Source organism: Ascidiella aspersa, chromosome 9 (assembly GCF_963924565.1).
Source record: "Ascidiella aspersa chromosome 9, kaAscAspe10.2, whole genome shotgun sequence".
NCBI lineage: Eukaryota > Metazoa > Chordata > Ascidiacea > Phlebobranchia > Ascidiidae > Ascidiella > Ascidiella aspersa.
Window position 1 is genome coordinate 22,828,834 of NC_139455.1, and position 72,089 is coordinate 22,900,922.

The following is a 72,089-nucleotide window of genomic DNA, read 5'->3' on the forward strand; positions in this document are numbered from 1 at the left end:
CTGCGTAGGCGGGGCCGTGGGCACATTGGCCGCGGGAAAGCTGGTGGACGTTTACAAGCGCTACAAGATTTTATCAATTGCCGGAATGGCGCTGGCCGTTGGCTCTTCGGTCGGCATTGTGCTGAGCGCGCAATACAAAAGCTACGCGTGGATGTGCGTCAACAACTTTGTATTCGGCATTGCAAATCAGGCTGTGTTCGTGGTTTGCTTCGAGATTGTAACTCAGCAAACATTTCCGCTGGACGAGACATTGGTGAGCCTTTGGCTTGTGGGCGCCCTGGTACCGACTGCCGTGTTTTATGGTGAGTTGGGCGCCGTGGTGTACAAGGCTTTGGGAGGCGTGGCTCTACTCACAGCACAGAGCGCGGTCTTTCTTTTCGCCCTAATCTTGTGCTTCTTCTTTAACATTACCAACAAAAGACTGGACGCTGATAAAACCATTGGAATGAGTGCTGATAATGAGGATGAAGCGACAGCCGACACGCCTTTGTTAAATGGGACCCAACGTTGACAGCAATGAGGCGTTCTATAAGGGGCTTCCCAAAGCAGCCTTTTCAGGGTGTCTTTGCAAGCATGTCAAGGAACGTACAAACCAGCCTGGACCATTTAAGTTTATGTGCATTTCTTACCTTTTCCTTGCGACAGTAATATGACGATGTGCGCTGATGATGAAGCTACTGCCAACACGCTTCTGTTACATGAAACTAAAATTTCCCAAGAGTAAAGCGTTTTAAGAGGGGTCTTGAGGAAGGCTTTCCACAGCCGTTTAAGATTTCTGTACAAACAATTTAAGGATTGTACAAACCAGCCTGAACCATTGAAGCATATGCGCATTTAATTGATCCTACGCTTCTAAATCTGAAAAAGAATAACGTCATCAATCTTACAGACAAAAACAAACTTTGCAAATAAACTTCGTTGACATGCGAGCGCAAAGCTACAATAAAATTTGCGTATTGTGCGCGAGCCACACGATAGGCTATAAACTTGTTCGTTTAATTTGTTAAACTTTTTTAACTTTCTTTGTATATATATATATATTTTTTTCTTTGTATTTGAGTTTTTTGACAATATTTCGCACGAGAACACTGTATTAAGCCATTAAATGATAAAAAAATAGAAAACAATTTAAGTATCTAGATAGAAATAATTTAAGTATCTTTTTTAGAATTTAGATCAATGTTTCATGTTTTAGGTTGTCTAACACAGTGCTCCGCAACCGGTGTGCCGCGAGACCATGCCAGGTGTGCCGCGACGTTCCCGGAGGTTTTAATTGTGTTTTTAAGGGCACTTTTTTCAGTAGAATTGACATAAAAATTGTACATCAAGGCAGGCATTTTGACCTTATGCAATAATCCAGATGTAACTTTCCTTCATAGTTAAAACTTTTTTAAAACCTATGTTACGTTCAATCGCCGGAAAGCGAACTTTAAAACATTTTTTAACACAACTATCAAGAGTATAAATATATATTTTTTTCGAAATGTACACAAAGTGTAAAAGGTAGACTACAAAGTGGAAAGGGAGATTATCAACGCGCGAAACCAAAATGAAACATCACTGACATTTTTGTGAAAAATGAAATCGGCACAAATGTAGGACTACAACGCACAAATGTCACGTCATTTTTCAAATATTTTGTAAAAAGCCCTTAATGTTTTCTGACTCGCAATGGGGGTGCAACTTACAGGACTTTGGCCAGGACCATACAATAAGGCCTACAAAGTAACAGTATGTAAACCACGATAATTTACAATAGTATTTAGGCCAACGTCATAATAAAGCCAAAATTTCTAAAAAATACCTAACATGTCGGAAAAAGTCCTAAATTCATGGGAATAAGTCCTAAGAGGGTATGGTACGTTTGGGGAGCAATCGGTCTGGATTCGGATAGTTTGGCACCAAGTTATTTGCTCCTGTTTGGTGTTATTGGTGGGTAATAGGTGAGGTAAGAAATTAAGTTAATTAGGGTTAAAAATTACTAGGGGAGTTAGTGATAAATTTAGGGGTGGGGTTTGAGGTTAGGTAAGGAGATATTTTGTCCTTATTCTAGCCATTTAGGCATTTTCCCGACGGGTTTAGGACTTATTCCGATTTAGACTTTATAACGATTACAGGTATTATAGTTCTATTTTGGTCTTATTCCGAAATTTGTTTTATTCCGACGTTGATGTTGTTCTAATTTTAGTTCTATGGCTGGTGTTCCTTCGGCCGTATTAGGATATTTTAGAAAGAGCGTAAAACCACAAAACTTGCAGACAAGAGAACGTAAAAGGTCAAATTGTCGGCGCCTTCGGCGCGATCGCTTATTATTTCTGAGTAGCCCAGGATATTTGGTTTTGTTGTTTATGGTCGATCGTCATATTTTTCGTAGTCTATTGTCTACGAAATAAATTTTGTAGGTGTGCCGCCGAATATATTTAGCTCTGTTGGTGTCTCGCAAGTGGAACAAAATTGCGGGGCACTGGTCTGACACAGTGGTTTCAAACCAATTATTAACCGACCTCAAACTACAAGAAAATTTTAGATAAACCCGAAGTTCGCAGTACATTATCGAAGGTTAGATTACTAGAAATTACAAAAGTTCAAAAAGCAATACATCTGTATTAGGTATTAATTTATCGCTAAATATTTCCTATTAAAGGCACTGAAGGGGGTACTTTGCTAAATAATGTTTTATTGAAAACAATTTACTATGTGACTTCAAAATTACCCTGTTGTGGTGAATTGGTTAAGAATCTCTGATATAGGTTTTCTTTTTAATTACGAAAACGTTTTACTAAGTTTGAGATAGATACATATATTTATTGGGAACATCGAACCCAAAATTAAACAATAATACAACACATTGCTACGAAAAAGAGAATTACTGATTTATTGACAACAAGCTGTAATGACAATCAAGCGGATACTAGCGGCAGTCTGTTTCCGTGTCTTATTTCGAGCTGTACCCAGAGCTGTTTATGAAATACTCTCTGCTATTTCTTTTACTTAAAAAAGTTATTTTCACTTTATGTCTGCAGTTCACTGCCTGGGGGGGGGGGGGGTAGTGATGAGGTGATGGGTGTTATTTGCTATTAATCAACGAATATTTTCAGTGATGTACGTACGTCGTACGTTGATTATTATTACGGCGAATTATAGCTGAATAAAGCTTTCTTTCACGCGCGAGACGGGGCAGGAAGTATATGTGCCAGAGGAAAGTTTGATGCATGTTATTGCCAAATTAAAACTACCACAGTCGCGTTACTAATGTCGATGTATTAAACCGCCGTAGCAATATCACTGCACGCGCAGCTTCATAGCGAATGATTGTGTTGCTGTACAGCATTAAGGCGAAAATAGCAAACAAAGTTGGAAAGCTTTTATGTCAAAATTTAGGGAAGAAAAATTATTTTTTAATTTTCACATAATACAGACCAGTTTTAGGGTGGTGGTAAAACTACCAACTGGACTTTTTGGTTTGCTGTTAGAAGAAGGTGGTGGACATTGCATTACAGGCTTGATATTGCCTTTGGTTTGCGAACATGTCACGAAAAGTCACGGCAGAAAAGCAGCAAGCTGAAATCCGTCTGTACAAACGAAGGTGGCCATTTCTGCTCGCCCTCATGTTGCTGCAGTTCCTTGCAGGCTGGGCGTTCTCTTGTTTCGGTCAAATCAGCAACTTTTACGTCAAGTTCTTTCGCGTGCCTTACAACCTGGTTAACTGGCTGACCATTGCCAGCACGTTGTCACCACTTCTCACCACTCTACCGCTGGTTTGGCTCGTCTACAAGGGTTGGCTGGGCTTTAGAAAGATAGCCGTAGCTGGAGCGGTCGGCTTGGTTTTTGGTTTTGCCCTCGTAGCCCTTTCAACTGCTTGTAGGGGCTGTTTCGCCGCCGCCTTTCTAGGCCAGGTCATCAACGGTTTTTCCAGTCAGTTGCTACTCGCCACGCCGCCCATGTTCGCCGTCTTCTGGTTCCCTGAGAAGCAAGTGGGTACTGCAATTTCGGTAAACGTGCTCGGCCTGTACGTTGGCAACGTTCTGGGCCTTGTAATCCCTGTCACTTCGCTTCACCTCAGCTTCGACAACTCAACCGCTTCCGAGCGCTACTTGCTTGAAGACAACCACGTGCTGATGATCTTGTACACCTTCTTTACAGTTCTAGCCGTGGTCATATGTGTCTTCTTGGCGGTTTTCATCACCGACCGGCCGCCCACGCCCCCCACACACGCCCAGCAACTCAAGACGGACACGTCACTCGCGGTGACGTCATCCAAAGTGCCGAGCTCCTTCTGGGCGCAGACCAAGTCGATCTTCACCAACCAAACTGTGCTTTTAACGATGGGTGTCGCGGCAACCGTTTATCAGGCGCCGGTCGTCGAGTTCACCACAATGTCGCGAATCGTCCAAGGTTTCGTCACAAACCATGACGCAATGGGTGCTTACGTCATGACCGTGTATTGCGTAGGCGGGGCCGTGGGCATATTGGCCGTAGGCAAGCTGGTGGACGTTTACAAGCGCTACAAGACCTTATTAATATCGGGAATGGTGCTCGGCGTTGCCTCTTCGGTCGGCATTGTGCTGAGCGCGCAATACAAAAGCTACGCGTGGATGTGCGTCAACAACTTTGTGTTCGGCATTGCAAAGGCCGTGGTTGTGGTTTGCTTCGAGATTGTAACGCAGCAAACATTTCCGCTGGACGAGACATTGGTGAGCCTTTGGCTTGTGGGCGCCCTGGTACCGACTGCCGTGTTTTATGGTGAGTTGGGCGCTGTGGTGTACAAGGCTTTGGGAGGCGTGGCTCTACTCACAGCACAGAGCGCGGTCTTTCTTTTCGCCCTAACATTGTGCTTCTTCTTTAACATTACCAACAAAAGACTGGACGCTGATAAAACCATTGGAATGAGTGCTGATAATGAGGATGAAGCGACAGCCGACACGCCTTTGTTAAATGAGACAAAACATTAAAAGCAATAAGACGTTTTAAGGTGGGCTTTCCAAAGCAGCCTTTTCAGGGTGTCCTTGCAAGCATGTCAAGGATCGTACAAACCAGCCTAAACAATTTAAGTCATTTTTTAATATATGGTTAACTTGAATTTACATTCTTTCGTTTTGTTGTGTACTTTTATTCCTGTACTTTTTTGTTGTTATTTTCGGTTGTGCAAGTTTGAGCCGTATTCGTACAAATAAAACGATTGATTTATTTTCAAGAAGTCAAGTACCTTTATTTGTTTCTCTTTTTATATATATATATATATATATACAGGGGCGCCCGCAGAAAATTTTCCAGGGGGGGGCAATCAGGGCGTAACCAGAAAATCAAAAAGGGGGTCCTGAATTTTCAACTTAGGAAATTTCCTTATTTTTCGTCTGACGTTGATGAATAATGACGTCATAAAATAGTGACAGTATGACGTCATCGAATGGTGATTGCAAGACGAGATAAAAAAAAACTCAGAAAGATGCGAAACCAAAGTGTGCAATCGTTAACTTCAGGCAAAAAAACAAACCATGACCGTAAATATGTGTGATTAATTGTGGTAGAATCATACATAATTCGACCATCAGCAGCGCAGTTTTCAAGTTCCATGAACGGAACTAGCGCTAAATTACAAGCACGCCTTTCACCGCGTGCAATACTAAACGAAGATCGTTTTTTTCCGGGATGTTATTATGCCACGATTAGCGCAACATCTGCGCCCAGCTGTGTGCCAATAAGTTGTGTCCATGGCACACTTAGCACGTGGTCTTAGGGTATGCTTAAAGAGCATAATTTTGCATTAACTATCATTACTTAAAATGTTAACTTTGAAACGCGCACAACAGTCACCATTATACCTCCTTTTAAGAATCTGCTTCAGTTAAACAAATGTCGATGTTACACCAACATCGGATATTAGCGCAGAGACCGAACAGCGACAGACATACTGCGTATAACTCGACGTTTTTTAGCGAGAAAAAAAGAAAGAAGGTTTGACTTAGCGTTATCAATTGTCGAATACACACTTGCTAATCAGTCAACAACCTAAACAAATAACGGAAGAGAAAAACTTCCAGCGTTTACGGTCGACCAAACTAAAGACGAAAAACGGCGTTTGGCGCTCGATTTTGGTTTCGCATTAGATTAAGACGCGTGACCCAATTACTTTAAAAGCACGCCGCTTCGAACAGTTTGTTAAACCATGACAAAAACGATAATATCACTTACAAAAAGGGGCGGAGGGACTCCCGCTCCCCCTGGATACGCTACTGGGGGCAATGGATAGTGTATAAGTAATACGTATTACACTTACAAATAATACTAATAATCGCATTTTAAAATTCCAGGGGGGGGGGGCAAGTGCCCCCCCTTGCCCCCCGTGCGGGCGCCCATGTATATATATATATATATATATATATATAGAGTGAGAGAGAGAGAGAGAACGTTGGTATCGTATCCACCGTACGTTTTTCCAAATCAGTAATGCAGGTTAATATTTTAGCTTTACTTTCTTTCCTTCGATTTTATCGAATAATAGGCGAAATAGTTCTTTAACTACAGTACTTTTTTTGCGGCTGGTAGTGCGACCAAGAAAACACGCAATGCGTAAGTTAATTGGATCTCTCGTTAAATGCACTGAGGGTATTTCAGGCTAACTAGTTAAAAGACTGTTGAATCCACACTGCCAACAGGTAGCGCTAATAGGCGAAAATGTGCCTTTTAATACACAAACAAAACGTGAGAATGTTGGTTTTTGCCTTATCGTTGTCTCTAATATAACGACCAAACAACGACTGTTTGTATTGTTGGATCCAAGACAACATGACAGCTTTCGCCTACCCGCGTCTCTTTGGCTATTTACCCTGTGTGTTTTTATGCCGGAACGTGCATAATATTGAGTGGCGCAGCTGTTTAGGAATTTGTCACGGACACACAACGCTTCGTTAGTAATTTTTTAAACAATATAAAGCCGAAAGGGCACCGACGGATTGCTTTGGATAACTCAAGCAGGTCTCCTGGCGAGTGGCGACACAATTGCTTAAATCCTACATTTCAAATAAGGCAGTGTATTTTCTTTTTTCTATAATAAGACTATTTTGTTGGAACAATTGGTTGTGCTTCCGGGAAGGTAAGTTACTGTAGCATTTGTAGCGTCATAAGTAATAATTAGTGGATAATTTGGAATTTATTGTATTGTGTATTTATCAAATATTTTATGATTTGTCACTTTTCACGCCTTTTATCAAACACTCGCTGTCACACTAAAAGCATTCGGCTGTTTCACACATGAATAATGTTATATCGTGACACATATTTCCGTTATAGATAAAAGTATTTCACCTGTGTGAACGCGTTATTGTTGCAGTTCCCGGCTGCCAAAAAGGTTTCGGGTTATAAATCATTTCCGCTTTCTCGTGTCGCCTTCTCTCTTTCATGCATACTTTCAACTTGTATATGCGAAACTTATATCAATATATAACCAGTCTTGTCTAGACAATACAGTGAGTGGTTGTGCTTGCCGGGATTAGCCGGTTTGCCCATAATAGCCAACAAAAACTGTGTGGATTTGTAATCAGACTACAGCGATACTTATTGAAGCAATAGCGAGGTTGATTGGTCGAGGCAAATTAGTTTAATGAGACCTGCAATTAAACAACGCCTGCATCACATTTAACATGCAATATTCTCAATTTTGCCGAATTTTACGTCACTATACACGTGATCAGTGGTGAGAGACTAAAATGGCGGTATAAATGTATTAACAATTTTTCGTAGATATTGGTTTGCAAAAGCAAATAGTTCACATCAAGCAGGTGTAGATTGCGATCGATTGGTCGATCGCCGCATTTAACCTGGTCGATCGCGTCGAATATGTGTTACGTCATTACAGTAGCTTTTCGAAAAGCCTAATAGGCCTAAAGCGTTCTTTGCCGTAACAAATTAACCTCCATCGCTGGCTTGGAATGCAATTACCGCTCAAAATATTAATAAGTCTGCTTCTGGCTTTTACCGAACCAGTCATTCGGGGGCCTCTAAACATATTTTACGATTTTTTGAGTATGCCTGTATTTCTCTTGAATTGCTGGCATATTTTTACTAGGCCTACATAGGTTTCATAGTTGTATATTTTGAAAGAACTGTAAAATCAATGGCTTAAGACATATAAAAAAGTTAAAAATTGGATATGTTTTATATATTGAAATGTTTTTGTTTTGCTCACGGCGCACCTGGCAACCTTTCATAGCGCACCGGTTAAGAAGCGCTGAATTACACCTTAATCTCTCGTTTAACGCTAAAGAGTAGTTTTCACCCTTTAAACCACTCTAGGCGTTCAAAAAATAAAAGTGCTCTACAAGGTCATACTTTGCGTGACAACAACGCCCTTAAACGACACGTTTTCGAAAAGAACCATGTAAATTTGCGCAATTTTTGTGTTACAGGCAATTTTGGTCTCAGAAAAGTGGCTTATTTTCGTATGGGCCTTTTGTTAATTAGCCAAAAATACCTTGTGGAGAGAAAATAACGGCTTCCAACGAATAGTGCCTGCTGAACTATTTTCGCTCTGTCAGTTAAATTGCCTAAATGCGTTAATCTTGGTAACGAAACCTAGAATTAGGCCTATATTTTGTTAACTTTTTTTTCTTATTTTGAGGTACAGTGCTGTGTAGGCCAGGTGGGTATAATTAGTAGGATCAAAATTAATTTGTTACTAACATTTCCTTGCCTATTTTTGCTAAATTTGTCAAAAATAAACGCTATAAACTGTCCCAAAATTTAAACGGCGTGAAATCAAAACAGGGGATTTTCCTTTGAGGCGTGAAATTTACCGTTGAAGAAATTTTATTAAGTGCACCTTCTGCATTTTGTTGCAGACTTGCAGGTACGTACCCGAGTCTATATTAAAGCAATTTGTGGGTACACCTGAACTCCACCTAAATTTAAAAAAATAGTTTAATTTGGTGTAGGATTCCGAACACCAGGTGTACATAAAAACATAATTTTCTACACATTTAAAATTTGACTAACATTAAATGCAGACTGTTTATTTGCTAATGCAAATTCGTTTTTTGACATTTTTATAATTTAGTGTGATAACATCCTGGCTTAAATGCCAAACCAACCTTGTCTTGGGATAGACCCAAATTTTAAACCAATATAATCACAACATGCATTTTAGGAGAAGGCGTTCAATGTATTTTTAGTGCTATTAAACTAATGACATTTATTTGTATTTAAAAAATATATTTTTGTGGCGCTGGTCTAGAATCCTACCACAGTTATTAAATCAAGGCACCAAATTTGAGTTAGGGTGCGAGTTGCGTTTGGGTGTGGGTGGGTGAAGTATTATAATATTCTTTATTTAATACTAATACTTGACCCACCCTAACCCAAACGCTAACCCGCGCCCTAACCCAAATAATGTTTGTTGTGGTAGGATTCTAGACCAGCGCCATTTTTGTTGATGCCAGGTCATAACCAAGGCAATTATTTCAATATTTATATTTCCCCTTAATACAATTGATGTAAAAAGGCTTAAAGCTAAGGCTTTTTTATCAGGCTATATTGAAATGCTTCAAAGATACGCGAATTTCTTGCTTAAAAGAAAAAAATGTTGAATAAGTTTTATAAGAAAGGTGAACAATGTTTGAAATAATAAAAATAGAGTTAAAAAAATTATGTTAAAAGGGAATTATATGGAGATGTATCAATCAGAATGTTTTATTAAGTTTTAAAAAAGTGTGTTTTAAATCAGCTGAGATTTGTGTCCATCTGCAGACACAGTTATAAATAGTTTCTTAGATAATGGCCAGTCCTAGTACACCAGTTGAGTTGAGGTTAGCATGAAGTCTTGAAAGTCATATGTGGTTTTATTGCCTCTTGATGTACTTTGTTATTCTTCTTATGGCACTGTTAAAATTTAACCTTTGTGGGCTTGTGGCTATAAAAATTGTGAAAATGCCTTTACATTTGCACAGGGGAAGGTATGTAAAACTGTTTTTGTGTTTTAGTCACCTTATTTTTTGTTTTAAATTGTCTTGTTTTATGGTTATTGACAAAGCCCAGTTTTGGTTATATACCTGTTTTCAAACATTGGTCCCAGTTTAAAACGCACGTATTTATGCAATTGCCCTGTGAACTTTACATTAGCCAAATAATAATTAAATATAAGTTTATGGTACTCAGTAAAAACAATATTTGATGTTTGCTTGGTAAATAATATATAATGTATAAAAGTTTCAAACTTTTCGGCTTTAGAAAAATTGAAACTTTAAATTGGTGTGAAAGATTTTACCTTAATTGAAACTTTGGTTTTACCAATATACTGAGTCAAGACAAAATAGGCCAGAAATTTATACAAGACAATTGATAAGTTATGACAATTTTGATATGTAATCAAAAATACATTTGATTTTTGTTTGCAAGATAGGTTGATAATTTCATGCTATTTTTATACCAGATTGTACATAACCTATTGAGAATAAAATAATGGGGACTATAAGCATGCTAACATATATTCTTAAATCGCATTTATTATGACACTAACCAAAAAAAATAAAACAAAGATTATTGGAATTAAACACGGTACTATATAATTGTTTATAGCATTAGATCTATGATTGCTGATTGGATACCTTTAAATAAAATTCAAGATATATGTTAACTATTGCGTCTTTTATATTATTAATCTTTTAGAAAATGCCTCAATGGTGATAGATCCTACAGGTAAATAAATCTGCAGGAATAATCACTCACAAAAAATCGCCAGCTAAAAAGTCAAAACTAAAAGGTAGCATTTTGTTTTTAAAAAAAACAAAAAAAAAACTATTAAATATATATTCCTGTTATACTAACTGCTTAAAGTGTATAAAGATTTAAAGGAACAAGTAGTCAGATTTTATTTCTTCATACAAAAACAACAGAATAATATGAATTTCACATTCATTTGAATCACATATTTTTTACTTTTCTATTTTATCAACATCGGTATGCTTTTGCCTTCTAGTATTGGCAATTTGCTTTGTTTTTTGTTTAATAAAAAATCTTCATTAGACATATATTGCTATTATTGTCCTTTTGGTGTTGCTGGTGTTGCTTGTATTACCAATACTTGCCGGTAAGTATGTAAAACTTTACTTAAATCTGTTGCATGTTTAAACATTTTTTTCACTTTTGTTTTAGCTTTGGTAGTATTAGGTATAGCAATGTTCCATTTCACTGAAAAAAAGGATTAAAACATAATTAGTTTATTTAAAACATTTCAAAATCAAAAACATACTCGACAACACAGATTAGTTAAAAAAAAGTTATAGCACCAAGTTGAAAAAATAAACAGAATTTCAAAAACAAATCGATAGATTATCTCATAAAATTGTAACTGCCAGAAAAATATAAAATTGTTTTTTTTTAGTTTCAGAGCAAGTAAAGTCCAATGCTGCGAGTGAAAAAAAAATACTGAAATATAATTTTTATGACTTGTGGCAAATTTTGCTGTAATATCAAAAATCTAATGTTTTTTGTTGACTTGATATTACATTTTATAAGTACGTGTTTTCATATAAAGCAAATACATTGACTTGCCATCCTTTGTGGCTTACTTTATTTGTGATTTTGTTTTCCATATTTTACCAAAAACACAGGCATTTAATGTAATAACTCAGACTTTATTTTCTTCAGAAGACATTATATTGTTATTTTGCCGTGTAGTTTTTTTTTAAAAAAACATGTAGACATAGCAAATTAACCTGATAATGATATAGAAAGCATGACTTCAATACTAGTAATAAAAAACTATTTTTATTCAAATTGATATTGCATTATTTAGTGTCAGAGATTGAATGTTCAAACTTGAAATATACCTCTGTCTAGCAAAAGCATTAAAGATTAGTGTGCAGATGATAAAATTTGACAGGTTGATTGATAAGTATTTGCACTGCTCTTTTCACTAACAGTAGGGACAAGAGATGTAAAGATAGAAGTTCACTGGTTTATTTCAACAGGCACTGTAGGTTAGGGAAACAACCAGCAGAATACGGAGACAATGTAAGACGACACTTGTTTGTCAAAGTTGCTTTTGTTTGTTGAGAAATAAAATAGTAACTCGATCTTGCAACAAAGAAGGGCGTCGCAGGCATGCCTTTTACACACAGAATGCTTTTCCAACGGGCTAGGTGTTTTTTTCAAGGAAGAAAGGTGTTTCAAATTATATTAGACAAGGACTTTGGTTCTGCAGTTTGAAAAAGGAATTTCGGTAAATGCTTTTGGCTAGAGGTTATCAGTTGTTTTGGCTTGGGTTGGCTTGTATTTATGTATAAGGATTAAGCATACTGTTGCACTATTTCTAAGAAGACAAAATTGCTCGCTACGCCTGTTTTTTGTTTGAATGCAACTGGCTACTGCTTTAGGCACATTCATGTGCTAGGCGGGTACACTTTATTTTGTATGTCGAACCAAAATTTTGTTGTTGTTTTTAGCTTTTCAATGTTTTGAGTACATTTCTTAAATCAACTTAGCTTTGGAAGTAAATTTGATCTTGTTTTAAACTTCAAAAGTTATTCTAAATATATTTTGATGAGCAAAAATAATTTTATGCCATTGCTACTAATTTGCTGTGTTTATGTTTACCTCATTTAGTTAAGAAAAAATCTATATATTTTTGATTAAATGAATTTTATTATTTTGTTTGTCGAATTTTTTACTGTTGTTCTTTAAACTTAGGATGTATTTTAAACTGTCTCTGTTTTATGCAGATGGAAAAATTGGTCCTCCTTGTATCTTGTAGTTTATGGCATTTTGGGTTTGGTAAATATGTGAACATATCTTGCAGTCATAGTTGTGAAAGTTTTCAAGAAAAATTAGGAAATCCATTTTGCAGTGTAAATGGTGAGGAAATTAAGTTATTAACTAAATTTTTTTATGTTTTGACAGTATTTTTGTTAATTTTCAAATGATTCATATATGAATGAGGCAAAATTTATTTTAACACATTTTTTAAGTTCATTTAGAAAAAAAAACACAAGTTGATTTCTATTTTTTCTCTGGAATGCTATTTTTATCATTATTAGCATTTCTTATGGATAAAGTTATTCTTGTTGAAGATTTAATATTTAGTTTAATGTAAAAGTTTCAGCTAATATCATTTAATAATGTATATTTATTTTTTTAACTAATACCACTCTTTAAAAAAAACAAAAAATTACGGTTGAATAATAAATAATATTTCCTTTTTTTAGTTAAAGTTATGCTAAACTATACCCTTACAATAAATTTTCATTTAATTATTGATTTAATCTCCATTTATCTGCGCCAAAACTTGTTTGTTAAATTATATTCTACCAAACAATAAATTTCATTTTGTTTTTGTAGGAAACGGTAACATAGCATCGGAGGGAGGTGAGGCCGCCCCTCAACCCACCAACTTAAGAGTTAACCCATACATTCACACCACTAACAACGGCAACAAACTCATCGCGTTTGATGTGCAATGGAATCAACGTGGTAAAAACTACAGATAAACTTCTGCCCAGGGCTGTGGGGTCAGTTAAAAAACCTGAGTCTGGCTATGGCCAAAAAAAATAAACCCGAGTCCGAATCAGGCAAAATGTGCAATTTTGTTGATACCCGAGTTTGACTCTATAACCTGTATTCCACCATTTTACGTAACTGAATACGGTGGATATTCAGCAATCCACTCATAGGGGTGTCATCATATAATTCATCCACTCACAATTCATTTTAGGAAAATATCCACCATATGCTATTTTGCCTTTAAAATTTACAGTTGGCGGCCATATCAGTTTCAAAATTTGGTACTGCACATGCGCATGCCGGACTCGGGACTCTGATAGTGTTATGTGCTCTTACTTGAGTCCCAAGTCCTGAGTCGAGTCGGAGCAAAACAAACCGGCTCCGTCGAGTCCCACTCCGACTCCCCAGCCCTGCTTCTGCCTGGAAATTTTCATGTTTTGGTTTAACATTGATGCCAAAAAGTAGATCAGGGGGTAACACAAATATGCTTAATTATTATTTTTTTTTTTACTTCATATCAGTAACCTCGCAATCACCTAACTTGTTATAATGGAAGTTATGTGTCAGAAAAAGGTATGTAAAATAAATCTAAAATATTTTGATTTTTTTCCGGTTTCATTAGATTTTATAAAGTGCTGTTAGTCTAAAATATTTTATCTAGCACATAGGAGGCTTAAGTGGTTGGGACAATAGGTAAAGACAATTTTGGGCTTAACGGGTCATGCAGCGACAAACAATCCAGTTATTTTCAACATTGGTTTTTCCTTAATCTATTTGGGTCATTTTGACTCATTCGTAACATACTTAGATAATTAAAAACACAAGTCCTATACTTAATGGTCGATAGTATACTGATGGTTGTCAAGCAGACTGTGTTTATAATTAAGTTGAGTAAGACTAATTTTTAAGTTGTATATTGTGCGGTCATTTTTTTACAGATAGACTGATATATCGGCATCAGTAAATGTTTTCTTTTTTCGATATTTTATTACGAAAATATGATATCATTTTTCCTGTACAACAAACAACTTACCCATTTTTTGATAAAAAAAAATTGGGTTTTAGTATCACGTCAAAATTATCAAGCAATATTTGAAATAATAGTTTCATAATTAATATAGGTATATAAACTGAAACGTTATTGGATTTTATTTTCAATTAATTTAAGTTTTGAACATTTCCCAGGTATATAAATAAATTGGTATCGGTGTAGGGTACTGGTTGACAAAATTGTAAAAAAAACGGGTATTTGTATCAGTCAAAAAAGTGATATTGGTCAATCTCTAATTTATCTATTTATATTTTGTACTAGCTGACCAAGCCACAAGGCAAATGTTGACTGGATTCAGGTTATCCGTCACTTTAGACAGCGGCCGTCCAATTGTGCAAGATTTGTATCTAAATAAAGAGCAAATAAGCGACATTTTTGACCACACAACAAAGGTTAGTGTTTTGAAAGGAAAATTTTAATTTTAAATCAATTTCACCAAGATTTGAGAAACATAGACTGAAATGTGCAATAAATGTTAATCCTTTTAATGTTATTTTTAGCAATTGAATATGAGCTATCGATGTTTTGGAACAACTGATGAAACAATAATTTTCCCTGATGGCTTTTACATTCTGCAAATCTCCAGTCTTCCCGAGGGCAAAAATCAGGCAGTAGATAAAACAGTAAAAGTTCCTGGTAAGCTTAATAGTTTTTTTGAAAAGTTTGTTCTTTTAATTTAATTAATTATTTTTGGGCAATTTCATGGATCCCTAATTTATATCCTAACACTAAGTTTCAAGAAAATTTCTATTGCAAATCTGTGGTTACGATGTAAATAATTTCTGGAGTATATTTCAAAAGTTACATGTTTAACGTGGTCTAAAGTTGTTTGTTAATTGTTTGAAGAAAAATGCAGCAAACTAATGAAAGTTTAATAAAGCTTTTTTTTCAGATTGTTACACTGAATCTACTACAGATACTGTAAACTGCAAAGAATGGAATGAAGGTTGTTTCACTTTGTTTATTCACTATGCTGTAATTGTTTAATTTACATTTAAAAGTGACATTTTGACTTTATAGTAAATAATATAGTGCTTGGTGTCAAGCAGAATGTGTTTATGATTTAGTTGAGCAAGACTAATTTTAGATTTGTAAATTTTGCAATTAAAAACACATTTATAAGCATGTTTTTACATGCTTTACAGATTATGAATACGATACAACATCCTATGTGACAAGAGGTAAATTTTGAGTTTTCTATTTTCACAAAACGTACACCTATTTAACAAAGTTATGTTTTATATCATGTAATGGTATGGTGATTTGGGAACAACTTAGTTAAAATGCTTTTAATTTGCTTTTACATTTTACAAATAGACTATCCTGTATCTTAATTGTAAGCTATGATTAAGTTTTTCATCCGTACTTTTCATCTTTAACATGCTTTAATAAAAAATTAAAGCTTCCCATAAGAATTCTACAGTATAGTTAATTAGCTTATTTGGTTTACAGAGGTGACTTATAGCCCGGTTATAATCGAGTCTCGTAATCAAGTTTTGACTGGTTTCGTTATCGGAAGTTTGTCTGCCTTTGTTATTATCACTTTGGTGATACTTATCTACATCAAAATATTCAAAATCAAACGTGAGTATTTTAGCTAAACATTTTTAAAGGGTTTAATCTGCTTAAAAAGTCAAAATAAAAGTTCTCCATTTTATATATAAAAATACACTCTGATTTTTATAATATTGATAATTGAGTAGATTTGTAAAATAACTGTACTTTTTAAATGTCATGTTGCATTGTTAAATTTATATATAATTTTTCTTTCACAACTTTAAACATATTTACAGCATTGCTGAGCCACGCATACCATAGCAGAGTTAAACTCAACGTGCAAAAGATTGTGTGCTCATTATGATAACTAAGGCACCCAATTTTTATCTTTTGCGTACCTAATGTGGCCTACCAGTACTACTCTAAAACTTAATGCATGAGAGACAAACGTAAGATAAAGATGAAGTTGTGCTTGTAATTCAATATCAGTAACAATTTAAACAGGCGTACAACTTAACATTCCATATGTTGTTTCGTAAAGCATTATACCAATCAATGGAGTATTGTGTCAACTGTTTAGTAGCCAGATATTCTATATAAAGTAATAGTTGAGAAAATTTGTTTAAAAAAAAAGAATATATATATATAATCTCATTATCTTTGCTGACGCTAACACAGTTGCACATTTTAACAAAATAGTATAAAGCGGCCCATTTATGCAACATTAGAAAGAATTTAAAGTACAAATCAAGAAGTAGGTACGGATCGCACCTATCGACATCATCATGATTAAGGCATAGCCTATGCTTCTCAGACTGTAAAAGCTACATGACTGTGAAGTCGTGTGAGCAACTTAGAAAGGTTAAGAACCACTTGGTCACAAACGCTTCCACCAAACATCGCAGGCAAAGCTTCGGCCCGGGTCCTTCTGATCTGCAATACGCGGCACGTCGACCTCGACCGATCCCTCTGGCGTAACGTGGAACGCCTGGCCAGGACCCTTCGGCTCCACGGCGCCGAGGTGGCCAGCAACCTGTGGGAAAGCACCCGGCTCACTGGGGCGCCGGCCAAGTGGATACGCGAGAACGTGGAAGGCTCCGATTGCGTCATATTCGTGATGTCATCGCTTCGGTAAGGCTTTATGTTCTAGTCTTAAGGCCCATTTCACTACAGCTGAGCTGAGCTGAGCTGAGCTGGGCGTTAAAATCGCTCCAAAACGTAACGTTTTTCTATAGCTGCACGGGGATTGAGTTTCGCAAAGCGTGAAACTCTCGCCACAATATAATTTAAATGCAAATTACGCTTTGCTAAGCTCAGTGCAGCTGTGGTGTAAACGGGCCTTTACTGTTAAGATGCTAGTTTCGGCCGTCTTATATTCTTATTGAATATTCTTAAATGGCCGTATTTGTCTAATTCTAAATAGGGTAATCAGGTGGCACTATATAAAGACAAAATGTATTGATTCTCGACAAGCTTTCGCACAACCGTGCTTCATCAGGTCAAAGTAGAATCTTAAAAAGTACGCATAGCTTCTTAAATCGCGCACTTTTTTTAGTTTTATTTCCTTGGCAACGTTGATTCCCGGGGACTTGAACGCAGTTCTTCGGGACAAATCAGGGCTCAAAATTGCTTTATATTTTAAATCGCATCGATGGTGCCATGCTGGACACTGCTGAAGGTGCCAGCATTGCCTGACGATGTTTACCCCGCTTGTTTACATTACACATCTGCCGCCTTTGTCTTGCAATAAATCACTAGGATCTGGTATAAGAGCTGAAAAAAAGCTGAAAAGGTGGCTTAAAGCGAACTGGAATTATCGAGTATACCGCCCGTGTTGGTATACGAGATTTTCTTGCTGTAGCGTTTACCAGGGTTTTAATGACTCTTACGTCAATGGCTATGACTATGACTCGACTTAAGTGCACTTAAGTCACTATTTTCAAATGACTTGACTTTTTAGGTAAAATGACTTGACTTGACTCAAGTCGTTTACTCCAAATGACTTAACTTGAACTTAAGTCATTCAGTCAAATGACTTGGGTTAAAATTAAGTGTTTTTATTTAACACTTTATTATAAAATTGATATTTTTCTTAATTTTTGCACGTAAAACGATTTGATTGCTACATGTGTTTTTTTTGTGTGTATTAGTTGAGGCAATGTTCAATCGGACGAGTTTACCAATTTTATTCGTTTGTCTTTGTTTTTGTATATCAGTAATTTGACTTGTCCACTTGCACTAATAATGACTTGATTGGGATCCGGCTTGTTATTTATACAAAAAGACTTTGATCATTTCAAAATGATTAGTTTACAACACTGGCATTTACACACACACCGATACGCGACCCTATATTGACGCACGGCCCTTTCCAAACGCTCATGAGTCATCTCTTTCGGTTTCGCCTGGCTCGGAGTTCTGCCTAATCTTTTAATTTAAGCGCAAAGGGCCACCGCCACTCGTCCGAAACTAAGTTAGTATCGGTCCTAATCCGATACCAAAGTTATGCAGGTGTTGTAGCCTCGATAGGTGTTCCATCACGTCGTTTTTTAAGGAAAGTTAGGAATCGAAAGTATTTAAGCCACTTAACGTCAAGCATATCTCAGAATTAGCTCAAAATTAAAGTAAACGTTACTTTGTACGTTTAAGTTTGTTTTTATTCATTACAATAGTGACGTAAAAACGATTTAAATGTCCGTACGAGTTGCTTAAAATATCCGAAATCGGTATAAAACAGTTGTGTAATGTCTTACGATGATCTGACTTAAGTCACTGTTTTCAAATGAATTGACTTGACCAAAATATTTTTGGCAAATGACTTGACTTTGGCCAATTCTAAACGCCTATTTTAAAACACTGACATAAAGAACGACATATCGGACATCTCGACCATGGGATTTATACTGTTTTTTTACGAATAAAATTAAAATAGGCGTCCAATTTTAGGTTCATAATGCTATAAATTTGTATTCAAATATTTTTGAATTTTTTTCTTAAATTGTGTTGCAACTCCGCCACAATCCTCAAAAACCCGCGACACCACTTCAACCTAACTTAAAACGTCATTTAATGAAGAATACTTACACATATGTGTTCAACAACCGTGATGTAGCCCTTCTGAAGCTGCGTTTTGATTAACGATCACGGCTTACGTATCATTAGTCAATGTGAAGTTGCTTGTAACAGGACAGGATGTAGCAAGCATGGGCGTATGGTTGTTTCTCTACTCGCTCCTCTATCAGTCTGTGTGTAGCTCAGTTGGTAGAGCGACGGTCCCGGTATGGCCGGAGATCGTGAGTTTGAACCTCTATACAGGCTAGTTTTACGAACAGAATGCAGCAAGCATTGGCGCCATGGTTGTTTTTCGACTCGCTCCTCTCTGAGTCTTTGTGTAGCTCAGTTGGTAGAGCGACGGTCCCGGTATGACGGAGGTCGTGAGTTTGAACCTCACTGCAGGCTGGCTGTTTTTCCAGCCTGCCTTGCTTGTATCATTAACAGATTCGGTGAGTCTGCGTTGGCTTTCGGTGTACTAACTTTAAGCTTTTATCCAATTACAGTGGCGAGCGCGAAATCCTTCTTGACGTCTACACCTCTGTAATTCGCACCACCAAACAGGTTCTAAACGAGGGCAGGTTTCGACCTGTGGTCATTTCGGTCCACTTCGCCCCTGGCCCGGGCCCAGGGGGAAAGTCTCCGGCGTCGGGCCTGCCCCTCAAGAGCACCACCTACCGGCTGCCGAAGATGGAAGACCAGCTGTTGGCTCAGATTTCGCGCCTAAAACGAAAACGCGCTGGAAATGTTCAGAAATTGTGGTCGAGTGACGATTCGGTTTTCACGAGTGTGTGACCTGAGCTTGGGTATGTTTTCTCATGTTAGGGATGTCTGATAATCTTGGATCGGCGACGATGCCCGATGCCAAGTGGTAGTATCGGTACTCTCTAAGGCAGTGGTCTCCAACCTGTGGGTCGCGACTCCAAATGGGGTCGCCTAACATTTTTGTGGGGTCGCCATAAACTCACCATGTAGTTGCATTTTAGTTAAGGTGGGGTCGCCTATTAAAAAGGTTGGAGACCACTGCTCTAAGGATAAGCACAAATTAGCAAATTCGATACTTCTGCAAAAGTGATTTTAGTAAGACGTAAGGCCTAGTAAAAATATCAAAGCCCACACAGAAGTACGTATCATTTTGTACGTTTCGAAAAACTCTTTATTTATTTTCATCACCTCAAAAACATTCAAAATGCTACCTACTTCTGTATGGGCTTTGATAATTAATTACTCTTACTACCTCTTACTACATCTTGTTTGCCAAATGTTCGCCAAATGATTTTGAGTAGGTGTCTGTCTTTTTCAAAATGAGCCCTAAAAATTGAACACTATATACGCATCTGTTCATAAGTTTAATGGTGAAAATAACGGCCCAAATAGACATAAAAAGCGACATGCTTTATTGTTTAAACGTTTCGGCAAATGCTCATGCCATCATCAGTGATTTGAAGGCCACATTAGTTACACACCCGTTTATATGCACTTTAGTCACACAAAGGAATGATAAAAAGGTGCGAAACAAGCGTCGCAATAAAGCATGTCGCTTTTTATGTCTATTTGGGCCATTATTTTCACCATTAAGCCCTAAAAATGTTACTCGGATTCACCCATTAATTTTTAATGAGGACGTTGCTTTAGCTAAGAGTTAAAACCCCGCCAGAGGTGATCGATTTATTTCTGATTTTGCAAGTCTATATTGCTAGTTAAAAGTTTTTTGTGCCATGTAGCCTTGCCACTGTTTTCGATTTGTGCCAATGCACCAGTTTATTTGCTCATCAAAGTTTGGCGTTATTTCTGTTTAAAAAGTTTCATAGAGGCTTCACGGCCAATCCCGAGTTTCTTCATGTATAGCAGTGGTTCTTAACTTTTTTCCTTGCTGCACTCCTTTTAAATCACCAACCAATTCTTGCACTCCCCTCTAGAATTGCATAAATAACAAAATCATTTAAATTTAATTTTCATACAAGTAACTGGTAACGCAGTAACACAATACCGAAATATGAGTTAGTTTTACATTTAACTAAGCGATAAAATAAATTACAGTAATACATTTTCTGCGTCTGATTCAGCACCCCCGTAAGGAACACTGTTATGTAGCCTTACCGTATGTCCCGTTTAGCCGGGACCGTCCCGATGTGTACCAAAATGCCCTGTTTTTTAGAAAGCCTGCATTTCCTTATGCATTACACTGGTATAAGCTTGTTGTGAACGGTCTTTGGACAATTTGACTGATGCATGTAGAATTTTTCTTTGTGTTAAATGTGAGTGTTACGTCACAATATCATGTAACCGTCCCCCAGTAGTGGGTTAAATGCTAGTACTTTAGCAAACAATAGGAAAACATTCAGTCTTATTTTCACATGTTCATTCTCTGAAAAATTTGACAAGCAGCATAGGCCTCTTATAGTTACATAATTTGTGACGTCATGCTATGAAGTATTTTTGTGACGTTATACTTATATTACCTCAAAAAGTACTTAATCTGGCCCTAGATTTAGAAGCAATACCTATGGTAACTTTATCGTCCAATGCCCGTTTATCTAAAAAAAAACAACAATAATTTTAAGTAGGCTAAGTTCCTGAAAACCTTTACGTATTGTTCGGAACCGTGTTTATTGTAATATTGTTCTCACATCCTACCAACCGTACATAAATATTAGAAAAACTTTACGTAGTTTGTCTAAATTGTCTGCTGTAATAGTGCCTTTACCTTACGAATTGTGTATAACTTACTCCTAGATTTTACTGTTCACTTTGGGATGTTGGCATAATTTAAGCAACCCATCGTTGCATGCATTTTCTGTCTAACGTAAATCCAAAGTGCCACAAGTTCCATGTTACTATTTAACGTATTGTTTCACTAAATGGCCGAATAATAAGCGTAAAATATCTATTTTCTGTCTAATGTAAATCAAAACCCCACATGTTACTATAGTTTCTCTATGTTCCTGATTGATTGTGCCAAACTAGTTGTATCACAGTCTAAGTTTTATTATTCAAATATTCGAAGTACGTTTGCTATTTCCATTCAACGTTCGAGGTATTATTTGCACAATTGCACTACGACGTTGCCAATTAAAAACTGCTGTTACGTCACTTCTAGTGGCGTTATCTGTTTATACTATGACGTCATATGCTTTACACCATCTAAAAAAACACCATTTGTCGCATTATGGTACTCACCTTTTAGTATTTTCGTCTATTGTTTTTGGTGTTACCTTTGCTGTGACTTTAAAAATGAAATCTTGCCGATACAGTTGTCTTTATTGTAGCCACACTTTCACAGTTAACTTTTAGAAAATATAAACGTGATTCGAAAATATCGAAGCACAACAAAAAAACGACAAATGTTGTGTGGATATTGGTTCTGTTACGGTGGTCTGACACACAAAAAAACGGAAAACAATTCACATAACTTAAAACAATTGTCATTTTGCACCACACAAGCATTTCATAGTGTTTAACGTAGCCTACAATAGAGTTGAAACCGCGTATTTGAGTGTATTTAAATAGGCATGACAGTGGAAACTTACGTACAGGATATTAGCATACAAGCTTCGAAACTCAACTTAACGGCGAGGTGCGGGTTTATTTTATTCACCAAGCTTCATTTCTGTTAAGTGCTTTCCAAGGCCGCTAGCACGAGGTAACCCGAATCTACAAGTCCTCGTTTTTTGTTGCTTGACATGGATACATATCACATGTCATTTCACCACAGATTGAGAAGGTTGTCAATATCGAAGATAACGGACTCTACTGTATAAGTGAAAATAAACGGCATTGATGCAAAGCTTTTGCGCTGTTGTTATATTTATATGCAACCTTGTTGTCATATTTGAAGTTACTCAAATACTAAGTTGTTACTAAGAAATTTAGAATGATTTACAGATTTCACCTATTTAGAAGAAACGTTTATTTCATGTTGGAATTTAAAATGCTTCCAGTTATAAAAACTATGGCACGGCAATTTCATTCAATGATCTTTTAACAGAAAATATCAATTTGTAGCTGTGTTTTATTCCTTAATGCACTTTTGCATAACTATGCACTATGCATACTCACACGAGGCATACAAGAAAAATAAAATTCCTCTAAAAAGTTTGTGCAATACATTTCGAATAAACCTTTAACCATTAAACAGACGTAAAAATAAATTAAGATTTATTCCTAGGATTTATAAGCGCTTCAAGCTACATCGGTACAACGCTGAACAACGTTAAAAATATTCCCTTTCAGAAGTCAAATCTTATTCAGAATATTTCTCCTGCCTTAAAACTAGACATAGGGAGAACAGGTAAATATTCATCAATGCGAAAAATCTTCGAACTTCATTTAGCATTTAGGTCAAGAGATGCAAGCAGTGTTGAAATGACTTGGCTTAAGTCACGGTTTTCAAATGCTTGGACTTCAGGTCGTGAAAATCAACTTTAGATTTACAGTTTTGCATTGCCGCACGTCTTATCTCAGACTGTAGGTAATTCTTTGAACTCATTTTCGAAAAAAGACGATACCAAAATTAAAAGGACAAAACAATAAAGAAAACAAACGCCGATTTCTTATTCGAGATCTTTCAAAATGCTGATTGTTTTGTTTCGAAGACGTTAAGTTATTTGTTGTTTCTTACAATTCGGTCGTAATCGAAACATTGTCGCCGTCGGTGGCCAGCAGAGGCGCCGCGGAGCCGCTCTTCTGCTCCTTGTACTTTTTGCTCCCACTTCTCTTCATCCCGGAGGAAAGGAGCTCTTTTATCTCACTCTCTCCCTTGCTCCGGTGCTTCCCCTTCGGTTTGCTGCGGTTGGCGGGAGATGCGGGACGCTCGATTGCTTCACCGGCCGCCGTTCCGCCCGACTGGTTGTTTCGCGCGTCGACCACTGTGAGCGAATAGAGGGCGTTAGTTTGTTTTTCATTAGATGTATATACGACTAAGGTTCAGTTGATTCAGGGGGTCATTGCACCCCGAAAATAAAGTTTTGGGCAACTTAAACGATTTAAAGGCGTTTTTTCGCTTTGCAAGAATTGAGAACATCTTTTAATACAGCTTTGGTATTAAATGTAACATCTCTACAACCTTAAACTTTAACAAAAAACGAACTGTGTGGAGTTCCTAAGGTTACGTAACTTCGTGATATCACGTTAGGACGTTACTTTGTGACGTCACGTCTGAAAAAAAATGATGCCTCCCTAAACAAAAAACCTGTATCCGCGCCTGCTAGGGGTTTTCGGCATTTTGTGTTTATTCTGATTATTCAAATTTTTGGCAAAAGTACAGCTGTCCGATCCCAAATGACGTCAGTAGTATTATTGTCAAAACCGTAAAATTGATCAAATTGAAACGTGGAAATGTAATTATTTAACAAAAAAAAAAAAAAAAAAAATTAGTTACGGTTACTGTTATTATGCTATTTTTTAAAATACCTTTCAAAGTGGAAAACGTTCCGTTAGATTGCAACCCATAGCTGGAATGCCCATATTAATACCACCCCAGAATTAAATAAGTGCCGATACCACACCACTTGACATCAGGTATCCACTACGATGCGTTACTATCAGACATCCACGCCCAAATAAGGAGTATCGCGCTAATATATTTAATATGCTTGTCGAGTTTAGCACTGTACCGAATCTTACTCGAGTTTCAATCGGTTTTCATAACGTCGGGTTGACTTTTTCGGAATATCTGAGAGTTTTTGAGAAAACCTTTCCGATTAACGTATCGTAATTTACGGACTTTTCGGCAAACTGTTACACCTCAAATTACATTATTATAGATTTTTATGTTAATAATAGTAACCTGTCTGTCATTTACTGCCCACTTTTAAAGTAAAGTACAATGAAGCGTTAATGACTTTTCAAATGCCGTGCATTTACCAACAGATTAATAGTGACAACGAGGGTACGTATATACAAGTGTACTTTAACCACTAGAGGGCCTTTTGTTAACAAATAAAATCACAAATTTTAAATTAGACGTCTACATTAAACGATAAACTATAATATGAGCAAAAAATAAATAAAATCGCCTAAAAATGTTGTCCAAAAAATAAATCACGGCAAATGATGTTGAGTTCGGTTTAACGGTTAACAAGACTCAAAAAACTCACCTTTGAATCTCACACTTTCCATATCGACGCTCTTCGATGACGTCATCTTTGCTCCCTGTTCCTCTCCCCTTTGCTCTCCCTCCTCCTTAAAAAAAAAAAAACTATAATACGAGTTCATCAGCGAAAAATCATGACGTAATAAATCATGACGGGAAGACTCATGTCGTGAGTCTGAATGAGTAAATATGAGTTATATAAATATTCATGATATGAGTTCTATATTAATACTCTTTAGATCCATTCATTAAATAGGGTAATTAGGTGGCACTATATATATAGAGAGAAATTGGCATTATATTCCTGACAAGCTTTCACAAAAGTAGATTTCTACTTTGACCTGGTGAAGCACGGTTGTGCGAAAGCTTGTCGAGAATTCAATGCAATTTGTCTTTATATATGTGTGTCACCTGATAACCCTATTTAGAATTCGACAAATACGGCCATTTACAAAGCAAAAGTCATTTACTAGTTCTTCAGAGAAATCTATTTCGCCACGTAAGGCATCATCAGTTTCTTTTTCAAATAAAAGCATTTAAAGCCATTGTCGTCATTTACGTGTAAGAGCGATTCTTATTTTACATATTTAGTTTGTCGTGAGTTCTTTGAAATCAGGTCGTAAATCAAAAAAAGGTTAATTGGAGAGCTTGAAACGTTGAAATGATGCCGTAATTTTAAAAGAGATAAACTCATGTCGGGAGTCTGAATGAGTAAAAACCATGGTTCGAGTCTTGAAGCGTTGAAGTCATGCCGTGATTATAAATGCCGTTAGATCAGTGCTCTTCAACCTTTTTTGGTTTGGTAAACCCTTAAAGTTGTTGTAACGAACTCTTGCACCCTGTTTACTTAAAAGGTAAACTGAGGTAAAAATCAGTATGAAAAATTATTATGCATATCAATTTCATTATGTCAATTAAACCGAGCGGATCTACTGAAGTTTTAAACACTGTCGGTGAGAGTTCGATTTACGTTTTGAGTCGTAAAGCGCTAGATTGCTTTCTGAATCGTAAAGCGTTGAAGTCATGTCGCAAGTTTAAACTGATGTAAAGTCCATGTGGAGAATCTAAAGGAATTGAGTTATGTCATGAATCTCAAGCATAAAAACTATGATGTGAAACTGAAAAAGTAAAATCATGCCGTGAGTACATGAAAGCTCACACCGTGAGTCTGAAAGAATTAAATCATGTCACGAGTTTAAAGGCAAAAATCATGTGGTGAGTCTATGGGCGTTACACTCACGTCGTGAGTTTTCAAGAAGTTACGAAAGTCTGAAAAAGTTACGATCATACCCCGGGTATGCTGCAAAAAAAGTTTGGATTAAAACATATTCACCACGAGTAAGTTATTTGTGGTATCCCTAAAAAAGGAACATTGTGCTAATTACGATAACGTCTGCCAATATCTATAGCTTTCTTTAAATGCAGAAAAATCTATTATTATGTTGTAACGCTTAAAATAGTATAGCTATTCACAATTTTTTTATAGATCTTTCCCGTGCCTAAAAATTAGAATTGCCATGCAACTAAAGAACTTTTGCAAGAATTTATGAACAACGTGTTATTTGTGTTTAGGTACTACTTCAACTTTGTACAACTTTCGGCGCTTTAAACATAATGGTCCATAGACTTTTGTATTTTTTACCGGTTCAGGTTCATCCTCGGTTGAAGAAAATGTTGGAAGCCATTTCTTGCCTTTCTTTTCACTTTTTTCACTTGCCACGGCGCCTTTGTGTGCTGGAGCGTCGCCTTAAAAATAAGTGGAAATTTTAAAGTGATAAAGGGAAGTCCCGCTATTTACCACACGTGCTCATGTCAAGTTAATTTATTTAGAGATTGTACAGTGTAGACTTAGACCAGTGATCTTTAACCGGTGTGCACGGTGCACCCTAGGGTGCATCAAAATATGCATGGGGTGCACCAGTACAAAAAGGTACACAAGGGTGCATCATAAGCTTTCAATAAATCATTAATATTTTACGTTTTTACTGACAAAACAGTCAATAACTCAATATAGTCTGTTTTTTATTTTCTCAAGTTTGTTTAAACTGCTGTTTTATGGCATACAATAGTACTTGCAAGCAGCCACAGCCATAATCGAACTTTCACCGGCAGTGTGTAAAAAAAAACTTTTTCATATTGCTTTTTTGACCTCAGTTTACCTTTTAAGTAAACAGGGTGCATGAGTTCGTTACAACAACTTATAGGGTTCACCAAACCAAAAAAGGCCGAAGAGCACTGACTTAGACAATAAACCAAAAGCTAAACACTAGAAAACATCTAATTGTCCAAGTTTCGTGTGAGTGAATTTAAGACAGGTGGTATGGTATGTAATATCTATTAACCTGTGCTTGGAGAAGGCATGCTCTTTTTTAACTTGTTCTTAAGCAACTTCGAAGGAGAAACGGATGAATGCTTGTCGAATTTGCTAAAATAAAAAAAAACAGTTTAAGTTACTGTTCCCACTAGATGCGAAAACACGTGCTTCTGTACAGAAATTACCTCGACTCTTCTTCAACATTTTGTTCCAATTTTGCCTTCGGATTAACTTGAGGATCTAAAATATGATTTTGTTATTTTTTCAAAAAAAATTGCAGTATAGACCCTGTGCATGCCACACTTTATAGTGTTGACAATCGAAAAGATTGACAATCATCCTAATTAGAAATGTCGGATAATATCGTATCGTAGTGGATACCCGATGCCAAGTGGTAGTATGGCTACTCGTCCAAACGTAGGGGTGTATCTCTGCTGTTCCGATACCAAATTAACGTAAAAGTTTATCCATGGACGTAGTTAATTCTACTTGGATTCTCGGCCTAATAACCTGGAAAATAAATACCTTTGAATGTTTCAATTTCATCTATTTCGTATGTTTGAGCATAGTAATGACGTCATTTGATATGTGATCGCGTGACAATACTTTTTTTGCGGAATATCAGGTTTGGTGTTAGTGTAAAACTTTTAAGTTTAGGACATCGATTATCATAATAGTAATTGGTTGGGATAAGCTGGTGACTAAATACGAAAAAATATTTAACAACAGCCCTTATAAATGTAAGGGTTGTGGTGACGACACGCCTTACTTCGCTGCAGGGTTGAACAAAAGTAATTTAGGGCTACTGTATATGTTTTTAGGAAATAGATGATGGGCGACTGCTGCTTACCCATTAACTAGTACAGGTCAGTAACTGAAAGTGTCAATTGTTACAAGAAAATTAAACCTATTTTACCATTAATACTAAGCAACCTAATAAAATTTAAACATCAAATCAAAAAAAATATCTTCCCAGTCCAACACCACTTTTATGAACAGCACAAATATGCTAAAACAGACATGCCTAAGAACTGACAGTTGGGTTCTAAACAACTATATCAAAGAAAAAAAGAAAAACAATACTTTTTAACTTTTGAAACGCTACCTTCTTGTTAGACGAATAAGGTGCCATTGTATAAAGACAAATTGTGTTGAATTCTCGACAAGCTTTCGCACAACCGTTCTTCATCAGGTCAAAGTAAAAATGGTTGCTTGAAAGCTTTTTGAGAATTCAATACATTTTGTCTTTATACAGTACCACCTTATTCCTCTATTTAGAATTAGAACATTTGGACATTTAAAAAAATCACCTTCTTGTTGAAGGCTCTCAGTAACATCTCCCGAAACCTCTTCGCTACGGTGTCGCCAGCGGTGATGTCGTATCGAAGATGCTGTTACCGCCAGCCGGGATATGGCACTACTTGACCGGGTCATTGAAGGGGTGAGTGATACAGCCAGACCCAATGGGTTGTCGTCCTGCAGGGTAGTCCCCTCTTGTGAGATTGTATCCAGAATTGCATTGCACAACAGAAGTACCTTGAAATGTAGGAAGGGTTGGCAATAGGCTGATATATATTGGTTTACCGATAATATCGGCAGATATTTGGCTCCTACTGATAGATTGGTGGTACCAGTAAATTTGAGCCGATATTTTTGCCTATAATTTGTTATGAAAATATAATACAGCTTTTCCTTAAAAACAAACAGAAGGAATTTTATTAATTTAATTTATTACCATATCCAAAGTATATAAAAAAAATCAATAACAGTTTTGAGTATCAGTTTGCAAAAACATAAAAAATCGGTTATCAATGTGTAATAAATACAAAAGGCCATAGGGGGACAGGTTAAAAATATACCCAATATAAACGGCATACTTATAGCCTAGGAAAATTATTTAGAAATAGAAAAAAAATAACATAGTAAAAAGAAAAAGTTTTCACAATGTATAGATATACGTTTAAAGTTAAACAATATTACCTACAATTATACACATTTACATTTCTATCCCATTTCTATCCTACATATCATACAAGAAAAACTAATTTTTTTCATATTTATAGTAAAAAAAAATCTTTGGATTTGGGTGACCTTGTAAATTTAGCAACAGACGTAGACAAGTATCTTACATGCAAAGATACCAAAAAAAATAGTTAATTTGGGAAAATACTGGTAGTTCAAAAAAGTTAGTGTAAAATATCTAAACAACGGCCTAATTTATACACAGACCTGTGCATTAAGTTCATATTCAGCTCTCTTTTGCATTGCCTCGACAGCCTTGATTCCTTTAATTCGGCATCCATTATACAGGGCAAAGTATACGCCACGGACAATTGTTAACGTAATATTTGTGTCGATTTGAATTCTTCTAGGCTTCTGTGGCCTGTAAAAATAAACAGCTATTTGTCCTAATTATAAAACTTACAACAATAGAATTTATCAGTTTGTATATAAATATATTTTTACCACATCTATTCAAAATAATTATTTCACATTGGAAGTAATGGTTGAAGGTTGTAGTAAGGCAGAGGAAGAATTAAAAAAAAATACATACATTTTATCTACATAGTAATCCAATTGCCAAGGAAAGCCTTGACTTCCAAGAAACAAACAAAGATTGCAAAATTGTTGCAGCGATTGCTTTGAAACAGCCGAAATATGGTCGCAGTATGACATCAGTACAAAATTCAAGATCTGTAAGACAAAACATTAGCTTGAAGTGGTAACACAATTTTTTTCAATACAAAAAATGCCTTCATTAGATGACATAATTGGTTACTAATTGTTTTTATTATAGGAGTTATTAAATTTTAAACATGTCTGTTAAAAAAAACTTGAGTTTAAATACTACTAAAATAACAATTTGTGAACATCTTCCCCCATATGCTAATATAATGTTTCATATAACAAATATTATGTTTTAAATAGTTTTTTTTTTAACTTTTTAAACCAAACCTGACATCTGTTTGAAGGTAGAATAGCATCGTACGTGACCGGGGTTGGAGTTTCGATAAATGTAGTGTCTGGGTTTGGAACTGTAATAGTGTGTTCAGAGAATGGATACTGAAAAAAACAGGTGACTTTTTATGTTATTTTTCAAATGCATTTTAATATAATTTTTTTACAAATTTTAACTGAGTTTAAAAGAAAGAACATGACACCATTTTACCGGTTATTCACTTAGTTTAGAAAAAACAATCTAAGAAAAAAAAACAGAAAAAACAACAAACCTCATCCTTTTAATTATTTAACTTATTTATATTAATGTGCTTTACATTTAATGCATAAAAATGTAAAACAAAAAGCGCACCATCATTGGGTCGTGGTATACAGAAGCTCGACTCAGGTTTGGAATTTCCATTGAGTTTAAGGTTTCTGTGTTTGATGAAGCACACAGAATGTTGTAAACTGCGAGCAGGTACGTTGCCGTGGCAACCTTGAACTCGCTGGAATTCTGATCGCGTGAGAAACATGCCAGCAGGTAACCGTGGATCACCGCAGGCAAAAAACATGATGCGAAAAGCCGCAGTTCTGTAATGCTGAAAAGATAATATTTGTTTCATAAAACTCTATTTTAACAAGATGTTTGAAGTCCAAATTAAATCATATTTGATATGTGAATCTACTGAAAAAGTATTTTAAGTGAATTTAACAGGCAAATTTAGCTAATACCTACAAAATATTGGCATAAAAGATTTATCTAACATCCAGTCTGCATTCTATTTTTTTTAAGAAATTTATGCGCACACCTGATTTGGTGATATGCACGACTTCATTTTGAAAAATGTAGAATTATATTGTGTCTGTGGTTCGGTTTCAGTAGAATTTCAAACCAAAGGTGTGTTTAAAAACCTTTAATGCACACCTGAAGATTTTATCCTGCACACCCATCCAGTCTGTATTGTCATTTACGTTGCATACATAAGGTTGGAAATTCTACCACAATTCAACTTTTTATTTAAATTTTGTGCAATATAATAGTTTAGGTGTGCACACACATTTCTTACAAAAAATATCAGGTGTGCACCTGCCACAGAATGCAGACCAGCCCAAGGTCTTGTTGAAAAGTTCTATGAAATGCAGACTGGGCCAACAGTGTAAAATCTTTTGTCAAACAATGACTAACCCGCTTTTGTTGAAATTGAAAAGTTGGTGGCAACATGATTGAATCAGATTCGAGGTTACGTCATTTGCTGGAGAACATATCACAGCTTTGAACGCAGACAAAACGGGAGATTTTTCGTTAATGTTCTTTGCATATTCAGGCAATGATGAGTCTGGCAAACTTTTGTATTCTGCCAGCCAGTCCTTCAAAACTTGCTCATTGGACACTTTTCCTAAACTTGAGGCCATATTTTTTTACATTTACTTTTGATAGCAAGGCGAAAGTTAAAAAAACATGTGAAATGCAACTTAAGACATACCTATAAACCTAGCTAATGCAAAATCAAGTTTGTGCCACATTTCCTAAGAAAAATTTACAGTTCTGCTTATGCTAGATGGAGTTTGCAATATAAAAACAAAATAAAAGTAAGTCATAAAAACACAATTATTTTACTGCAACAATTTACAAACAAACATTAATTTGTTTAAAAAGAGATGGTTCATCTAAACACCGCCCTTAATATAAATAAAATAAATATGTTATTGATCGGAAACAGCTGATTGCAATTAACATGCCTCAGTAATTTTCATGTCACATAGCTTTTTACGCGTCACAACGACGTAAATTAATTAAAAAGCCTATAAATATAATATTTTTGGCACAAAAATGATTAAAAATAGATTTCCACCCAAAATAGTAATTCGTTGATATGCACGTGCCCCGATTTCGTCACAATCAAGTCACGTGCACAGATGTTTACGTCACGGTTGGTAATTTCTTGGATTCGGTTGAGTGCTTCTTTGAAAGCAATCAAGTGGTCAGAAGAAAAGTCACGAGCTGTAAAAAAGTTAGCTGACGGTCGTTTCGTAACTCTGGTAACTGTGGTCGTGGGACAGTAATTGGGCTAAACTCGCCCAAATTTCGACCAATCGGGCTGATCCGTTCTCTCCAGGTTAGAAAGATTCCCAATTTACACTGACGACAACCGCAAATCAACAGGTGAGCTGGAATGTTTATTTTTTCAGTTACGCTTTTCAATTTAAAACTAACCATCGAAGTAGTGATATTTACAGAAAAATAATGGGCGCTGGTCTAGAATCGTACCACACTTATTTTAACAGTAACGCAACGAGTTGTCAAAGTTTAAATTGAGAGGAAGGCATATTTTCGAACAATAGAATAATGGGCGCTGGTCTAGAATCCTACCACAACGTTGAAATAATTATTAAGCAATGCATAATATGTGGGTTAGGGTGTCGGTTAGTGTTTGGGTGTGGGTAGGTCAAGTGATATTGTTTAACACTATTACTGGACTCACCCAAACCCAAACGCTAACCGGCACCCTAACCCAAATAATGTTCGTTGTGGTAGGATTCTAGACGAGCGCCGAATAATGATACTTGACCCACCCATTGCAAACGCTAACTCTCCATCCTAACCTTAATATTGTTAGCAATATAAACTAAAGAATGAAAATGGACGATTCTAGACCAGCGAAGAATAGTGTTATTTTCTGTGAAATTGAACTAACATTTTAACAATTAGTGTGTACAATGTTCAATATATTGAAACTACATAATGTTGCTTGATGTGTTTAGCCGTTTAAATGCTTGTATGGTGTCCTGAAAACATATTTTAAATTTCTTAATTTGATATATGTATTAGAAAGTCGCTATTTGTTTGGTTATCTGGGGAACGCCTACACCAACTACATAATATTCATTAATTTAAACTACTTTGTTGGCCTATAAATAAGTTTTTCCTTTTAACCCTTATAGAGAAAATGTTTTCCTTAGTTTTAGTAGCACTTGATGACATGCAACATCCTGATGAATGTTGTTTTGTGTTGTACATGTACTAATAATAATTATTTACAGAATGTAGCTGTTTGTCTGAACAGATTGAATAAAGTCCAAATCAATTTGCACTTCAAGGTAGATTCTTAGCTATACCAGGGGTCACCAAGCTTTTTTTAGCGCTTAACATAAATTAGAGGGCGAATGTGGAGCACAACATTAAAACTCATTTTTTGGAAAATACATTGAATTGATCATATCTCTTGCTATTGCCCTAATCAATAAAATTTAAACTGAATAAATGGTATGAAAAAATTGCCAAAATAATAATGAGTGTGAATACAGGTTTTAATGTCTAATGAATGCTGTTATTATCAGTAGACTTATTTAATTATGAGCTAAACCACAGTATTGTATCCATGGATATTGAAAGTTAAAACCATTGTTGGCTGAGTGGATGTCTCTCAACCTTGTATTTTTAAAGGTTTTTTTTTCAACAAAATTTTTAAAGTTTAACTTACTCAAAGAGTGTATTGTGACAAAAGACAAAATTAATGACCTTATTAGCTTTAGTTTGATGACCTTTGGGCTAGAAGTAGTTTTTATTTATATATATATATATATATATTTATATATATATATATATATTTAATGATTTTCTGTAATAAAGCTACATCTTTTGTTTTTTGTGATAAAAGTAGAAGAATGTCTTGTATAACTGGCTTCTTGACTTCATTAACTGTAGTACTAAAAAAAATATTTTTACTATATTATTTTGTTTGGCATTATTCTGTTTGCTTTGTTCTTGAGGTTTTGCCATTCAATTAAATTGTTATTACTGTGTTAAACAATTAAGCAAAACCTTTATGCCTCCAGGGTGCAGTAAACTAAATTTAATTTTCCAAGCTAGATGTAAAGTGCTACAGGTTTATTACATATTCTTTTTATTTCAGATATGTTCTTTCGCAATGCTTTTGATCTAATGGCGTGCAAAAATAACTACAACTGTTCTAATCATGGAACTTGCGAAAATGGAGTCTGTATATGTCAAGTGCAATTTTCAGGTGACAAGGGTTTGAGTTTTCTGGTAGTTATGTTATTGTACAACTCCACAATATTTTCCATTCTAATAAATTCTTTTTGAATGACAAGTCACCACAAACGTTTGTTTAAAACACAACATTTTTAAAAACTATTTTTTTATAGTAGTGCTTTCTGTTTTTTGGTGTTAATTCCAAAAAATACATTCTTAAAATGCTAAATAATGCAAATTACCATAAAGTGTTTTTTTACTTTTAGGCTACACATGCAAGGACACCAATCTCGGGTTTGTTGCCGCCTTTGGAACTTTTTATTCCACTGTTGTGGTTGTCAGCATCATTCAATTGGTGAGTGTCTCATTGTGATGTAATAGAGCCTGCTGTTACCTCATCACTACAGTGGTGTAATTGCCACCTTTAATACTTCCGGTCTGATAGCTCACTTAATCACCCATCGTCTGCAGATTTTTAGAAAGTCTGTTTTACCAGAATATTAAAAATATATTTTTTATTGTTAGCCATATACACAAAAAATAATTGAAAATTGTTTGTGTTATTAACTGATTTGCAATCATAAAATTCATTCTGTTTAATCGTCATGTAAATTTCTTTAAATGAATTTATTTTTATACCTTGTTGCCACAGATTTGGTGTATATATTACGAATACCAACAATCCAAGCATCCAAGTGTTTGGTCAGCGTTCCGCGTCACTACACAAAAGTTGTTGCATGGAGTTGTCATTGTGGCCTCGCTTACCAGGGTTTTATATTTTTCACTTCAGGTAAACCCATTCGACATAATTTGATATTATTAAAATTGATAAAGTAAAGTTGGTCTTGCTTTTGCCAACCTATGATGCTTTTGTGTTGAACTGTAATGGTTCTAGTTTTTCATACAAAACAATGTATTTACTTATATTTTTTTGTACAACACGGGGTATTTACCCTATACTTTTTTTGCTAATTTAAAAGTATCATACATTTGAATAACTAAGGCATAGTTTATCGAGGGTATTTTTTATTAATTTGGACTTTAAAACAATGGTATATATGTATTGCAATAACTAAGAATGGAGATATAAAAAGTGTTATTTTTTAATCTAATTTCCAACCAAGGTATAAATGTGCCATTCGAGAATAATTTTCTTTCAACAACCATTAAGTCTTGTGTGCCGTTTACTATTGCTTATTTGGTGGTTTATTATGTTAATGTGGTAGTTGAAACCACTTTTTTCTATTTATATAACTAAGAACTAAGTTATAAAAAGTGTTATTTTATTAAAGTTTTATCCAAGATATATTTGAGGGTCTACTTACCTTTAAACAACCATTGAGTCATGATTCGTATTGTATATTTCCAATTTTGTAGTTTATCGCACATAGCTGTTAATTTTAGGGTTTTTTTATCGAGGCAAAGTTTGTTAATTGTATTTTTTTTCCTATTCCAGGGTGCCATTCCTGAAGAGTGGCTTGTACCTCTTGAAAGTGCCTACCACCCTCTACTCATCACTGGACTTTCACTGGTCACATGCTACTGGAGTGAGGTAGGTTCATTGCAGTGGAGCATTAACAGTGTTTATAGCATGCTGTCGACACCTGATACGCCCAAATGACAGATGACATCATTTGGGCGAAAAGCTGTTTACAGTCCTTATTGTTTGTTATTGTTGCCGTCTTGCTGAAGTGATTGATGACCGCAAGTCCTATTTGAGCTGTGCAGGAAAATGGTTGAAAATATTTACTTAACAATTTTCCGCTCTGTGTGAAATGGGTTTACAGGCTTGGTGTCTGTGTTTGTGGGGCGTAACATGATGTCTCTCTGTTTGCAGTGACATGCATACTGACGAAAAAAATTATCTAGACTGAGCAACAGGAATTAAGCAGTTCATATTACTTAAAATCGTTTAAAACAAACTCTATATCAGGGGTTCTTAAACGTTTTTTTACTGCGGACCCCTAAATATTTTGTTTTGCTTTGCGTGGACCACGGTAGGCAAAAATGTTAAAAATGACGTTATGAATTGTCGTCACAATGCAAATAGACTTCATGAATCTGTTGATTTCGCTCCAAAAAATGTAATTGTGAAATTGGGTCAGTGCAAAACCGTTTTATGTTTAATTAAACTGTTTTATTTGAAAAATAGATTACTTCGCAAATTTACACTAATATTTTCAAGTTTCAACCTAGTTAACGGTCCCCCAAAGGGTCCATGGACCCCAGTTTGAGAACCCCTGCTCTAGATAATTTATGGCCTAATGTTCCATTAACTTTAATATTAAGTTTTGAAACACTGTAGTCTTTACCAAGCCTTATTTCAAAGATACAATATTTGTTCATTTATGTAAAAATGACTGACATAAGTTTATAAAAAAAAGTTGCTGAAAGAAAGTATTTACCATATTATGGATACTTTAACTTTTGCACTTAATAACTGTTCAATATTTTGGTTTATTTCAATTTTTTTTGAAAAGCACTTTCTTTGATGCAACCTACTAGTTCATTAAACAAATTACCTATTCGCTCTCATTTTTTGGCAGGCATTTTTTATCGAAACTGCAAGTGTTGATGCCTCACGACGCGCTCAGTTTTTGTCAAAATCACTCGCCGCTTTTGCGATTTTCAATGTTGCACTCTACGTTCTTCTTATTGCGCAATTCATTATTACCGGGGTTGGGTGTTGCAATAATGGCATTGAGGGTAAGAGTAAACTAATCTACCATATCTTTTTTTTTATGCTTAAAAAATTTTATGCTTAAGAGTTTTCCATTATAATGATAAGACTTGTATGATTGTTGTTTGTGTTTGTTTTATATTATATTTAGTACATGAAAAACTTCCCAAATTTTTAACTTTTGGTTAAATCTTTGCCCCAGTATTTTGTTTTTACCAATTTTTTCTATGTTGTTTTTTTCGATTTAGAACAAATTCACGGAGCATTCCAAGCTTCGTTTGCAATTTTACTTTTTGTTGTTTACGTTGTGTTTCTCGCAATCGGAGTGGAAATCTTTTTCAAGGTAAGAATGAAGTTTTGATGATTTTTGAAAATATCGGCTATTTAGAATCATTTATAAGACTATGTACCTTCTATATTATATTAATTATTTGTGTGTTATTTTTTTAAACAAATTAATTGTGGATTGGTGTTCAAGAAAACGATTTTGTATTGAAACTTGTGTAGCTATTTCCATGTTTGATCATCCAACTAATAGATTAACACATGTCACTGTTGCTTGATTTTCAAGCGTATGGCCTGGGGTTATTTAAATTAAGTGAATGTTTGACTGTGCTGTTTGGGAAACATTCTGGCTTAAAATGTCTTTTCTCATAATGTCTCACTGCGTGGTCTATGGAAACCGCTGTCGGCATAAATTTGCTCATAAATTCCTCGCCTCTAAATGATTTATGGCAACCTGTTATGTTTTTTTTTAAATGACTGAATAAATGTTTTTTAACAAACCCTCTTGAGTGATTTATTAGTAAACCCAAATTAAGCTTTTAAAAAGTTTAATTTAAATGTTATTCATGGTTTAAAAGTTCAGTTGTCCAACATATTTGAATTTCTCTTAAATATAGTTGGCATATATGTAAAGATATTTAAATTAGCCATATAAAGACAATAATGCAACTGCTAACATTTTTTGGGCAAAATGTGCTTCCTACAAATGAAAATAAATAATAAATAGAAAGTAGGTTCTTAATTCACCAAACTAACATTGTAAAAAAGATATACTTTCTGTCCTTATATTACATTGCATTTGCAACATTTTTTTAAATAATTGATCATGCTAGTAACATGACTCTCTCATGCAGTTTAGTCATGCCAGCAGTGTCATTGACCAAACATATAAACCTTTTGTCGTGTTTCAATTGAACTGATAGTAATTTATCACATCTCAATGAAAAAATTTGTAGCTCTGCTGTAAATTTGTAACAACAAAACTTAATTTTTGAATATATATTATGCTTTTAAACCTTATCTAATACTTATTGTAGAATGTGTTTAGCCAGGGTCGTGCCAAATTGTTGTTATTGGTTTTTTGAGTTAACATGGTTTCCCACAGGGACATAATAGCTGACCATGCTTTTATTGAACACTGATGAGAAAATCTTGACAATATATTGATTGTACACAACCTTATTTGCATTTGATGGCACTGAGTTTTATTACTATTATTACTACTACAGGCTGCAATCAATATATCCGAAAAAAGAGCTTCTTGCAAATTGTCTTATTATCTTTGACAAAATACTGTATACCATACTTTCACTGCCCAAAAATAAAATTTTAAAGCCCAATACTTTTTAGTATGACATTTATAATATCTCTAAACAGAGTTTTCTAACTCTAAAATATTTTATAGCCTGTAATTTGATTCGCGTATAAAAGTCTTTAAAAAACCCTGTGCCACCTTTTGTAATTTTATGGGAAGGTTAAATTATGTGTTTACGAAATGCTGTGGTAATCAAAATTTTAAACTATTTATTTGCTGTCTTGACTGTTGACCATGGCATTTATACTGTTTTGTTATTGAATTATATTAAAAACACCTTGGAAAACATAGGATTATTTTAAATCTTATTAAATTTGTTTCTTAAATATGTGTGGCAACGCTGGACTTGATCACATCTCATTATAAATACTTTTTCTTTTTTCACATCTTATTATACCTTAATATATGTATCATCCATTACTGGTGTTAAATAAGAAGAATAATTAGCTTTAATAAATCTTTTCTATCAGTTAAATAAATACACATTTTAGTATGCAAAGATAGATTTGAACAAAAACTTTTCAAATTACAATTATAATGTGTGCAAACTATTAACCCCGACTGATGTCATAAAGAAAATAATGTTTTATAAGTCATTTCCTTCAGTCTGTGATTAATGCTTGCTGAGGCAACGTGCAAGCTTTTTATCACGCTTATAAAAGTGGCAAACTGTTTCGATGACAATAAATTAATTACTCTCTGCAAGTTGCATTTGCTTGTTCGTGAACTGAGCAAGTAATGTTGCATAAAGTTGCACATTGCATCATGACTCGGGTATTCAAGTCCTTGTCAAGTCATTATAAATAACCCAAGTGCAAAAGTCCAAGTCAATTATTTTTAAATATATAAAAAGTCACTAGTCATTTAGAGCAAATCATTCCAAGTCAGGTCCTTTTCGCAAAAGTTAAACTTTAAACTAATAACATTGGTAAACTCGTCAGATTATGAGCAATAACTCAACTAAAGAACAACAAAAAAGAAACATATAGCAAAATTGTTTTATGTGCAAAAATTGAGAACCTATGAAAAAGCTCAATAAAAAAACACTTCAATTTAACCAAAGTCATTTGCGCAAAACACTATAGTCAAGTCATGTTTTTTTGCCCAGAAGACTTCATTCAAGGTAAATCATTTGAAAACCGTGACTTAACTTTACTTAATTTAAGTCATTGCCATTACAACACTGACAATAACAATAAAACATTAAAAAAACGTATAAGTTTGTCACCTTTTGGTGCTGAAAATATTTGTATTTTATCGCCTGGTCCTCTTAATGTAGGTTCGTGGAGCTTTCACGCTTGGCAACAAGTCCGTCCAATCGACCAGCTCAAGCTCAGAGGAAACCGTCAACAAAGCAGAGGCCTTCAAATCAAGAATCGCAATTATTTTTCAGGTATATTACACTGGTTCTGCTCTACTAAAAATGGGGCACAGATTTTTGTTGTTTTTCCTGATTTTTCCCATATTACTAAGTTATACCTTTTAAGACTAAATTTATATTTTAATGAAACCTTATCTCATTAACCATTGGAACATTCTGTAAAAATGTACTGAAGTTTTGGTATACAATGGTATTTTAATTTTTTGTAGTGAATCAAAGTGTGGAAGTTTTATTACACACAATGCTCTTCCCCCCTATATTATGGTGACTGCCAAACTTTTTTTATTGTTGTCCATTTTGACCACAAACATGACATTAGTCATAAATTACTTCTATATTAGATATTCAATTGACTCATAGTTCTGTGTTTATGCCATTTTTCTACTACCGGTTACTGCAAAACGAATCATCAATTAACATTAAATTTATCAGACACATTTATTATTATTATTATTGCTTGACACACACTTAAAAAGGGTTTGTTTAAGTTTACAATTTTGATTACTTATGACAGTTGTTGTTACATACCAACAAAAGTTAAAAAAACAAAACAACACCAATTTATTAAAATTTCAATTTGCATCTTGGGGTAGGTTAAAAGTTTGTCAAACTGTATTCTTAACTGTTGGAACTATTTACACCACATGATGGCAAATAAGGATGTTGGTTTAATGAATCATTTCCATAGCTTGTGACTAATGTTTGCTGAGCACTTAGCTGTCCCTAATTACACAATTTAAAGTGCTGATGAACTATTTTGGTTGGATAAGTATATAAATTCCATTGCACTTTTGCATGGTGCTAATAATATAATATTCTGCCTATTGTATCTATCTATCACATAGCATTGAACCTGAAGTCAAAGTCATTAGTTGCCCAAGTCAAGTCCCAGTTAAGTCATTATTAAAGCCAGTCAACTTCAATTAAAGTCCTGGTCATAAAAATAAAACCTTATCTGACAAACTCGTCCAAATATGAGCAATAACTTAAGTAAAAGATATCATAAATGCAACATACAGCAAACAAATGTTTTAAAAACTTTATTAAACAAAGTCATTTGTCCAAAGACTTAAGTCATTGCTCAAAATACTTATGTAAAGTTAAGTCATTTGCTCCAAAGACTTAAGTCAAGTCAAGTCATTTTAAAATTCTGACTTCAGGATGTCAGTCAAGTCATTGATTAAGTCATTACAACACTGGTTTATACACACACTCATGAATTTTTCATTGTTGCTGTGCTTACTCAAAATGGCTTTAACGCTTTCCCCACTCAAATACAAAAAATAATATTTGTGTAACCCAAAGAAATATTTGTGCCTGACAAATTTTCCCATAATTTTACAGGCTCTACTGACTCTGCTCACTGTACTTTGTGTTGTGTTCGATGCTGCAGGAAATTTGTGGAAATACCACGTCAAGCCGAGCACAAGAAGTGTTCATGAAGTTATTTACAGGTGCGTTTTTGGGAAAAACCAGGTCGATTTTTCGGCTAGAATCTTGGTTGTTATTATTGATTTTTGCTTAACAAGTATGAAATCATACAAACTAAACTCACTTACACACATACATGTAATATTGAACATTGATTACACATTTGTTGTGAAAAAAATGTTTTTTAATTTCCTGAAAATAGTTTTGCCAAAATAAACAGAATTTTTTTAAACTAGTGCTACTATTAATGTTTTAATTTCTATTCATCAGTATTTGGCAATTTTCAAAACCTCATGCATACGGTAAATAGGTGGCACTGTATAAAGACAAATTGTATTGATTCATCAGGTCAAAGCAAGGTTGTGCGAAAGCTTGATAAGCTTTTAATACAATTTGTCTTTTAAGTGCCACCTGATTATCTTATTTAGATTTAGACAAATACGGCAATTTACAAAGATTGAATATCCACATAGATTTACCTGCACACATTTATGTAAACTTGAATATTGATCACAAATTTGCTCTAAAAAGTGTTTTTTGTTTATCTAAAAATCGTCTTGCCCCCTTTTAAATTAGCGCTACAATCAATGTTTTAATTTCTATTCATTAGTATTTAGCAATTTCGAAAAACTCGATCGATTTTAAACCAAATCTCAGCGGAAACTACTTGTTACAACCAAACGAACCTTTTTTGCCCACGTTTTAAAAATTGCAGTGCCTTGTGTTTTCCATGCAGAGTGGCTGAGGTTGGGGCTGTTCTGTGGTTTCCATGCGTGCTTTGGAACACAACAAGGCCACAAGCGCTCTGGTTCCTTAACCCAAGGTGTCTGCTCAAGCTGACAGGGGATGCTGGTGAGTGGCTAAATTTTGTAAGACAAAAGTTTGCCAGACTGTGTTTTTAACAATAGATAGAAATCGCCCTTCTGGTGTAAACGAAATATAAACCGACGTTTCGGCAGCAGATACCGGCTGACCTCATAAGGTCAAAACGTTGGTTTATGCTTGGTTTACACCAGAAGAGTGATTTCTATCTATTTATATGTTGCCTGGTGGGGCTAACTCTATTTTTGTGTTCTTAACTGTTGGAACTGTTTACACCAAATGATGGCAAATAAGGATGTGGTTTCAATGAATTGTTTGCATAGCTTGTGCTGTGCCTAATGTTTACTGACCACTTGGCAGTCCTCAATCATAAAATTTAGTGTTGATGGACTATTCTAGTTGTATGAGCATGCAAATTTTATTGCTCGTTTGTATGGGGCTAAGAATATACAGCCTAATGTATCTAATATTACACAGGTGAAAAAGGATTTATTTACTTGAAAACTCCCGTCGAAATTCTAAGCGAACTAAAAAGTATTTGCAGTGCATTCATACAATACTTCCTAATAGTCTATAACCTGTATGCTGGTAAGAGGCACGCATTCTCGCTAACGCGTGGCGTGCATTAAATCTGTGCTTTGGCAACCCAAGGGTCGCGACCTAAAAATGGGCGACCGTTTGCTTTGTTAGGGTTAACGGCTGCTGTAGTTTTATATGGTTAGGTCTTAGGTCAGGGGCCATGAAACTACGGCCCACGGGTCAATTAATCCGACACGCGGCTTATTACGTCAATGAAGGTAAAGTACAGTTAACATATTGTCGGATGCAATTCAAAACTAAACTTTGATGAAATTTCTATGTGAACGACAATTCGTTAATGCTCACTACAGTTTTTATTGCATAGTTTTTTTATTTCCTTTGTATAACGAAAATTTCGTTAATTAAACGAAGTAAGAAGATCAAAGACCATACAGAAGTAGGTTTCATTTTGAACGTTTCGAATTTTCAACATCAAATAAATAAAGAGATGTTGAAAATGAATAAAGAGTTATTCGAAAGGCCTACGTATTTCAGTTGGTAGAGCAACGGTCCCGGTATGGCCGGAGGTCGTGAGTTCGAACCTCACTGCAGGCTAGTTGTATTTTTAGCCTGCCCTACTTGCATCATTGATCGACAGATTCGGTGAGCGTGCAATGGCTCCGTGTACTGTGATACGTAAGCCGTAATCGTTGGTCAGAAAGCAACTTCGTAAGGGCTAGACGACAGTTGTTAACACGCATATGTGTGTATCTTTCATTGACTATCGGCATTAAATGTGAAATTTCGTGCCTCGTTACTAAAGATTTAACAATCGAGCTTGTTTCGTCACAAAGGAGAAAGGCTCCTTGGCGTCCAAACCTCGTCGGATGCGAGCAAGCGGTCACGCAAGAGTTACAACACGTTCAGTCAAGCGGAACTGGTGGAGGAAATCGTCGAACCGGGTAAGTTCACAACGATTGGTACCTATTTAGCTGATCTAAAGCAAATGTGAATTATACTTTCAATTAATAGCGAGGAAATTTTGGGGCAAATATATGTAGTATTTTGGAATACCTTAAAAATGACTTAATTGATTAGGTTTTATAACGGTCTGAAGCAGTGTTGTAATGAGTTGCCTTAAGTGCACTTAAATCATTGTTTTCTAATGACTTGAATTGATTTGAGTCGTTTTGGCAAACTAACACTACTGGACTTAAGTCTTTTGAACAAATGACTTATAGTGGACTTAAGTCATTAAATCAAGTGACCTTGAATGAAAATTAGTGTTTTAACAATTGAGCTGTACTGATGCAAATATGGATTATAGTTTTTCACACTATTTAAATATCTTTACAAACTGACGATTCCTTTTTTCTGTTCACTACTATATCTGACGAAAAATATCTGACGTTCGTAGGATTTTAGTAACTTCCAAAAACAAATGATCTACAATACATTACCATCAGTAATTTGCCGACAATAATGTGCTTTATGTATAAGTGGTCTAATGCGGACAAACCATAACCAGTCGTAGTATATTATATATATTTTTTTGCAAGACATTTTAAAAGCTACATAACTTTAATAAGTTGTTTCCAACTGCCTTGATCATATTCCACCGAGAACTTGAACACACTTATGTGTTGGTGCTGAAAACTTTGCTAAAGGCGTTTAGGTCTCATGGTAAAACGATGTTGTTATTTTCAGGTGAATGTTGGATCTGTTACGACCCTGAGCGTTCTGATGCTGGAGAGTTCATCAAACCTTGTCTGTGCAAAGGTATTGGGCATTTTTTATCAACCTGAAATATACTTTCTATGTGTATTGTACGTTGAATAATGATTCTCGAACCGAAAGTTATGCATCTTTGACCCTGTGTATTAAAGGATGCGTTTGGGTAACATGAGTTTAGATTTTCTGCAAGTAAAAACATATCAGAGCTTATAGGCACTAAAAATTTGCTATTTTCCTGCCTTTTACAGTTTTTTTTTTAACAGGAACTTTTATAACTTTTATCTCAAAGATGTCCTCGCGTTTGTTCTATATTTAAGTTTTAAACCACAAAGAGACGTTTTACTCGCGTGAAAAGGAGTGCGTTTTTGTTAAATTTTTTCGGTATCTGACAAAACATTCGTAGGGCCCGTTTATATTGTCCAGTTTTTATCACTCGTGTTTATACAAACATAAGAAATATTTTTAACAAAAGTCGAACTGCAAACTACATGTATCTGCTAGTCTGCTACCTTTAATCTTTTAGCCACCCTGTTGTAAAAACATGTTGACTGTATTCTCGTCGCTTGTCAATTATTTAAGAGATAACCATTTAAAGTGGCTTGGTATGAATTATTAAAGCAACAGCCTTCTGGCATCACTTGTGGATTAAAATTCACGATTAGGAATGACCGATAATATCGGATCGGAGCCGATAGCCGAGGCTAAGTTGTAGTAGCGGTACTCGTCCGATACTAGGGTGGCACCGGTGCCGATCCTATACCAATTCAACATACGGATTTCTGCCATGATTTTACATTCAAACGCAACGATTTAATCATGAAAGGTAAAGTTATTAAAACATTTAGTAGGTTTACAAAACTGTAGGGAACCAAACTTCATAACGCTGAAGCAAATTTGGGCCTAAAGACTTGGAAAAGTATTTTTAAACCGTTTAAATTTCATCTAATTAGCTTGTTTAAGCATAGTAATGACGTCATTTGTTATCAGATCGGTTTGCGGTACTTTTTGTCCGAAAGGGCAGGTATCGGACAAACCTATTCGCGATTGTTGTTTTAGCGCAATAAAGATGATAAGAATATGGTCTCCAAATTAGTGTGCTAAAAATAAACCTACACTTTTTAACAGGTCCCCAACTAAGTTTTTTACCAGCGGCGCTGCGTAGAAGTGAGACAATTGTTGCGTTATTGCGAAAATTGTTTGTTCACATGCAAATTTCGGCTTAAATCAGGCGCCGTATAAGATGATATATTTTTGAAGGGTTGTTTTTGGTGTGAAACGTTTAGAAATCGCTGGTATATGGGCGACTACCTGTTTTAAAATTAAAAACAAAAACACACAAAACATGAAACACAATTTAATTAAATATTTATAGGTTAACAACCAGCCTGATAACAACAAAAAATATTTTGACCTATTAACATGGAAAAGACTACCTTTGAACGATTTATTAGTTTTGCTTTTCTAGCTTATAGATGACGTCATTTGGTTTTGAATCGGACCGCGACACCCTTTGTTTAAAACAAGGATGTCCAACCTGCGGCCCGTCTGAAATTTTTGTGCGGCCCGCTAGTCATTTTCACTCCCAAGTAGTATTTTAAACCTTCAATATTATCCCAATTAAAATGTACCAGTCAGCTTTTAGGGGCGCACTAATAGCATAGTATGGGTAAAAATATATATATATAATTCTAAAGGCCCGTTATAACTCTAAAGAGAAATACTTAATCTTGAAACTTAATAGGTTCTGCGGCCCATTAAATTATTTCAAGTGTCAATGCGGCCCACTATAATAAAATGTCGGACATCCATGGTTTAAAATATCGGATTGAAATGCCCAGTATCGGACACCCATATCTGCTCCGTAAAAGGCAAACAAACAATACTAAGTTGCTTTTTCTCAGGCGGAATGGCGCAAGTGCACCACGAGTGCTTAAAGCGTTGGCTGATACAACATCCAAACATCGAAGATGCTTGCTGCAAAGTTTGCAGACACAGGTAAGCTTGATCAGTAGTTTGGCTTGACCCAACATCTGGGCATTTATAGTTATATGGGATGAGGTATATTATTAACAACAACAAAAATACGCCATTTGGCGTGAACTGGCATTGCTGAAAGTTTTTTACGCAAAAAAAAACAGCTTTGCAATGACTTCTTATCGGATCTTTGTCGTTCTTTATATCTTTACACACATCTGTTTCATTTAAAATTATCCCCAATGTTCCCCGACCTACTCATAAATTGTACATTTACCGACACTTTACATTTTACAACCCTTTCTTATATACTTTTTTTGTCAGAAAGTATAGCCCAGTCGTCCTGTTCTTTCCACTTATAACGTCAACCATTATTGTTCGTGGATCATCTAAAAAGTTGCCAGAAAATCACCACGTAACATATTTTGGAAAAGGTTAAGAACCACTTGATAATGAATCTTACAGCCAAGAACGTTGAGATAAAGACGAAACATCTTTATCAAGATGATGTCGATTTACTAGACATTTATGGCTTTGAGATTCTTCCTCAACTACATTACTAATCCGTGCAAAATGTACTTGGGAACCACTGGTCTAGATCTATCCTGTTCCGCTCCTTCCTCACTATGCCCCCACTCTGCATCCTTCCCTTAATCCAGGGTTTTTTAAACTGGGGTCCATGGACCCCTTGGGGGCCGTGAACTAGTTTTAGGGGGTTCGTGAAGGTTTAGTGTATCTTTAAAAAGTAAACATTTTTTCAAAATTAAAATAAAACGGTTTTGCACTGACTGTATTTGAACTCCTTTTACATTTTTTGTACCGAAATCTTTGTATTGAGACGTCAAAAGGTCCGCGGTAAAAAAAACTCTAGAAAAGGTCCGCGGTAAAAAAAACTCTCTTCTCTAATCACCCTCTTTTTCTCCAGGTACCGTGTGGAATGGCTTGTAAAAATATAAAGAGCCGTTTTGTGGACACTGCCAGTGACAATTTTCATTTTAAGATTATAATTGGCGATATATTATGAGTTATGACCTGTTACGAAAAGGGGAAAATACAGAGATTGGTTTTACAACAAAAACTAGACATAAATAACATGTAATGACATTCCCAGCTCTAACTCAACACAGTTAAACTTCTCCCACTAACCAGAAGTGATACCGGCCGAAGAATCGCATCAGGCAGCGGCTGCCTGGCCTAATAAATCACAGGGGCAACCTAATCTATAAAGCTAACTATAAAACTTATGTGCAATCAGTAAAACCATCTTCAATCTAATTTGTAAAGACTGTTTTCGGTAAGCCTTTGAACATCAAGCCGAAACACTAGTTTTTGTCAAAAGTTTTATGATCTCAGACGAGAGACAGAGCGATCTTTGGCGAGAGAGTATAGATACAGAAGCATATAAGCAGACACAACAAGAAGGCGATTAATACGACACAGCAGGAATGAGTCTGTCCTTAAAAACCCAGCTACAGAGTCACTACAGGCCCTTGAAGTATAATGAATGAAATTGGCAGATAGATATTGTACGTAGCATTTTTAAAGTCTTCGAATAATTTGGATGCCTCTAATCCCTCCGCCTTTATTCCCTCTAGGTACCGCGTGGAGCAGAACCGGATGCGTTTCGGCGCGATTCTCCTCAGTTCGAAACGAGCTTCTTCCCTCATCCTCCCCGCCATTGTGGTGGCAGTTGCTGCTCCCTGCTCAACCCTCATGGTGTTCCTCTTGTGCGAATACCTACAGACTCCAGTCAAGGTTCTCGTGCTTGGCATCTCTGTGATTGCTGAGCTCGTAGCTTTCAAGTAAGCAGAGATTTTATATACGTTTTTTTGTAGTTTTTTTATAATTTATTATATTTTTTTTTTTATTATTATTTTTTTTTTATTTATTATCATTTTTGTTTTAATTTGTTAATATTACTGTTTTATTTTTTTGTTAATTTAATAATTTATTGTTTTATTCATGTTTTTTATTATTTATTATAATTTTTTTATAATTTAGGATAGACAAGTAGCAAAAAAAATTTTGTAAAAACTTTAGCAAGAAGGCGTTTTCGCTAACGATTTCAATTTTATGTTATTCGGATGTACATTTTTTAAATAGTTTGAATAGTCATTTTGAAATACCTAATATTACGACAAAATATCATCCGTATTGCAGTACTAAGTAAAGCGATTTGTTTTTAATTTTTGCGATAAAGATCTGTTTAGACTTCGTTAAAAAAGTCCACACAGAAGTACGTAAAACTTTTTAATATATCTTTTTACAATTTTGCTTTAACGTTTCTTCAAGCTTTTAAGTTCCAATTTGTTGTTAACTTTTTTTTTAGCTGCTTTTACGTTTCGTTGTGGGTAAAAGCACGAGTTTGTTTTATTTACCTCGCCAAAACGAAATTAGCAATTTTGTGTAATATTAATGTAATTTTGTCTAAAATATTACTTTTTGCTGAAAGTATCGGCATCGGAAAAAATATTAAGTTTTGGAGATCGTTTATAGTCAGTTTCTTTCGCTTTTCATTGTCATTAGAGGCAGCACAAAAGCTTGATTTGCTTAGTCTAACGTCATTAGCAATATAGCGGCAATAGTACTTGAAAACTGTTTGCTAACTCATGAAGCTATGACTTAAAAAAAGTTTAGATTAAATCAAAGCCTTTATAAACGATTAAACAAACCTAGCGTTTCTTGTGGTGACCTCGATTCAACAATCCTCTACTTCATGGGTTCATAAACTTGGGATCATGGGTCCCTTGGGGTTTATTGAACTAGTTTTAGGGGATTTATGAAGGCCTAATTGAAATATTAGTGTATATTTAAGAAGTAATCAAGTTAAAAAGAAGAGCTTTATTAAAATAGAACGGTTTTGCACTGAATTTATTCAGACTTTATTTTACTTTCACATTTTTTGGCCTGAAATCAGCATATTTCTTAGTCTATTGTATTGTGACGTCAATTTATGACGTCGTCTTTGAATTTTTTTTGCCTAACGTGTTCCATGCGAAGCAAAATAAATTACGAGTCTGCGGTAAAAAAGGTTAAAGAACCACTGCTCTACTTCCTAGAATTATTTGCGTCAAGTTTAGATTAAACCAACGGTAAGTGTAAATTAAATCAAAGCCTTTAGAAACGGTTAAACAAACCTAGCGTTTCTTGTGGTGACCCCGACTCAACACTCCTCTACTTCCTAGAATCCTGGGCGTCAACTTCACCAAGTTGTATCAGATTACGCGACTCTCTGCCCTTCGCATCCTAAACCACCGTCAGGGGGGCACAACCCCTCCCCCTAACCCAAAGCAAACCGTCGTCGACGTGCACTATGACGTCATAGACGGGACCGACCACGAGCCTGTCTCGTGATTGTGACGTCACACATGTTTACTTATGATGAAAGTGCAGGATTCGTGTAACAGAGTAATTTATTTCGTCCGGTGTTTATTTTTCGTTTTGTTTAAAATCGAATCGTGGTTTTACGAATTGTGTGAAGTTTTAATGCTTTTGTAAAAGATTTTGTTGCGAAATTGTGAATCTTATACTTTACATCATTTTTACACTTTTGTAGCTTTGATTTCGTTGTTCTGTATTTTGTTTTCGTTCTTAAACACACAAAAGCAGCATTTTACTATAGAATAGCTTACTGTAGTCGCCGGGCATCCAACCCACAACCTTGGGAATTTGAGATAACGTCGGTCATTTATTAATGGACGAAACATTTAAAGTTTAGGTTATGTGTCCGAGTTTTGTTAGAGTACCAAATCAAACCGCTGTTTGTTTTCCTGAAAGAAATGTAAATGTTTGAATCCAAAAATAGTTATGCCTATAAACCTTAACAATTTGTGTAAAGCAAACAAAAATAAATTTAGCGGTCAACGTTGACTTTTCTTGCTTGTGCAAAATATAACGTGCAATTCGTACGACTGGCAGTTGGCCAGGCGATATTCCAACAGTATTCCGATTCCACACAAGCCACAACATACTTGTACCATGTTACAGCACTTGTACCTTTCACATTATAGTTTGCCGTCATACGTAGCTTTACACGAGCGTTTTTTTTAACTTAAAAGGGCCCACTGTTATAATAGAAGTGTAGAATTTTGTGAAAGCTGCAAGCAACATCATCACTACTTGTAAAATCGTTAAGTGTTTTACTGCCTATCTGTGCTGTTAAAATTTGTTAAATCGAAAATAGTGTAATGATATTATATAACTCTTAATACTTTTTTATCCTGAAACATGCTGTCGTCCTTAATGTTGTGATTACTAACCTGCTTTCCAGCGTCATTTACTTTAAAAACCAAAAAAAATCGATATGTTCCTGTTGGTTATTTATGTATGTATTTAAAAGTCTACCAAGCATACTTACAGTCTTACACGTTACCACAATAGTTAACATTCCATACAAAAGTAAAATCCCAACTGTAAAACTGCTGCCTGGCTGACACCACAGAAGCAATGTCACACGAAAATGAAAATTATAACTTTTTTGTTTCTTTATCAGCTGGCAAAATCTCTTTTCCCGTTTTTCTGTTATTTGACTTTTTTGTGTTTTGTTATTGCTGTATTTTTTCTATCTTCTATACCAGTGCTTCTCAACCTATGGGTCGCGACCCAAAATTGGGTTGCTGTTTGATTTGGTTGGGTCGCCGACCGCAGTTAGCTCACATGTTTATACTAATTGAGATTGGTTCTGAGAAAGAAATTTGGAAACTTAAGGAATCAATACAAATAATGTCTTATCATAATTTTTAAAATTCGAAATTCTTTGTGCTGATGCCTATTTTTTGTTCGCTTAAAAACAACAACAACAATTGGGTCGCCAAAGCTTAGTTGTCATACTTACGCTTAATATTTGGGTCGCCGCCCAAAAAGGTTGAGAAGCACTGTTCTATACCTACACACAAAGCGTGTTCTTAAACGTTTAACAATCTAATATTCTAAACTTTATTTTATGACAAGGGGATACGTAGCAATGTAAACATTTACTAGGGGGTTGTTTTGAATTTTCCTGGTGCCAAACGCACTTTAGCGGCTGACATCCCTTCACAAACTCTGTATTTTGCCTCGATTATTGAGATTAGTCGCAATACCTCTTTTAAATCGATATGCATGGCTATCGAGTCTTATAAGGTTATTAATGTTAAAAATAACATAAACATGTCGTGTACAGTTTAGTATTCTTGATTTGAATACTACAATTGATATCACAGTTAAATCGATAATGCAGGCAACTAAACGTTTTCTTAACAGCCTTGTGAGGCATATTTTATCTGTGATATATTTTCATGCTGTGTATTACAGAATATCATATAGTTTAACCTAAATTTGGGATATTTTTATTCATTTTTCTGCACCATTTTTTGAACAAAAAAAAGTTTTTGTGTTTTCGTGTGTACTACTGGAATGAAAGCTATATACACTGAAATATATGTTTTACCGTTTCTGTGGCAAACAAAACGAAAAGCTGAAATGTACAAAATATTTTTATTGAGCGTAGTTGGAATATAAAATCCCACAGAGAAGTAGGTATCATTTTAATCGTTTAGGCTTTAGTATATCTTTATTCGTAATAGGAATAAATTGCATAAAGATATATTCGAAGCGTTTAAAATGCTCTCTACTTCTATATCGGTCTTGATATTCCTACTGCGTCTAACTAAAACCTCTAACCATTATACTGCAAACTTTTTATCAACGTTAATAATATAAAACGTTTGACGCCGCATGCAATCTTAACCAAGCATTTGTATCTGTTAAAGCTCTTTGTACATGACTAACAACAGTGCTTCTCGATCCTATGTTAATTGCTTCACAAGCTTAATCATAAACTTGTGAAGCAAGTTGTTTTGGAAATTACTTTAAATTCGTTTTAAAACAACTTTTATACTTACAACTTTATTTGGTTTAAAAAAATGGCTCAGAAACATGGTTTTTGGCATGCTATTATTATGCACCAGGTTTTGTTAAACTACGCCGAAAAATCGAAATTTTATTTTTATGAACTCTAAAAACTCCAATTTTCTATATAAAATAATCTGTCGGAGTTAACTGCTTTCTTTATTTGATTGTTAATTGAGTTTCAACAGCGAGAAACATAAACCGCATGATAAGGGTTAATCTGTCGTTTCTTTGTATATGTTGCATGTAAATACCAAAGTTGGTTGTTCTTAGTTTTAAAAAAGGAAAAGAAATCTTTACGGCCCCCAGCGGTCGAAAAGCACTACTTTTTTCTATATTATGTAGTTTAACATTTTGCCGTAACTTTGATGGTGTTATGCAATTTCACAAAGCGTTTTGCCCGTATAGTTGCAGTAGTAGAGTAGTAGTGACTGTAATTGTTGTAACTTGTGTGGCACAAACAATGCAAAGCTCTCGTGACATGATGACTTCGTGCTTCTCAATGCATTTGTACAAACGCGCTTTGCCGATGCGCCCTAAATAAACGAACGTATTTTCACAGCCGGCTTAGTTTTTGTCAGGCATTTTGGACCGGCCACTTTTAGGTATTGTAAAGTATAGTGGTTGGTAAAACACTGTTGTAAAATTTGAGAATTTTTAAATGACTAAAATTCCAGTCAGGTCATTTGAAAAATAACTTAAGTTCGGGTCAAGTCATTTGTAAGTCCAGGTTAAGTATTTTGCAGATAGTAAAGTAACAAGCACGCGTTAATTTTCCACCAGATGGCGCTCGAGACAACTTTGGCAAAGGACATTTTTTCTTTCCTAGTACTGTGTTTAGCTACAGCCTGGTGAAGTCATTCCGCCTTCTGTGGGACTTTGGAGCTACCGTTTTTTACCATTATTGTTGATTGTTAGTGGCCTGCGTGGCACATTTCTCAGGGGAACATAACTGTATTACAACAACACTTTTTGTAGTTTGCAAAAACATCGCTTTAAAGTTTTGCAAAAAACAAAACAACACCGCCCATCCTTAAACGAGAAAAATTCCGAGAAGCAAAAATTGAAGTCCGTGGTTTCCCCTAATGTTTATTTTCATGCTGTGTATGACAGAATGGCATATAGTTTATCCCGATTTTGGCATTTTTTTATGCATTTGCCTGCACCATTTTCTGAACAGAAAAAATCGTGCTAGCGTTTATACTATTTGACTGAAAAACGTGTTCACCGTTTCTGTGGCTTACAAAATGAAAAACTGAAAACATGCAAACATTTTTTTTCATTTAACGAGATAATTAAGTACCATGATCGTTAGAATACTTCTTTATTCGTAATAGTAATATTTGTATGTCAAAAATTAATAAAGATATATTCTAAACGTTTAAAATGTTGTCCACTTTTCTATGGGCTTTGATATTCCGATTTCCTACTACATCTAACTAAACCCTTTATGTTTCAAACTTTTTATCGATTGACTGAAGCTTCCTGAAAAGCATAGCTTCAAGTCAGCGGTGTCTAACTTTTCCGAAGAAACAAATAGTTTTCGGCGCCTTTAGTAAGATTTGCGCAAACGGTATATAGAATAAACCAAATTGAACACAGAAAATCGGAACTCTGTAAGGAAATATTTCTTGGGCACTAATCGTTTATGTAAGATATTTCAAGTCCATCGGGGACCATTATTGTTTAAAAAATCTTTAACGGTAAAGTTTGAAAAATGTAGAACTATAAGCCTCAGTCTAAGATGTCAACCTATGGGATTAGTGGGGTTCACCATCGCCACCCATGTAGTTTTCAGGGGTCAGACATAAGGGGTGCCCCCATCGACCCCCTCAGCTCTGAGCCGTTCTTGTTTGTTTCCCACTTAGACCGGCGGTCAGACGCAGTCAAGCGAAGCGGAGAAGCAGCGACAAATGGACGTACTAATACGTATGATGCTATCTGGAAAGGTCTTTCTTGCGTTTTGCGCGATAGAATAAACATAAATAAAATCTATATCGATTGAGATGAAACTAAGTACAGAACTTAGTAAACTGAAAATCAGTCTGTTTTGATGTTATATGAATAACTTTTAGATACTGATGATGCTTTTAATTGCGAAATATATTTATCATAGAACATCCAAATAAACTGATTTTCGGTTCACTAAGTTCTGTACTTCGTTAAATCTTTTTCATTGATGTGCAACCAAAAACGTTTGTTTTTCACCATTCGAATTCAGGCAGATGCTGTTAATCGAAACGAAAATTCTGATTGGGTGCTATCGACTTTTTTTGTGCAAAATAGTATGTGTCTGTCGTTTTGCCAGCTTGTCCCTTGTTATAGGCTCTTTGACTTCAAATTTATATGCAGGAATTCAACGTAATTTAACCTTTATATCGCTTTTGAAAGCGTTATGTTAAAATAGTTTTGTTATACTTTTGTTCGCGTACAATGGACCCCGAAGTCGCATTATTTTCCAGCAAGCCTGAGTATTTTCCACAGTTGTTTTAAAAGTTAAGTAAAATAAAAGTAGTGCAACAGACCAAAAATAATAGTTTCCAAAATTAACGACCACTCCTGCGTTTATCAAATTGGTGAGTAACATCCGAAAGTACGTAATGTAAAATAACTGCTTTTTGATTTCGGGCCATTAATATAGGGAGTATTTTTAGGGTGGCCCACAAAGACACCAAATTAGTTTAGGCCTACTCGATGCAGAAACTAAATTATTTGGTTTGGATAAACGACCCCATGCTTATAACACCAGACAAACAAAATGAACGGTATAAGAGTATACCAACCTAAAAAAAACATGTTCATCTCGGGCCAGTAAAATCTTTAGCCCCCGGGCCTTTATTCGTCTTGGTGGCCCAAAATCTCGGTAGATAACTTGGGTGCCATCACAGAGATAAGGCCGGTCAATTCTTATCTAAGAGTTTAAGAATCTCCACGCACCAAAGCCTACCAATGCCGTTGTTTTGCTGTATTTATTTAAGGACGGAAGTGGGACAACATGAAATTAGCTTGGAAATAGCGATAAAAGCAATCGCTTTATGTCCTAATTCAATAGAATTTATGCAGAAAAGGTATATGCTCTGTACTTACGACTTTAAAAACATTATGTTTTCGTTTTTTTGCCAAGCGGTCGCTTAAATTTAAAGATCTCCCTATGAGTTGCTACATAACTATGAAATATTATAAGAAAATTAATTAAATTAAAAAAAATAAAATAAAGTTTAAGGTTTAAACAAAAAAGCAATGCATAATCAAATTATTGATTTCTATTTTATTTTAGTTATTCTAGTTTTTATAATTTTTTTCAGTTTAGTGTTCCTATTGTTGCCTAATCCTGCAGACATCTTTACACGGCTAATCAAATTTATTTTCTTTTCGCTGTGGGGATTGTTTTAACTTTCTTTAATGTCTCGTCATCAAAAGACGCCGACTTTATTTTCCTTGTCGACTGTCTGGAGCTTTTACTTCTAAAATCCCAACTTTAAGTAGAAGTAAAGGAAACAAGTGCTTTCGCGACGTCACAATGCACTAATTGCACGCGTAATAGAGGCCGGACAATGGCGGCTTGTCAAAGGCGAACAGCACCATTATCCTTTAATCTTATGACGACACAAAGCGCTGGTTTAAACAATGCGGAAGGCAGTTCAATATTTGCACCAGGTTTCTTTCCTGTATAATCCCGAACGCTCACAACGCCCCTGACAAACGCTTTTCCTTCATTCTTTGTACTTTGTGTGATTGAGGTGCAGAAACACACCTGTGTAGCGGCCTATATTTTGTTTTTGACTAAGAAATAGCACCGCTGTGCAATCAAACCTATAAACTGGTTTATTTCAACCTTTGAGCGATTCTTACATTTTTTTCATTCAAAGTCATTTTGAAGTATTTAATCTAAATTAAAGAAGAATAGGATTAACAAATGTGTTGTTATAAAGGAACGTATCTATATTTTTTTTCCAACGTCAATGCGGATGACTTTTACGCAAGGGCATAAGAAAAACATCCTTGGTGGCAAAAAATATTTTTAATAACAACGAAACCACTTTGCTTAAAAAAAACCTTTAAAGTAAACAATTTACTTAACAAGACTTTCGTGCAAAAAACCCACTGAAACTAATAGAAATGTCACGTTGTAAAAAAATACTACAAATGAAAGAATCGCGAGAATTCGACAAACATTTCGGTTTATAAAGTATCAATAACCGTATTTCAGAATAGTTTGCGAAAATATGCTACGGGCCGAAAGAAAATAAACCGGCGGGCCGGATCTGGCCGTAGTTTAAAATAAACAATCATTGTGCCAATGCAAAACACGGGTATTTTTCTGAGGTAATCTCATGACCATCTAAGTGTCCCCTGTTGTTGTGTATTTCGCCAAATCAAGGTAAATGCAAAATCGTGTAGCGCGGCCGAGCTTAGGCAAGTATATACGCTGGGAAGATTGGCCTTAGTTCTCCAATCGTGACCAACAAGGTGTTTCGAATCAAAACAGAAACAAACACAAACAGGCATTGTTCGATTTCGAACAGAAACAAAGCGCGGACAAAAAGCGCTTCGCTTGATAGACGAAGCATGCCTGGCTTGCCTATATAGACCCTTGTGTAGAGAACTTTTGTGTTCCGCTATTAAAAGCCCTATACTTGACGGGCCTTTGATTGGCGGCCTTCCGTGGCAAAACACGCGTGCCATTGCGACTGGTTGTTCTGCTCTAGACCGACCGTCTCTAAACAATAAACAGAATTTTTAGGAGCACATATACCGGGTACGAAGTCAATTTTGTAGTTTTTTTTTATTTTTTTCAACATATAAACTGAGGAACAAAACTGCTAAAATCGTAAATTTGAATGCATACGCTTTCGGCAAGCACAATTCAAAATACGACTTTACGCAAAAAATACATATCCAAACATTAATGTGTTACTGTATATATCTAATAAGCAGAACTTCGTTATGATAAACAAATCAGTTCTAAAAGGAACACGAAATTTTGTATTTGCTTGTATTTAGTTCGTCTTTTTATTACAAACTTAAGTCGATATAGAACCTGCTTTTTATATTGTGTACGCGTAATTTAAAATCATTGATTGAAACAAACCAATAGAGATATTCGGGCATTTTGATGTTGCTTGAAATAGCAATACGAGGTCCGTCTCTAAACAATAAACAGAATTTTAAGGAGCACAAATAACGCGAACTAAGTCAATTTTGTAGTTTTGCCTTTCAATATAAAAACGCAGCTACAAAAATTGTTAAAATCTTACATTTGAATGCATACATTTTCGAGAGGTACACCAGTCAAGAAACGACTTTACGCAGTTATATGCAGGGCTGGGGAGCCGGAGCCGGAGCTGGAGCCCGGAGCTCGGAGCTAAGCATTTTCTCTGGAGCCAGAGCCGGAGCCGGAGCCATTGTTATTATTTTTGTGGAGCTGGAGCCGGAGCCGGAGCCATTTTTATTATTTTTGCGGAGCTGGAGCCGGAGCCGGAGCCCTTTTTATTATTTTTGTGGAGCTGGAGCCATTTTTCAATTTGTGGTGCTAAAGCTAAGAAATTATATTTTGTTCCATCTCCAACGTTAGTTAGCCAAAAGCAATTTGTAAAACTTGCCATTGAATAAGTGACTGGTGGCACCGGAGCTGGAGCCGGAGTCAGTGGGTGTGTGTTTGATGGCTCCGGAGCTGGAGCCGGAGCCAAATGATATGAGTTTTACTACTCCGGAGCTGGAGCCGGAGCCGGAGCCAAAGGATTATGTTTTACGATTCCGGAGCTGGAGCCGGAGCTAATCCTATTATGCGGTGGCTCCCCAGCCCTGGTTATATGAGCAACAAATGTTTTTTGATTATAATACCATCACGCAATTTTGTATTAGCTTCGAATTTAGTCCACCCTTTGTAAAACAAACTTAAATATCCGCTGAACCCGCTTTTTACACAAGGGTTTATGTGAAACTGCGATCCGGTCGGTAGTGACAAATACAGTTTACAAATTTCTGAAATATGCCTTTCTCTTTAAAATATCTAAGTAACTAAATTATTTCAAAAAAATTGTGAAACTTATTTGAATGCAATTTTTATTTTTGCAAATTATAGTAAAATTGTAGAACAAGGACAATTACCGGCATAAAACGTTTATGAAAAGTTTTCAGTTACAACATAAAAAAACAAGTTTTGCTTCTAAAACCACCCTAATTCAATTGGATAGTCACTAGGCGAAACCCACGGTAAATACCGGGGCATTTGCTTACGATACGCTTGCTACTTTACGGACGTTTAAAATCAGCAGCATTTGAAAACAATGCTAAACAGCCTTACATGCTCAACAGGGCACTGTCAAATTTGGATTTTTCAGCATTTAAGAACTTGCTAAATGCCAATACAATGCGGTAGATTAAATTGGATAAATCTTGTTGAATTTTTTTTTTTTCATTTTTATAACATTAACGCTTCATTAACCTTAACGATTCTTTATTTTGATATACTAACATTAATTGTATGCTTCGCTTTAAAGGTATATAAACTATTAAGTGGCTTTACTTTGTAAGGCATATTTATCAACCCAACAAACAGAGCATCGATGGCCCAAAACTACAATAGCGCCGCAACGCCTTTAAACCCCTGGATTGGCACGTGATTACAATGACTTATATGGAAACCCAGCAACTCTCTCTGTAGTTCTGCCAACAACCTTACCACAGGTTAGCAGTGACGTATTATTGTTAGGGGCGTTCATTTATCTTCCAATTCGACTGTTAGATCACACTTCGAGATCAAGCCCCAGTGTAGCCTACAAGGATTTTTACTCGTTTCTTGTTACTTTCTGTTCAACGGTAAAACCGGAAAGGCGCCGTGATTTTTTGCGAAAAAAACACTTTAATCAAGAATCTACTCTACAATAAAACGAAAAAGACAACAGCTTTGCGTTTAATAATAGTGTATTCATAGAAGGAAATACGGAGAAAATGTAATTGTCAATGAGCATGAACATTTTAAGGCCGAGCAGTATCATCAATAAATTACAAACCTTGTGATTAAATATAAAATTAAATACGCATATAATTACATTAATTAAATTTAAATTTTGAAAGATGCAACTGCGCGAGAAGCTATATTTACTTCGAAAATAATCTTTTAGGGCTGCACAGTTACGCACTTTAGGAAGAACCCTGCCTAAAACTATTGAATTCTAGTACTTGACGAATGGCACGCGAGTCTATTGCACTACTTTGGTTCGAAACAAACAAAGAATTGAGGTTTAACTGTGAAACCCAATCTTCCAGCGGACAGGAACTGGGTTTAATTTGAAGTTAAATAATCCGCCATTCCACCTGGCCGCCAATCTTGCGTCACAATGCCCATTTTTCAAATGATGCACTGCTTGATAAAAGGTCACAAACCTTTGGGAAACGTTTTAAATACAGGCAATATAAAGTGTTGGTTAAACTGTATTCCGTACATTTACAGGAATTATTGAACCTCTTTCTTATTGACACAGCTCGTCATATACACTGTCTTTGTTATATAATATTTTAATTTTAAGTATATATATATTAATTTTGTGAAACTAAAAAAAATTGCAGGTTTTTTTCAATTAGCAAAATTTTAAAAGCAATAATAGTGTGCATTTAAAAAGGTGCTTTGCTCAACTAAAACGGATTATTTTTTTCGACCATGGGAACGCCTAATTCTCCTCAAGATAAACCAATATGCGTCCGCCCTTGAGATTGCCTAATCAGATTAGCATTTGTTTGCATTTGCGACGAGCGAGCGACAAAGTGGGAAAAATCCCAGGATTCACGCCATGTTTTTGAACGCCCGACTGCATCGCAATCCAAATGTCTGCCCACTGCCCTGACATTAGAAGATTTACTGCCTACAACAGCTTTAGCGTATTGCACTCTGTATTTTATAGGTGGATTATAGCGATTATTTAACAGCAAAATTGCCCATTACCTATTTAATGCAACACTCTTATTGGCATATTATCTATTTAAAACAGCACCCATATTGTACAAGAGATCTCGTATTTATACAAAATGATCGGTTTATAATGCAATGTTTCAAACGTGGTGTAATATTGTGTATTTTGTAAGTGTTCCACAAAGTTAACAATATATTGTATTTCTTTTTCAATAAATGTTGGTAAAATATATATACAGAAATGCCACCAACGGTACTTCGCATTCATTTTTATGTTTTTTTAGCGAAAAGTTCAAACTTAACAAAGACTTTGGCTAGAAAGTGTGTAATTTTACCGAAAAACGTGTGATAAACGTTCGACAAATTCCTTCGAAAAAGTTGTTCACTTTTGTCGAATCGCTGTAATCACAGATTCATCAACGGACGTCGGGCGTCTATTACTGACGTCCTATCAATTAACAATTCTCACCGGGTTATTGCATTGAAGCTCCGCTCGCCTAATTACGTCTACAACCCGTGGTCGCGCGAACAACGTTTGTCTTAGCGGTCAAGGTGATGACAATTTGGCCCATTGTTATCGTACCGCGTCCATTGTTGCCCCACAATGGCCCAGAACAATGGATGTTGGCGGAAATGCGCGTGATTTCTCGAGTTTTTTTGCCGCGTTGGTTTTATAAAACTCGAGACGACAGTAAACAGCAAAACTTGTTGCACGACGAATCGAGAACGTAGGTCGCTCTACAAATTACGTGGAAATGCCTTATAATTTCCCTTATAATTAAAATCGCTTCACAAAAGTTATTTGAAAGCAAATAAAGTTTAGACCAGGACTGGACAAAACTCTTAAGTCCATGAACCTATTTCAGTTACTAAAATTTCCGCAACCCTTTACGTTTGACAATTATAAACGGGAAATTTGGCGTTATCTGTATCGTTGAAGCAGTATACGATTGTACGTGCAGCTCAGTGAGGGATGTTTTTGTATAAGTTTTTGCATATCGATATGCACCAAAAGGTATACAGATGAAAATTTCGTGAAGCCCTCCTCGCGACCAATCAAAACTCATTACGCAATGGAAAGGTTCGGTTTTAACACATTTGGTCGCAATGTGTTAAAACAGATTTTCCATACATGAAAGCGAAAACTTTTTTAAACGTTTAAAAAAGTTTAGGACGAGGGCAGTGTATGTTGTTTGTCAAGGCATTTCGCCCAACGTATAGTTTCTTACAAAGTCAACGGCTAAACGTAGTGTACAAATCTCTGAACCGCTTTCAAGAGCATTCGAGCAAGCCCTAAAAGCCGATGGGCTACTTTAAAACGGCCGGAACCATATTCACAATAGGCTTTTATGACATTTTTAACCGATCCGAATAAAATGCAAGGTTAATGAAGCAACAGCTATAAAGACTATCGTGACAACTTGTTAAAGGGTGAAAAAAATTGTTCGTGACAAGCGTGGACAAAACAATAAGAGCCGAGCGGATTTTGAAGTGGCCGCCAAGATTGGCCGAAGACTTGGAGAAAAAAGGCGCGCAGTCAAGATTAAGCAAGGTCTCCTTGGAAGGAGAGAGGCAGTTGTAGTTTGGTTGGGCAACGTCTGGTCACCGTTGCTTGCTCACCGTTTGTTTGAGGAGGTTGCAGCAGATGGTTTGGTGAAGTTATCGCCGTTTTACTTAGAGGCGGTGTGCGCTTATTGAGGTTATGTTAACCAGTGAACCAACATGCCGCAAAGATCACAATGCAACAGGTTTATGTCATGTAAATAAATTAGTAAAGTATTGAGAGCCTGGCAGAAAGGAAATCTAAAGGGATTGATTAACGGCAAGACAACTAGTAATACTAAAAAAAGGTTTTGCAGTTAATTCTTATCTGATAGATTCAAAATGATTTTTCCGTAACGGTAGACTCACAATGTCATTTATATTGAGCCTAGTTATACGAATTTTATGCTATATTTAAAATCCGTTTTGTTAACAACACTTTAAAACAGAAGCTATTTTGAATTTATCAAGAATAGCGCATATTGTTGGCGCTTTGATTGTTAACATATATTTTAATTGTTAAACCAATAATCACCTACCGGGCGTTCACAACTTTTTGGTATTTTTTTAATGTAAAAGTGCCATTTTTTGGAAAATACGACACTTAAAAATCCAAATTTTCGTGCAATTAATTAACAACCATTAATCACTTCAAACGTATCGTTGGTCCCCTGCCGTCCGAAACTCTATAGGAAGTAGGTTAGGCGAACCGGTGGCTAGTTTAATGCAGTGTTTATTCCTCAGGCGACCTAATTAACCTCGTTGCACCCCCCGTCGGGACTATCGCCCTATATATTTCCGGATTACGGCATTAATAGGCGGCATTACGACTGGCTATAGCCATCGTACGGTGTTAGGTTTGGGATTGCGGGATAAACTTAATTGAGCGATTAATTACTCTGGTAAATTTGTTTTAGTCCGAGCATACACTGAGAGCGTGGCACATGGAGCGTGAGAATGCTTTTGGGAACTAGTGTGTGTTTGTTATTTACCAATACAATTCAAAATATGTTTGCTGATAAAGGATAGAAAAATACGTGTATTAACCTACAGGATAGAAAACAATACATTGATTTTATTCGTTCGAAAGGTTATGCAGAGTTCTTTATGATTAATTGGTTTTGTTTTATATAAGCTCTTTAAATCAACTATACTGGAAAGGATATTTACGGCTTTAGCCTGACAGAAATAAGACAGTACAGTATCCTCCATCAGCAAAAGCAAACAATCAGGATACAACAATTCGTGTTTATGACATCACACACGTTGCTTGTGGCGCGCAGTTTTTAAACCTCGCAACCTGTGTAATGTGAGTTAGGCAGGAAACAGGAACAGGGCGAGTTTCGCTTGGTATGTTGTAATGCCATAGGCCCAGATCCCCGACTGTGACGTTTAAGGGCAAAATGAGATATCTTTCCCGTTTCAGCGGCAATGTTACCCGCATTTTTACCATTTTACTCTTGTGTGTAATTGGTGCTTTAATGACTAGTTACTGGTTTAAAACTTTGAGGTTTAAAGCATTAAAAGTTGATAAAGATATCTATAAAGCCTAGTTTATAATGAAATCGCGAATTATGTTTGCATTGAAAGCCAAGTAGACGCTAAACATATATTAGTAGGCTACTGTTACCGAATGTCGTAATTTGGCAGTATTCTTTATTTTAAACGAAAAGGGTGTGATTCACAGCCTCACAGGTTTCCTTCAGTAGCATGACGGCGTAAGTTTATGTTTAACATCAAAATTACCACGATTCCAATCTGTGTTGCAAGGGTAAACACAAAATAGTGTCGCCGAGTAGTTCGGCTGTAAAGTCAACCAGCCGTAGCGAGCAGCTGCTCAGAGCAGATGACAAAACGAAAATACAAATTACGGGTTGAGTTTGAAGGAAATGAACTTTGTACGCTTTGGCGTTGTTCAGAAATTGTTATTTTCAGAAAAAATTGTCGCTGGTCTAAAATCCTACCACATTTTCGTCCGGGTGGTTTACGTTGCTAGCATTATTTGGGTTAAGACGCCATATGGAGTTTGTTTGGGTGGGTCAATTATTACTATTATATTTATTTCTTCGTTAAAATTTTAAATTTGACAAGCCGTTTTGTTACTGTAAAAAAGTGGTAGGATCCTGAACCAGCGCCAAGTTATTTGCAGAATATATTGGATTAGAAAAGCAGTTAAATTGTTTCATATCAAGGCCGTACTTTTGAATTAATATTGATTTCAACATGTGTCTTTTATACCTATATATTTTTTGCCTTAAACTGCAATGCTACCGGTAAAAGCCAGTTTATTAGTTCGTTATCGCTTCAAAATGAGTTTTTACGACCACTGTAGCATTCGTTTTCGTTAGAAAGTACTTGGCTAAAATTGACGTTTGCAGGTAAACAGAGATACGAGTGGGCCACAGCAAGTCTACGTCAAACAGCTGCCCCTTTTACAGTGACTTTATAACGAAACCCTAACTTATAATTTGAGCGCCCCGTCTAGAATTCCGGCGCCGTAATGCTGGGTTGTAGCCTGTCTAAATTCGCCAACCAGCTTATAAATCATCCTGTGTTATTTGACATTAACACCATGCATAAGTCATGACATGTGTAAGGCTTTGGGGATCATTGCACAGGCAACAGCTGGAAATTGCCAATAAATTGGTTCGTGCCTACCTACAATACATAGTTAGATTACGATAGAATGAAAATTTATTCACAGCTGGCCTTTATCCATTAATCACAGGTCTAATAGGTAACGGCGGTGCTGCAAATTGGTGGGATATTTTCGAATGAAATACAGTTTAATTTAAGGCATAAAGTTGTTTACACAAAAAGCTTGGCACGAGTAATAACAACGCAGACTCCTTAAACCTTTATGTGCGAATGTGTCCACAATTTTGGCCAATTCGGTTGAAAACATTTCAAGTAGCTCTCCTTGCATTGTGTAGTGCTTTCATCCATGGTGAAGAAAAAAACTAGAGACCGCACAGGAAGTAAACATCCTGCGGAATAGCCGCTTTAAACGTGGCGTGATCTCTAATTGTACCTGAGGCTTTTTCGCATTTCTCATGGTTGACACATATGGAAAAGCATGGTGCCTTCATGGCGGCAAATAGAACTTAATAACGCACAAAAAAGTGTTAAATTGAAAGCCCTTTGCATTTTAATTGAACAAGCTGACGGACAATGTGCAAAGGCTGTGTTTTAAACAGCAATCGTGGTGTGGCAAATGTTGTATCATCCACTAGCCATAGTGTTAAAAAGAAAGCTTAAAGTGAATGGCTTAAAGTATGGTGACTAAAACGTTAAAAGTGGCCACACATAAACTGTCGTTTTGTGCTCGAAAGACCAACGGGGTGTTTAGTAGAGGGCCCGCTGCGTTCGGTCAGGCAATTAGCGGGCCCTGAGCTCGGCCAACTGGAGGGAGGTTGCCAATATTAGCACTCGCTTAGTCCAGAAGCGGCAACCTGTAAACATGTCGCGCTACCACGGGCGCAAATCCGACCACTCAATCGCCGCCGCCCGTCGTTCCCGCCGCCCTCATTAGCGCCCGAATCATGTTTTGATTCGACGGCCTTTGCACGCCCTAACCCCCGGCCATTTACCTCCAATTAGTCGATCCCCCGTGTGCGCAACGTTACTGCTGTTGTTTGCTGCTGCTGGACGCTGTATGTTTTAGGGCGGCGGTTAGAATCGACACGAGTTTTCAAAGGATTACCTGTTTGATTCGACATGGGTGTTCGCCATGCTTGTTGTGCGTTTCCGCCGTTTGTATGTTGATTTTTTTTAGTTTGTGTACTGCTGAAAGAAAGTACAGCGATCAAGGGAGAAATACAAAGGGAATTTGGACAGCGGCTTGTCTGTTCCGGAACGAATGTTAAGGACAATACTGAAGTCGGCCACTTGTTTACATTATTTCAGTTTAAAGATTTATAAGGGCCGGTGTCACCAGTTCTGTATTATAGACATATTTACAAAGGTCGATGGCAGTGGTTATAGGTGCGCAGACATTCTAGTAAGTCCTGGGGCGCTCGTCTAGAATCCTACCACAACGAACATTATTTTGGTTAGGGTGCCGGTTAGCGTTTGGGTTTGGGTGAGTCCAGTAATAGTGTTAAACAATATTACTTGACCTACCCACACCCAAACACTAACCGACACCCTAACCCACATATTATGCATTGCTTAATAATCATTTCAACGTTGTGGTAGGATTCTAGACCAGCGCCAGTCCTGGTATTGAAAGGTGTTTAGAAAAGTTGACGGCGCTGTTTTATAGAATCTACCACATTTTCGTCCAGGGGTTTATATTGATAACATTATTTTGGGGGTGCGAGTTAGCGTTTTTGGGTTTGGGTGGGTCAAGTGTTATTATTATATTTATTACCCCATATTTATCTCTTCCGTGCAATTTCATTTTTAACAACTCGTTCCGTTACTGTAAAAAACAAAAGGGTAGGATTCTAGACCAGCGCCAAGTTGCCATATCAATGTGATTGGTGGTGTAGATTTTTGAATGAAACATAGTAGATTTGCACCGTTCGAATCGAATTTTTACATTAAATCGATTTTGAGGTTTCGTTTGTATCTGAGCTAAACGTCATTGCCAACGATTGACGTCAAGGTTTATCGTAACCAGGCCATTGTCAGAGCTAGCGGCTGTTTTAAATAATCTCGGTACATTTGTCAGTCGATATTTCAGGCTCCGAAAAAAAAATGTTTTGGCTTCGCAGCTCGCAACTCCCACGCAAAAACCAAACAAGCCTTTTTTCGCGACTATGTCAATATTCGAGGATTATGACAGCGTGGTCGCAGTTTCGCCGCCCGATTATGTGTGTAACCCGGCACGGTGCGACCATGTGCTGTTTATGTTTATTTGCGTTTGGCCCTTGCGTTGCTTCGCGCGGTTTCACACCCGTGTGCGGTGCATCTGGGATGCACTTCAATTATGCATGCGCACTCTACCCCTAGGCGCCTTGCGGTGGCACGAGACTGCTGTTTTTTTTCTTAGAGAGGGTCGGGTCGAGATGAAGGGGGTCGCGAGCCAGGAATATGCGACCCGGGTTAGTGAGCGCATTTCAATCAACTCGTCGACTTGCGTTTTGCTAATTTAGCGTGATCCGGGCACCTGCCTTTATTAGCAGGTGAAGGTGATGGTTGGTTTTATTTTGGAAAGGCGATATTCGGTTTGCGAGATTACTTAGGCCTGTATGGTACATGGCGTTTTTCAGTAATTGTTTAGAAAAAATGGCGAAATTTATCTGGGAAGAAACGGAAATCATAACTTTAGTGGACAGCAATAGTAAAATGTTGTGCTTAATTTAGTTTTGAAAACGTAATAGGTTGCATAGTGCGACTTGAAAAAATATAGCTAAAACTACTTTTGAAAATCAAGCAACTCTGTTTTAGCGATACTGATGGAGTTATGACGTATAGATAAAATATATGGTGACGGAAAAGTGAAAAGTAGCAGGAAATTCGAAGTAGTTCATTATTCCATTAGGTTTGGATGCGGGCGTGCGACAAGTTCAAATCTCCGTTCTTTTGTTGTCCCTACCTGTTTCCATTTTTATTCGAAATTGCATTTCGTGCAATTAGTTCGTTTGTGCTTAAAATTATTTTATTTTCTCGATAGAGTTAATTGCATGAAACACTTGTATCTGTGGATAAAAAGTGAAACACCAGTGTGGCGTTGTAGCAGTGAAACTTGAGACGCTAAAAACAACCACATTTCAACGACAGCTACTTTTCAACCAAGAACACAAGCAAGGTATGGATATTTTTTTAATATTTCACGAGATAAAAGTACTGTAAATACTGGGCGGTTAGCTTTTAAGTTAATAAAAGCAAAGTGGATCATCACTCATTTAGATGTTAACGCAACAATGCCGGCGATTGTCTTGGAGACAATAAGTTTCGAAAGCTACACAAACAATTCTTGTCCCAGTTAAGCTTTTAAAATGATGTAGGCAGCGAAAATGGTAAAAGCTTTCGCCAAACGAAAAAACAGGGGAATAACTACTCCAATAAAAAGCAAACCAACTAAATGATTCAAGCTAAGTTGGTGCAATGTTGGTATTAGCTCGGCTGGGAAGCGCACTAGGGTTGCCTTAGCCATTTTAAGGGTACTTGGTTTTGTTTGAAAGTTGCCTCGCAGCTAGTTAGTGATGAAGTGGGCTGCTTCAAGGAGTCTCGAAGCACCGCGCCTCGAAAAAGAAACAAAATTGTTTTCCTTGGAAAGTGGTAAAGTGCGTAGTGCGAGCATTCGAATAAAAACATATTGTCACCACAGTAAGGGCGCAGTGCTTGGACTTGTCCTTAGGATTTAAACGAATTTTGAATCATTACAGTTTTAAAAACAAAAAATGTGAGATAATGTTATAGAAATAACTGTAACTTTGCCTTATGCACTTGTACAACATAAACAAGCAACTCTTAAGACACGACTTATTCTACTGCTATTTCTACTGCAATAAGTGTCGGGTACAAACTAACCCTATGTTGCCAAACAAATGGGAAACCATTCATACAGACGTACTCCTTATTGTGAAAACACGGAAAGCACAATTTCGTGGGAAACGACCTAAGCGAAATATTTACTCCTTTGATATGTTGTTACTACCCTTATCTTATACTACAGTACTAACAACCAATTTATATTTCCCAGCCTAAAAAACATGCTTTGAATGGCAATTTACAAAAATAACACGCTTGTTAAACAACACTTGGAATTATGGTTTACCGTTTTTAAATATAGATTCTTTATAAGAATAGTTAAATTTTGTTTTTTCCTCTATTTTTAAAGCCAAATACACTGTTTTTTCGCTTTTTAGCATTGCTATTTTCTTTTTTTCCCTGTTGCATTTCGGAACACTTTGATGTTTTTGATTTCTATGAGCTACTCTATATGACTGGAATATTTAATAGCAGTGTTTCCGTAGAATTAAGTCCCGCAGTTACACAATTCACCCCGGTGCCGATGTCTAGAGCGCTGCGATCGTCTTATTATCATCTATTGTTACGCAGTGGGCGGCCATTATGATGTGACTGAACACTTGTTACGTCACAGTCTCGATATTGTAACGATTGTTACATCACGGACGCGGCGTTTTAATGGGCGGTGTGCCAATGCGCTTTTCGATTATGAGTAAGTTAACGATTGTTGATTTATTTTGAACGAAAACATTACGCAGCTTGAAACTGTATGGGACTGCTCTCAGTTTTATTTTCAATTTTAACCTAGGCCTCCCTTATTTTCATTCTCCAATAAATTAAGTGTACTAATAGTACATTGCAAGTGAAGTTTTAGTTTTAAAGAATGTATCACCGCTTTTTGGGTAAGTACATGCATATTCAGAGTAACAGCAAAAATACGCAAAATGTATAATTAAAAAAAAAATGGCCAGAACTCTTTCTGTCGGAGGACCTTTTATTTTTATTTGCAAAAATGACATGGTAGACCTATTGCAAACCCTAATTCAAGTTTAACATGCTTTTATATCCCAAAATTTATGAATTGCTAAAAAATACTAATTCAAAATATAACTCACAGGGCTAAAAAAAATGTAAAATGGAGATTAATCGTTTGTAAGATAAAACGGCAAAAAAACGCATTTTATCAGAGTTAGAATTGTAAGGTGGTAGTTTACATGCATATTTAGAGTAACAGCAAAAAACACACAAATTGTATGATTTGAAAAATAGATAGAACCCTTTCTGTCGGAGTTGATTTATTTTTCTTTTAAATTAGGACATTGGTAACTCTATTTCAACCACTAATTCAAGGTGAATATGCGCATGCATTTCCAACATTTATAGAATGCTAATAAATACTAAACAAATATACACACGTGTCTTACAAAAAATCTAAAAAGGAGATCAATCGTTTGTAAGATAAAACGGCAAAAAACGCATTTTTATCAAAGTTAGAATTTTAAGGTGGTATTTTTGTTTATAACGTTCCACATATTTTAAAATTAAAACGTATCAATACGACGAACATTAAACTCGGTTTCAAATGCTGGAAAAAAGTTTCGATTAAACCGCGTATTGCGAGCCACGGGTGAAAGTTACCTTGGACAAATGCAATATCTTAAGCCAGGTTGGCGACTGAATGCGCCAACGACATATGCGTGGTAATTCTGCAGACAGATGTAAATGCATAATCAATTTCGGAGCACGGAACTGAACCGGTTTGAGCACCAATTAACTTCTTATATTACCGTATATTACGTTCGCTTGCTGTCTCGTTAAATATTTATTTTTGTGAGCTTGGCGTACAAATTTTATTTTTATATAATGCGAGGAAAAGCATGGACAAAGCAAAGTGAAAGCTGACAGTTTTAACACGATTGTTAATTTACTGTGTTGGTTAAATCACTAAAGGATGATTTTTGAATCTTGCGAAGGTTACCATGTGTTTGGTTTGAAAAAATAATAAAATAACATTTCCTGGCCAATTCAAAACGACCTTGACAATATTCGTAAATTGGCTACTTTACCATGACCAAATACTAAATTTATATCACTTGAGAGTTAAATTTTAATTTAATTTGCTTCAATACGCCTATGATCAAAGATCTTGATTATGCCAATCAAACAATATGAATAGAACATAAGCCACCGAGGTATACGAACTTGGAAGAAAGTTCAAGGTTTATCACACCATCTGATCCCTGACCTTAGTTTCGAAAAACCGATTCGACTGTCAACCGACGGAGCTAGTGATCTTATCTCTTTGCGGATCAAGTGGAAAATAATTCAGCGGGAGATTTCGAATGGAGCTATAGGATTAACTAAACGGCAATGATATTCGATTAAAAATTACGTTTGAAATGTTTCGCCTGCAATTACAGTTTAGTGAGATAACTTCAGTAATTTTGGTGCTACAGTAATTTTGTCTACAGAAATTTGCCTACTAAAGATTTTTTGTAATTTAATGAAGAAATCATTAACTGCAGTGTCGCCTTGATGGGTTTTTACTTTTTATCAGTTGTTTTCGCATCAAGCGCTACGGTAGTGTCTTCCAACAAAAAACGAAAACAGCATAAAATATTCAAGACGTTATGCCGTAAAAATTCTCAAGCAATCGCTTTAAACCCGCCAGGTAACCACTCCTATTACAGTTTCCACCGCAAATATCATTTTATAGGCTCGTTATCACTTCGGGTTAATGGCACAGCAATAGACCGACAAGTGCCCGGTATCAATAATGCAACGGGGTCCGGGGCAATTTGCAAGCTCACTCGAAACCCCGTGTAGCCTGTGAGCAGGACACCTTGTTAAATATTTAAAACCAATTAAAGGCTGTTGCCAAGTGAGCTTCGCACATGCACTACTGCCATCGATTCCTAGTTAGCGACACATGCATTAGGACACTTAGTCAATTTTGTGCGATGCTAATCGCCTAATTTTTTCCCTTTTTACCTTCCTTACATTTAACTTTAAAAGTTTTTCTGAAAGTTTTTAATTACTTTTTTTTCATTAGGTTTTTGGTTTGTCATATTGTTCCCGTAAGGCTAATTTGTTTTACAAAAATCATGGTTAATAGTTTTGCAACACAGCTCGTTTATTTTAAAGCGACTCCTTAGGCTCAATTGGCGAATGCGTAAATGCCAATTCGGCCCCTTTCGCCTTCCTAAGGGCGGAGGTAATCCAATAAGGCCCGGGTCCGATTCTAATTATTCCGCGATATTGCAAGCCGGAGTGATTTAGTTTCAATTATCCCCAACAGCGAGGATTTGTTAAAACACCAAACAACTGCGATCTGACCAAATAACCTATTGATTTCTTGTGATTAGGCATTTGAGATTGGGAGAATATTGTCGCCATATTGGAATGCCTACATATTGTCCTGGCGAAATGGTTAACCAAAAATATATCTTTTTATTTGGCACGAATTTGATATGTAAATTTAACTGTGAACACATATAAATGAAAAATATCATCTTTTTTATTGTCATATATAAAAAATATTAGATTTTTTTGGAGGGCATCAGACTAAATTTATGATAGCGTTGAATTAAAACTATCGTTAAAAATATCCGAAACAATTTAAACATTAATTTAGAACAAAGTCAATGTTCCTATAATTTGCTTTACATTTTATGCAAACAATATTATTATTTTTACCGCACAAGAAAAGTTGAAAACACCTCACACTATAAAAGGTTGTTTCGTTTTCGTGTC

The 72,089-nt window shown here is 35.9% G+C and overlaps 6 protein-coding genes across 6 annotated transcripts in view; 5 read left to right on the top strand and 1 right to left on the bottom strand.

The window, feature by feature from the left end:
- LOC146133654 (putative MFS-type transporter C09D4.1) overlaps positions 1-511 on the top strand; it is a 1,428-nt gene extending 917 nt beyond the window's left edge. The window contains exon 1 of the mRNA XM_083397816.1: positions 1-511. This exon is cut by the window's left edge and continues 917 nt beyond it. Coding sequence (XP_083253942.1) covers positions 1-511 — 511 coding nt within the window.
- Positions 512-3,527: 3,016 nt separating this feature from the next.
- LOC146133655 (putative MFS-type transporter C09D4.1) lies at positions 3,528-4,952 on the top strand. Its single transcript, XM_083397817.1, has one exon. The coding sequence runs from the start codon at positions 3,528-3,530 to the stop codon at positions 4,950-4,952; it is 1,425 nt and encodes a 474-aa protein (XP_083253943.1).
- A 3,757-nt stretch (positions 4,953-8,709) lies between these two features.
- On the top strand, positions 8,710-22,339 carry LOC146133656 (uncharacterized). Its single transcript, XM_083397818.1, has 10 exons — positions 8,710-8,845; positions 12,714-12,846; positions 13,330-13,461; positions 14,804-14,934; positions 15,043-15,178; positions 15,435-15,488; positions 15,688-15,723; positions 15,995-16,126; positions 16,945-17,170; positions 19,597-22,339. Exons 2-10 carry the CDS (start codon positions 12,714-12,716, stop codon positions 19,883-19,885), a joined length of 1,269 nt encoding a protein of 422 aa, XP_083253944.1. The 5' UTR covers positions 8,710-8,845; the 3' UTR covers positions 19,886-22,339.
- Positions 22,339-32,137, bottom strand: LOC146133657 (hyccin-like). Its single transcript, XM_083397819.1, has 11 exons — positions 31,625-32,137; positions 30,809-31,037; positions 30,454-30,561; positions 30,053-30,192; positions 29,728-29,881; positions 28,809-29,034; positions 27,684-27,738; positions 27,527-27,609; positions 26,827-26,918; positions 25,189-25,273; positions 22,339-23,958 (listed from the first exon to the last, which is right to left on the bottom strand). Exons 1-11 carry the CDS (start codon positions 31,849-31,851, stop codon positions 23,708-23,710), a joined length of 1,650 nt encoding a protein of 549 aa, XP_083253945.1. The 5' UTR covers positions 31,852-32,137; the 3' UTR covers positions 22,339-23,707.
- A 304-nt stretch (positions 32,138-32,441) lies between these two features.
- On the top strand, positions 32,442-51,927 carry LOC146133658 (uncharacterized). The gene is made up of 15 exons (XM_083396901.1): positions 32,442-32,602; positions 34,353-34,463; positions 34,699-34,787; positions 35,085-35,222; positions 35,889-35,984; positions 36,979-37,138; positions 37,361-37,455; positions 39,992-40,105; positions 41,438-41,547; positions 42,261-42,376; positions 43,720-43,827; positions 44,573-44,644; positions 46,501-46,594; positions 48,169-48,375; positions 49,759-51,927. The coding sequence occupies exons 2-15, from the start codon at positions 34,355-34,357 to the stop codon at positions 49,925-49,927; spliced, it is 1,677 nt and encodes a 558-aa protein (XP_083253027.1). The 5' UTR covers positions 32,442-32,602; positions 34,353-34,354; the 3' UTR covers positions 49,928-51,927.
- A 15,607-nt stretch (positions 51,928-67,534) lies between these two features.
- Positions 67,535-72,089, top strand: part of LOC146133659 (protocadherin gamma-B7-like) — a 22,713-nt gene continuing 18,158 nt past the window's right edge. Inside the window, exon 1 of the mRNA XM_083397281.1 lies at positions 67,535-67,671. The gene's annotated coding sequence lies outside the window, so the exon portion shown is untranslated. The remainder of the gene's footprint in view (positions 67,672-72,089) is intronic.

Excerpts from the sequence above, each read along its gene's own strand:
- LOC146133655 (XM_083397817.1), top strand. The coding sequence starts at position 3,528 with ATGTCACGAAAAGTCACGGCAGAAAAGCAGCAAGCTGAAATCCGTCTG.
- LOC146133656 (XM_083397818.1), top strand. The coding sequence starts at position 12,714 with ATGGAAAAATTGGTCCTCCTTGTATCTTGTAGTTTATGGCATTTTGGG. Across the intron at positions 13,462-14,803 it reads TGTGCAATGGAATCAACGTG|CTGACCAAGCCACAAGGCAA; the intron begins GTAAAAACTACA and ends ATTTTGTACTAG. Across the intron at positions 16,127-16,944 it reads CAAAATATTCAAAATCAAAC|GCAAAGCTTCGGCCCGGGTC; the intron begins GTGAGTATTTTA and ends CAAACATCGCAG.
- LOC146133657 (XM_083397819.1), bottom strand. The coding sequence starts at position 31,851 with ATGGCCTCAAGTTTAGGAAAAGTGTCCAATGAGCAAGTTTTGAAGGAC. Across the intron at positions 30,562-30,808 it reads TATACCACGACCCAATGATG|TATCCATTCTCTGAACACAC; the intron begins GTGCGCTTTTTG and ends TGTTTTTTTCAG. Across the intron at positions 30,193-30,453 it reads TACCTTCAAACAGATGTCAG|ATCTTGAATTTTGTACTGAT; the intron begins GTTTGGTTTAAA and ends TTTGTCTTACAG.
- LOC146133658 (XM_083396901.1), top strand. The coding sequence starts at position 34,355 with ATGTTCTTTCGCAATGCTTTTGATCTAATGGCGTGCAAAAATAACTAC. Across the intron at positions 35,223-35,888 it reads TTTTATATTTTTCACTTCAG|GGTGCCATTCCTGAAGAGTG; the intron begins GTAAACCCATTC and ends TTCCTATTCCAG. Across the intron at positions 40,106-41,437 it reads GAATCGCAATTATTTTTCAG|GCTCTACTGACTCTGCTCAC; the intron begins GTATATTACACT and ends ATAATTTTACAG.